This window comes from Thalia democratica, chromosome 9, assembly GCF_965202585.1.
Source record: "Thalia democratica chromosome 9, ktThaDemo2.hap1.1, whole genome shotgun sequence".
NCBI classification, from domain to species: domain Eukaryota; kingdom Metazoa; phylum Chordata; class Thaliacea; order Salpida; family Salpidae; genus Thalia; species Thalia democratica.
In genome coordinates this window covers 11,830,817-11,902,905 of record NC_139173.1, presented here as the reverse complement: position 1 = coordinate 11,902,905, position 72,089 = coordinate 11,830,817, and the positions used below count along the sequence as shown (strand labels likewise).

The 72,089-nt window shown below is 25.3% G+C and overlaps 4 protein-coding genes across 4 annotated transcripts in view; 2 read left to right on the top strand and 2 right to left on the bottom strand.

Moving 5' to 3' along the window:
* Positions 1-13,776, top strand: part of LOC145844168 (large ribosomal subunit protein mL66-like) — a 17,537-nt gene extending 3,761 nt beyond the window's left edge. Inside the window, exons 2-6 of the mRNA XM_082951536.1 lie at positions 1,344-1,375; positions 4,789-4,887; positions 7,836-7,959; positions 10,970-11,057; positions 13,384-13,776. Of these exons, the coding sequence (XP_082807662.1) occupies positions 1,344-1,375; positions 4,789-4,887; positions 7,836-7,959; positions 10,970-11,057; positions 13,384-13,519 (479 nt within the window). The 3' untranslated portion in view covers positions 13,520-13,776. The remainder of the gene's footprint in view (positions 1-1,343; positions 1,376-4,788; positions 4,888-7,835; positions 7,960-10,969; positions 11,058-13,383) is intronic.
* A 10,946-nt stretch (positions 13,777-24,722) lies between these two features.
* On the bottom strand, positions 24,723-33,748 carry LOC145844823 (cyclin-dependent kinase 2-like). The gene is made up of 8 exons (XM_082952242.1): positions 33,689-33,748; positions 30,900-30,979; positions 29,215-29,364; positions 28,682-28,835; positions 28,128-28,313; positions 26,831-26,992; positions 26,645-26,726; positions 24,723-24,946 (listed from the first exon to the last, which is right to left on the bottom strand). Exons 1-8 carry the CDS (start codon positions 33,746-33,748, stop codon positions 24,723-24,725), a joined length of 1,098 nt encoding a protein of 365 aa, XP_082808368.1.
* Positions 33,749-42,776: 9,028 nt separating this feature from the next.
* On the top strand, positions 42,777-43,780 carry LOC145844822 (kelch-like protein 12). Its single transcript, XM_082952241.1, has 2 exons — positions 42,777-42,807; positions 43,233-43,780. Exons 1-2 carry the CDS (start codon positions 42,777-42,779, stop codon positions 43,778-43,780), a joined length of 579 nt encoding a protein of 192 aa, XP_082808367.1.
* A 6,490-nt stretch (positions 43,781-50,270) lies between these two features.
* LOC145844587 (protein kinase C iota type-like) lies at positions 50,271-66,373 on the bottom strand. Its single transcript, XM_082951986.1, has 14 exons — positions 66,248-66,373; positions 65,863-65,952; positions 63,684-63,808; positions 63,198-63,327; positions 60,944-61,084; positions 60,534-60,653; positions 60,317-60,414; positions 58,664-58,799; positions 57,545-57,757; positions 56,351-56,440; positions 54,420-54,515; positions 53,866-53,937; positions 53,056-53,178; positions 50,271-50,984 (listed from the first exon to the last, which is right to left on the bottom strand). The coding sequence occupies exons 1-13, from the start codon at positions 66,350-66,352 to the stop codon at positions 53,062-53,064; spliced, it is 1,533 nt and encodes a 510-aa protein (XP_082808112.1). The 5' UTR covers positions 66,353-66,373; the 3' UTR covers positions 50,271-50,984; positions 53,056-53,061.
* Between the last annotated feature and the right edge of the window lie 5,716 nt (positions 66,374-72,089).

The following is a 72,089-nucleotide window of genomic DNA, read 5'->3' as shown; positions in this document are numbered from 1 at the left end:
AGCAAAATAAAATAAGCAACAAGCTAGACAAAGCTTATAAAGATTAGATTTATAAATGTTTACATCTAATTTATTCAAGCAGCAGTACGTTTAAAAGTCTAATTTTTATAAGTTGTTATAAATGTTTTGTCTTACTTGTCTCTTATTTTGTTTTACTTATTATTTGTTTTTATTTTTATTTTTCTACATATTCAGAGTAATCAGTGAACTCAGGAAATTTTGATTTTTTTTAAAACTCAGGATGACTCAGGACAGTTTTGATCTTTTATAATAATCAGCAGATAGTTTCAAGGTTTTAAAAAAACCTCATAGCAGATTTTTTCTAGATCTAGAATAAGAATTAATTGCTCCAGTTTCAATATTTTGCTATTTAGTATAATCAATTTTGTTGAAGAACATTATTTTTAATGATTTTGAATGAAATGTTGATTTAATTTTTTTAGACTCGAGATTAGTTTTTAACTATTCTTAGAAATAACCTTTAGTTTTGGTTTTAAATATAGAATTATAATTCATCATGATTTGAGTATATTTATGCAAGTGAGTTAGTAATTAGATTTATAATAGACTTTGTGGTAAATTTAAGGTTAGTTAAATAAAATTTCAAAAAAAAAATCTAACTAATTTCTGTTATGTATTAATTTAACATGGTTTCATAAAGTTTTCCTCTTTTTTGAAAATAATCTTAATTGATTTGGACTTTAATAATTAAATCTCTGAAAACAGTATTTCTTATAAGTTTAATGAATATCTAATGCAGAAGCATACACATTCAGCCTTCCTTTTAATTAATAAGAAGAAAAATGAACATGATGTATAAGTAGTTTGCGCCAGAGGCAAAAAGAAATTAAGGGTTTGAAAAATAAACTCAGGATGACTCAGGGAAGTTTAAGATGGTTTAAGGCAGTTTTTTTGACTTCAAAAGTGGCAAATCTGTAATATATTGATCTACTGTAATACTGAGTTTGTTAAAATACCTGCAGTTATCTTATGCTTTTTTTTTATATAACTACTATAAAGTTTTCTTCTTTTTTCGGTTTTTATTTATTTAATGTTGTAATTAAACTAATTCTTATTTTAAGTTGTAGTTTATTACTAAATTCAGTTCACTAAAAGTTTTGTTCTAAAAGTTTCATTGTGGTTCTTTAATTTTTGCTGGTCATAATAACCTGTTAAAATCCTTAAAGGAAGTAATTTTATACATTTAACTATTTTTGTTGTTAAATAAGTATTTAGTGATTTTTTTGCCATTGCAAAGAAAAGTGTTTTAAATTAAAATGTTCAGCTGTAAAAAGTAGTATTAATATTTTTTGACATAAGACATAAATCAAATTTTTCAACAGTTATTCAAACAGAAGAGGAAAACTTAATTCGTGTGAGTTTGTTAAGTAGAATTGTATAGTTTTGTTAAACATAGTAACTAAACAACAAGTAATACATTCTAATTCTTATTGTTGTATACACTTAGTTTAATACAAAGTACAAAATTATATGTTTTAATTTTTCAATGTTTTAAACTTCAAGTTTGGTACTTGAATTAAATTAAAACAGAACATAGTACGAGTTTTTTTTTAAAGTTTAGAAAAACTTCTATGCTTCTTGAATATGTATTTTTGGTAGAACTTTTTGTTTTGCTTGTTATTACTTGTGTATAATTACTAATTATTTATTTAAAATGTCTACTATTGTGCACTTTATATTCACTTACTTTTTTTTCTGAAAGTTTACAAAATGAAAAGGTGTTATGTAATAAAACAAAGGTGTACTTAACCTTTGTAAACCTTTAAAATTATATTTTGACTCTGAAAACTTTATTTTATGTTTACTAAAGTTTTATGAAATACATTATATTTATTAAAAAACTTTTATTACTATTTTAGTTTATATAAATATAGGTTATATGTATTTAAATTTAGTATTGTTTAGAAAGTTTCTTAAAAATAAAAAATAAACTTTTTTTCTGCTAGATTTTACCAACATATTTAATTTAAAGTTTTCTATAGAATTCAATCAAAGTTTTTTTTTTATGTTATAGCAGAAAGTTTATGTTTATTGATTTCAAAGTTAGTAATTTATTTAAACTTATTAAATATTATATTTAAAAGTTAATATTGCTGCATGCATTAAATTTTACTTGACGTGTGATTTTTCTTTTTGTTTTGCATTTTTAATTCACTTTTACTATTTGCAATTTCAGTTAGCTATATAAGATAGTTTAAAAAAATGTAGCTGTTGTACAAGTCAGAGAGACAGTAACACATTTTCTGACTAAATTCTAATTTAAAACTTAAAGATCATGTGTTTACAACCACTCTTATGATGTAACTGAGCTGATCTAATTACCACGTTTTACTTACTTTGAAATGCATATTTATTTATTAAATATGTTGTATTTTGTTGTGTTTTTAGTTTTCTTTGTGTTTAGTATATGATTACATAGGTTTGTTGTATACTATAAAAAAGTTTTTCAATGATTGATTTCCATATAACCTAAGGTGTTTTATAGTTTTAGTGAACTTCTTGATACTGCCCTGCGTCCTGCTCCTACTCAATGGGCCACAGCGAACCCAAACCGTGTTTAAATAGATATAGGGAATGAAAGTTTGTATGAAATTAATATTTTTAACTTTGTTTTCAACGTTTAGTTTTATGATTTTAAAGTTTCAACAAAAAAAGAACACATTTACTAAAGCTATTAAATAAAACTTTCTGAATAACTTCTATACAGTATTTTTGAATTATAAGTAGGCTAAAACTGTTGAAAAAAAACAAACTTTTCCTTGTATCATTTGAGTAAGTGTTTAAAATTATAATAAAATCTACTAAATCTAACCTACAATTTATACATATATATATATTATAGTATTGAAATCGTGCAAAAAATACAAAACACTTTTTTTACAATTTTATATCATTTTATAGAGTTTCAACGAGGCTATCAGTTAGTTTTTACAGATTGAAAAATTCAAAATAATATTTAACATGTAGCAGGTCAAAGTCGGAGGCAACAATAGGTTCCTTATGAAAGGCACAAAATAAATTGGCCAAAAAAAATAATTTTACTAAAAATCTTTCTTCTTTGTTTTCTTAGATAGATACCTTAAACTTTCAGAAAATGTTCCTTGCGATATTTACAAAGTTCTGTAGTAAATAGTTTTGAATAAATAAAGAATAAAAAAATAAAGTTGAAATATTTGTTTATTGAAAACAAAAAATAAAGTTTATTTTCTTTTTTTTGTCTTAAAATTTTTGTAATTTTTAAGTTTTGGACAACTGCTGTTGAGTTTGCCAACAACCAACTTGCTATACAACGGAGACTTTAGAACTTGTTGTCGAACATTACCAAACCAGCTAAGATTACACTGACTGAGAGTAATTTACATTGTGGTATGACCAGTACGTTTAAGCATCTCCTCGTTTTAATACATTGTTTTCATCCAAATCTAAGGATACAACGGAGGCGTTGTAGGTAGAAGATGTTGATTTTTTTTCTTGTTCCTACTACAAAGTCCACATTTTGCCACAGGTTAGCAAATCACTACATTCACAGGAACAGTAGACTATTGACTTTGGCAACATTTTTTCTTGGTGCAACATTTGAGCCAAGGTATATAATTTTGATCGAAGAAATTGACCCTTAGCTTAGAACTTTAGCTTCTGTAAAGCCGAATTCATGACCTTCTGACACAAACTAACTCACTAGTATCTAAACATCTCGTGCAGAGTGAGCTACAAGTGTGAAAGCAAAAACAAGATCACGTAGTATAAAACTCTTCAGCTTTTGTGTTGCTCTAAACGTGAGAAGTTGAGATGACCATCACTTCCTGTATTGAGCTTAATTCAAATATACAAAATGTGCTACAGTTCACTTATTCTACAATAGTTGATGATTCAGAAGCATGCAAAAGAGCATAGAAAAAATAACTCCAAGCAGAATTGGAATCTTGCTTTACCCCGATTTCAATTTTAAATCAATTAGAAACACAACTAACATTTTAGATGGTTGCTCTTGTGTTATTTACAACTACTAGAGAAATGTAATAAACAGAACATGCATTTGTATATTGTTCTCATTGACCTCATTAAAATTTTTGATTCAGTAAAAGGGTTGCCACTTTACCTGGAAACCTAAAAAAAACCTGGAATTTGACAATTTAGGCTAAAATAACCTGGAAAAACCTGAAATTTGAAATTTTTTGAAAAAACCTGAAATTTTGATCAAAAAACTTGGAAAAACCTGGAATTTTTAATAATTTTAATATTTTCAGTTGTAAAATTTTGATTTGACACAAAAAATCTATCATATAATTAAAATTTTTTGTTATCATCAAAAAAATTTTTTATAAAAAACACATTTAAAGTAAATTAACAGTATCTTTTAAATATTTTTATACTATTTAACACAGTTTCTTAAATAGAAATTAACTTAAAACTAAAAATAGACCCAAAATGTGTACTTTTAAAAACCTGGAAGAAATATGGAAAACCTGGAAAAAAAAATGAAAAAACGAGTGGCAACCCTGCAGTAAGTAGAAAAAGACTGTTTGCTCTAAGTCTCTTCAACATTGTAAGGTCTTCTCACACAAATAAAAATGCAATCATTCTAATTAAGACTAACTTTGAAAAACTTGGTTTACTAAATTAAAGGAGTTGTTTTTGTGAGAATTAAATAAAGTAATAGATTTGTAAAAAAGAACACTAGTAATTAAAAAATATAATTTACAAAACTTTATGTTTTTCATGGACCAAGTTATAAGTTTTGTAACTTTATTATTTAAACTTATCCAGATTAAAGGTATACAATCTACTGAGTCGACTACGGATAGTATGGTTAAAACACCAGCAACTTGTCCTATATCATCAAGAAACTTGCAAGTTACTTCTGAGGTTTTTTATTATTCATAATAAAGTATATTTTATTTGGTCAATATAATTTAATTTCATACAATAAGCTTAGCACTTAAATTAGCCGTTTGCTATTTTCACAGACCATAGTTTCAATACTTTAATTTTACTTAAGTGTAGAGCTGGTAAGTGCAATGTTTTTACCTTTAGATTCCATGCTTCTAGTATTGAATAGTCAAAAGCAAAAATAAAAAAGTTTTCGTATAACAAAGCTTCATTTATAACAGCCCTGCAACAAAATTGTAGCCAAATGACATCTATGCTACGGAGTGTTTCATGATATCTAAAAATTGTCGCACTTAAACTTATTTGATAATTTTTTATGGTTTATAAGCATAATGTGTATAGTTATGACTGCTAGTGATTTATTAAAAAAAATTAAAGAAATATGTAATGAAATAGTACGTTTTTATTTAATTAAAAAAACCTTATATTACTTTAGCAACTTAGGCTTTTTGCTTTGAAAAATAGCAACCCTGAAGTAGTTTTAAAATAGTTTTGTTTTTTAAAATTAGATAGTTTTTACAAAATTAGTTTACTTTAAGAGGTGATATAAATACATTCCTCTGAGTGTTTTATAACTTAGATATATAATGTCCTGTTGAAGGTTTGTTTGTGAAAACAGGTTGTAAAATTTCCACTCATCTTTTCTTTATAATTATATTTTGATGTTAATATATTATTAGTTAAGGGCATGGTGGGGTTTTAAAAAAGTAATCTGTTATTTGTATTTTTTATCTTAGCTATCAAAATTATTTCCATTTAATAAAGTTGAAAATATACATTTTGAGACCAAGGACTCAAAGTTGGTTAGTTTAGTAGGCTCCTCATAGAACGCGCAACCCAATAAGACACTAAAATGAACGAAAGAAATAAAATTTTGTTTAAACTCAATATACGTAAATCTTAAAAAAAAATAAATTATACTATAGCCCGAAATTCCTATTAGAATAAAAGTTTTCAGAATTAAAGTAATAGCTTTCTAAACCTTTTTCGTTTTATGCTTAATTTATATTCAAAAACAATTATATTTCAAACTTAAAATGAGGAATATTAAACTCATACTTTAGTTGTTTTAGTGTTATAACAGGAGGTATATGTTATATAAATTTATAAATAAAATATTTTAATTTTTTCTGTACATACAAGAAAAAGATTAATAAAACAAAATTTGGTTTGTTTTTTCATCTGTAATTTTAAAACTCTACATTTTTGGTACATTTCAATAGAGCTGAAAAGAAATTAAAGTAATTAAAACTTTATATAACCCTTTGTGTACGTATAGTAATATACTTTAAGTATTGTAAAATTACATATGATAACTGTACAAGAAATTCAGCTAAACATGCTTTCGATCAGTGGCCGATTTAAAAATTTTAACACAAAATGGCAGCAACTGTAGTGGTTAGCTTTTTAAACCTTGCTGTAAAGAGTAGCTACGTTTTAGTAGACTTCGTTTATCAAAGCGAAGTCTACTTTGTATTTAGTTTGAAACTGTTTTTGAATGAGTTTTAACATTATTGAAAGAATATAAAAACAATATGAAAGCAAAACTTTAGTGTTTTTGCAAACATGCAAATCTGTATTTTTTGCATAATAAAAAAACAAATAGCTGAAAGTGAATTTAAAAAAAATAAAGTGATCTAAAGGAGCAAAAAGTATCTTTATCTATGAGCTCAAACTATTTGTTGCTACATTTAATTTTTACTCAAACATGAAATATTTTGTTCTTTAATATTTCATGAACATCAACTAATAGTGTACCATCATATATAGTTAAGTATATTGTAATAGCGCGATATGCTACTTAATCGTTTTCCAGTTGTATCTGAATTTGATTATTAAAACTATTATTTACAACTTTATTTAAAAGTTCTAAGAGTTAAGTAACATGAAATACTTTACAAAGTTCCTGATTTTCTTCAATTTTTTTTTGATATTAAATTATATTCTTGTCTAAATAATTTCAAAAATTTATCAATTTTAAAAATATTTACTAATAAACCCAAATAACAATAATAATAATAATAATAATAGTTGTAATGATAAGTATCAATAGAAAGTGTAATACATTAAGTAGCCAGGTATATAAAATTTAACTCAAAAGTACTTTAAGAGCAATATTGACAAATATCATAAAAACTTTTTTAATTCGCATGGTGATAAATAATTTCAATTACTTACTTTATGATTACAAATCCGATTGTACTTATGTCACGAAAAAGTTCGAATATGTTAATTTTATAAAATTTTACAAAAGAAACTTTGACTTTCTAAACAAAATATTTTGATAATGGGTTTAAGTCAAAAGATACAGGTCACTCTAACAAAAGTAGTAATGCAAAATACTGAAGAATAATATTTTTAATGATAATGCATAAATAAAGTATAAGTTTAGACTTAAATTGAATTTTTTATCAGTTAGAATGAATTATTAGTGAGTTTAATGTTTTCTTATAATAGTTGTAAAGAGTAAACTAAAAATTTAAATAGAAGAGTATTTTTTTGGTGAAAAATAAAAAAGCTAAGTACTGTCTAAAAAATTAATAACTCACTTTGAAAATTTAATCTATCCATTACTTAAGTTTAACATTTTTTGGTGAAAATTTATATGTATTGTGCATGGTTTCCTATACAAGTCTTTAGTGTCTTTAAATAAGTTTTAAAAGTATTTATTTGATACTTGTTCAGTTTGCTGGTCTGCAATAAAAATGTTGCAGCTTATGACAACTATCTTTAAAAAGTTGCTTTTTAAAACTCTGTTTGGAAAGTTGCATCAATTGTTTTAATTTACCTTTATAACTTTGAACAAATTTAATGTTAAAAATTACTTAAATTATTTTGATTTTTTGTCTTATACAAGGCATGAAACTATTCTTAAGTTTTCACTACTTCCTCTTTTTTTTAAAAATGATACTAACAATAAACAGGATGTGTTGATATTGGGGCAGTTCGTGGCATCGGACGGTTCTATTTTGGAGCAGCACGAAACTGGTCTGTGCAGAAAAGAGTATTACAAAATCAAGGCGAACATTTTGATGGCCCAGAGAGAAGGTCAGTGTTCTTGATAATTTGCTGTTTTTTAATAGGTCATACTTAAATTTAAGCTTGATTTTTTAAATAAAATAAATGACCAAACAGGGATAAGTAAAAAGTACTTATCATAAATCTACAGCTTTACTTAATCAAGAAATTTTTTTTAGGTTGTTTTGATCTTTTAATTTAAGTACAGTATACTACCGCTTAAGTACGCACTTTTTTTGGTACGCATCACGCCTTAAGTACGCACTTATCCAGAAAGACAAAGTAAAGGATGTTATACTAGAACTTAAAGAAATTCCAGTTTTTTTGCCTAAATTTTCAATCATCAAGTTTTTCCAGATTATTTTATGTTTCCAGGTAGAATGGCCAACCTGCTGAGTTAGCCTGATACTTTCACAACTTTTAAACTAGGGTGAGTAATCCTGAGTAGGCCAAGTAGCCTGAGATTGAGACAGTCCTGTTATTAAATGTTAACAAACTAAATACTTATGTAGTGGTTGCAGAAAAGTAAAAAGAATAATGATATTTGAGCTGTAATGCTATAAAATAAATAAATCTAGATGACAAAGTTAAAAAAACCTACATATACAAAATAGTTAAGTCATAACTTAATTTAAATGTACATATATTGATGTTTTGAAAATGTTTGGTAAACACAAAGTAGTTTGGTACTTTCCCTCTAACAAAACAAAATGTAGCTTAATATTTTTTTTTAAATCATTGACTGACATTGACTTTCTATATTAAATGTATGTATTAATTATGTAGAAGCTTTTTATAGAAAAAATAAATCATTTTAAAATCTATTAAAAATATTTGCAAATTAGAATTATGTTTTAAATGTTATTTAAAATAAATGACTTGTTTATTTGGCTTAATTATTTGGTGGCTAGTTGCAAGAAAGAAAACAAACAACTAAATTTCATATTATACTATATCGTCAAAAAATACGCACTACCCGTGCTAAGTACGCACTTATTGGTCGGGTTCAATTTGCGTACTTAAGCGGTAGTGTACTGTAAATTCATTTAAAACTTAGCTGAAAGTTGCCTATATATGATTTACTATCATAAAATCCCGGCCCGTTTTTAATCTGAATATATCTCTTAACTTTTTTAAAACTTGAATTTTAAATTTGATTGTTTTATAAATAGCACATTTTTAACCCAAGGAAAGTGTTACGTTTATTTGCTCTGTTTATTTACAATGCAGAGTATAAATTATTTACCCACAACTTTCAATACTTATGTTTAAACCCGTAACTATTAATTTGTAATCTTAATTATAACATTTAGCAATCGTTAAGTTCTAGTTCTTAACTGTACTTTTTGACTTTTTACAGATAATTAAATCCATAATATTTAGTCTTTATCGCTAAGCCTATATATAAGGCTTATAGAGTTAGGAAACATATTAGTTTGGAATTTATAAGTCAGGGTCGCAATGCTATCAGGATGATTCAAGCTAGTTTATTTATTTTTGATCTGTTTTGTTTGATTTTTTTTTTGAAAATGGTTTTCAAGATCTCAAGCTAGTTTTTATATTAGAAAATCTTTTAATTTTATTAAAAAGTTTATTTTTTTAGGTATCATGACATTTTAATTTGTTTTTATGTTTTAGGTATTTAAACTTGATTAAAAGTTTTTTTTTTCTTGTTTCTTTTTTTTCAGTCTAGCTTGATGTAACTCGGGCAGGTTCTTTTTTATTTATAATAGTGGCAACCCTTATAGGTAAAATAATTTGAGCATTTAAAATGCTGAAGTTGTAAACCTGTTATTTTAAAAAGGACAGATTTATAGATATGCAAGCTAAAAGTTTACATGGTAAATATAAACAAAAAAAAGTAATTTTGAAAGTTTTAACATCAATCAGTTATAGCTCAGGTTTGTTTTAGTATCAAATATATAAAGATAAAATAAAGCATATTTAATTACATACTCAAAATTAGCTTATTTTTAGTTAAGAGTATAAGAACTAACAAACAGCGCTTACTATCAAAAAAACATTCCTAAGTTAACGAAATATTTTATAAAAAATGTTTATTAACTTAATCTTTACAGGTCAACTTCAAATAATTATGATCGCCTAGTTTTTTGTAAAAAAGATAAACAATTCAAAAAACTTCGAATTTTTTAATTGAGTAAACTGAATAAATTTTTTTTTAATACTTTCATGGAGATAAGTTGATTGTAAGAGATAATAATCCTGATATATATATATATATATATATATAATTAAGTTATTTTACTTGATAAATCAAATCTTTCACACTGAGCCCACCTTAAGGGCTTTATTAATAAAATAAGCACGAAACTCGAGTCCTTTGAGTTTTACATCTTGAAATAAAACTTTATATATATATATATATATTTAATAAGGTTATTATTTAAACTGAACACCTTCTACTGAGCCCACTTGAAGGGCTTTTAAATTATTTATTAGAAAAATAAGATTTTAAAAATACTGGTACACGTGTTTCATAAGACTAGACGCCTTAATCTTCAGCCAACTAAATTTAAAATAAAAAGCACTCTGCTAAACATAGATGCAAAAGTTATACAAAAAAAAAACATTATGACGTAATATTGTGCATTACAAAAATTCAGTACAAAAATCAATCTACTGTTTTTTGTTTTTTTGTATAACTTTAGCATCTATGTTTAGCAAAGTGCTTTTTATTTTAAATTTAGCTGGCTGAAGATTAAGGCGTCTAGTCTTATGAAACACGTGTACCAGTATTTTTAAGATCTTATTTTTCTAATATATATATTTATTAAAGCCGAATTATTGAGTGTTTTGATCAGGTAATAATTTAAGAGAACAAATATTAAGTCTTATCTTTCAGTATATCTAATTTTTAAGGCGTGATTGAAACTAAGAAACGTATCATCTTCTTTATATTAGTTACATAAAATCTTAAAACTATTCTGAAAGTAATTTAAACACTTATGACAACAAAATCGTTATTTAAAAATATTTAAAAGCTAAATTAAAAGTTTTAAGTTAATAATGATGATTACAGGACTACTACCAGACAAACAAATAATTGAAAATGAGCACGTGATGCTATCGGGAAAGCCTTTTCCAAAACTTGAGAGGCATCTTTGTAGGTTAGTGTAAAGTTGGTTTTTAAAAAAAATGTTGTTCTTTTTTTATACATTTTTATATGTATATAGATTTTCAAATAATGTAAGTCTTTTAAGTTGAAATTTTAATATTCTTTTATTTATTAAATGTTATTAATGTTAATCAATATTAATGTTCTAAATGTAGCATAATGAATAATAATTGTAGAAGTTGATATATAATCTTACTTAAGTCGCATTGTAGGTTTCAAGTTTGTTGCTTAATAATGAAAAAACTTAGTTATAGAAAATTAAGTACTAATCTTTAAACTGTTCAAATAAAGTTTAAGTATTAAAAAAATCTAATGTTTGTTTTTATAAAACAACATTGTTTTAAATGTATATTTTTTTTACATTAAACACAGTATGTACAACTATTTTTGTAGAAAATTTAATTATTTTCGAAAAAGTAATACACAGCAAGACTGGAAAAAGTAACCATTCATGACACACAACCAATTAAACCAAGTCGTACCGCTTTTAGATTAGAGTTATTCTCTAAAACAAAGTTTTGTTTGTGTCACAAATTGATTTTAAATTACTCAAACTGAGTTTTGTATTAAACTCTGTCTAGAATTAATCAACTAATTATTGAAGTCATGCATATCACATGGATAAAGAAATAAGGATGTTCTTTTTTAAATAAATTGTTATCTAAAATCTGGGTTTTTATGTAATTATTTTATTTTATTACATCTTTAAAAGTTTTAAGCATTTTAAAAAACATACTTTTATGATTTATGTCGTAATTAAAAAAACAATATTTAAATATTTTTTTTGTATATGTTTAAATCAAAATACTATTAAGCTTGAAAATTTACTCCTTACTTTCAAACCTTCTTAATTTTATTTTTTTAAGGTAAACATTTTTTTGCATGATTTTTAATTAAAGTTTTTTAATTGTTTATTTTTGTAGCAAGAATTAAATTAGTAACTTGTTTTTTGTTACTGTATATAAAAAATTTTAATTTAAAAAAATCAGCTGACCTTTTATTTTAACCTCATTATTACTGCTTAAAGTACTTTCGAAACGGTCGTCAGCAAGTAAGTAAAATACTAACTGCAAGGTTTGAGAAACTCAAATATTTTAATATTACTGTGTTTTTTTTTAATTACTTAGTGTCACTGTAGTAATTTACTCCGTGTTTACCCTATATCCATACATTTAAAGTATTATAAAATATGTACTTAATGTCATAAACACAAAAATTTTTAACTGCCTACCACAAACAGTTGCTATGTACTTGGAATACATGAATTGTATGGATTTTCTAAAAATTGAAGTTTCAAACATCAAAATAAATTTTTAACTGTATTTTACAACCCAATCTTTAAAACGAAATTGAAGTTTACTTTCGTATGAGCATTTCTAAATGCTAATTTTATTACTATGTTTGAAATACTAAAACTCAAAGGTTCTCAAAGTTCAATTCTAACTTAACACAAAAAATTTGGAGAAATTTGCCTTTGAAAATTTTCAAATCTATACGGTTGTATCGGATTTTTTTTTACAAAACTTAAATATCTCAAAAGTTAATTGATTTTTTTTAATCTGTAAAATCTATTCTATATTATATACTCTAAGCTTTGATATAATAAGAGCCAATGTTATTTTTTGTAAAGAAAAGGTTTTGACCCACCTCCCTATGCCTTTAAGTACATTTTCATTTCTGCTTGAACTAATCTTCCTATGGTTTATTGTTGTTACAATTTTTTATTAAAAACTACCAGAAATAAAATTTTGAACTAATTTCAGATGTATTTACAGTTATTATGACTACATTTTTACTACTCATCAAAAATTTTATCTGCATAGCAAAATTATTTATACGCACGTAAGTAAAATAGGTGCATAATTCTTTTTAAAGAAAAAATGCTATCACTAGTATGACAAAAAAAATTGTGACCAATTGAATTTTATAAAAATTATTTTTAATTATATTTTATAAGTTAAGCCTACACTGTGTTCCTTACGTTAATCACCAGTCCTTGAACTTCAAAACAGTGAAAATTTTTATTTTACGTATCCTTGACGAACAAGGCTTATTCCCTGAAGAGCTGCATTATTTCTCTTCAGATGATCTTTTATAAAAGTTGCAAGTTTCAACGCACCACCAGCTTTGTCAACTTCATAAACCTGTTTTCAATAATTTTTTTTAACTGAATTAATATAGTATAAAACATTATATTTTACAGTTCTGCTTCTTAACCAAAACGGCAACTTGAAATATAATAACCCTTACGGGTGAAGCAGTTAATTATAATAAATTCCGCTAACTTTTCTACTGAATCAAATTCTGCATAATCACAGGTACGCTGTGGGTTCGCGGCAGCCTTTCAGGGGCAGGGGGTTGTGGTACAGGAAGAGGTGGCACATGGTGGGCGACAGGAGATCAGCGGAAGACGCGCCCAAGATCAGCAACAAGCCCATCAGGACCCACCACTAGTTGTAGATTTTTAGTTGTAGATAATTATATATAGTTTTTGTAAAATAAAAAAAATACAAAGACTAAATTAGAGTACCCAAGCTTCCACTGCTTTCTTTAAAACTGATAATTAAAGGGTTTTACTTTATAAAATTATTTTACCAATTAATTTTTTTATGAACATAGTTTGCTTAAGTGTAGCGAAATAAAAAAGATTAAAATTTAAGTATTCTGTTTTTATAGCTTGATACAACGAGTAAAATAAAACTAGTTTTTTATAGTGTTTTTTTATTATAAACATAGTACTTTAACATTGTGTAAGGCATAAAAAATGTTTAAAAGTAAACTAATTAACTGTTGTCTGACTGATAAGTTCAACAGATGTATAACATTTTAGAAAGTTTTTATTGTTGATACTAAAAAACTTTAAAAACTAAACTAAACTGTGGATAAAGAACATTTTCCAGTTGTACTTGAATAAGTCTGTTCAATTTCTTTAATTAGGGTTAAGGTATATTTTTAATACACTAATTACAAAATATTTTCTATGCTTTTCTATTGATACATCTGATAAAGTACGATTTTTTACCAAATATGAATAAAGCATAACTTTACTGTTGATAAAATCATATTTTATAAAGTTACTTTAGTTTACATACTCCTTAGAATTTTAGTGAATAAAACTGCAATACTTTTAAAAATTTGAAAAGCATGTACTTAAAAAATATGAAATGTAAAAAAACTTAAAAGGTATTTTAGTGCCCTTTTCAGGGTTGCCACTCGGTCAGGAAAAGTCAGGTAAAAAAGGGGGGTTTTGAAAAAAAGTCAGGAAAAGTCAGGAAATTTTATTAAAAAAAAATCAGATTTTGTCAGTCAGGGTTGCCACTCGGTCAGGAAAAGTCAGGTAAAAAGGGGGGTTTTGAAAAAAAGTCAGGAAATTTTATCAAAAAAAAAAAATTAGATTTTGTCAGTTTAAATTTACAAAATTCCTTGTTTTCAAAAGCCTTCAAATGGTAAAAATTGATTAAAAATCTTCTAAAGTCAGAAAAAAAATCCAAAATTTTCATGGAAATTTACAAAAATATTTAATTTTATTTCCAATGCCTTCACCTGGTATAAATTAGTAAATTATCCTTTATGAAACTGCAAAAATTTTCTATTAACTTTTTGAACAAGTACACTACTTGAACAAGCAGATTTTGTAAGCTTTTTAGCATTGATGATCTGTAGCAAGTACACTTTCATAGTGAAACTGTGATATATACACAAAAATTGTAAAAGCTCCTTAATATGTCATTTGTTCATCTAGATACATTTATGCTAGGAAATGCTAAAAAATTGTGTCTTTTTTCAGACAAGCTGTGTTTATAAGGTGATAATACAAGTATTTTGCTGATAGAGCTGTTTATTACAAACATCAATCATACACAGATGGTTAAGTGATGTACTGGAAGTTTGATAGAATTCAGCAAAAAACTGTTGTTTTTAATCTGTATTAGAATTATATTGAAAGCTTTATATAGTTTAATGTGTTAGATTATGTATTTTAGAATAAGTTCAATTGAAGAGTATGATTTAGAAAAGTCAGGAAAATTTTGGTAAAAAGTCAGGAAAAAGTCAGGAAATTTTTTTCAGCTTGATCAGTGGCAACCATGCCTTTTAGTTCAATTAAATTTATTATGTAAATTATTCTAATGAAGGTGAATACAGGTTAGCTGCAAGTCCTGGAAAAACCTCGACTTTGAGAAATTTTGAAAAAAAAACTGGAAAAACCTGGAATTTAAAAAAAAAACACTAAAAAACCTAGAATTTTAATAAATTTTTACATGTAAAGTAGTAGAATTTTAACTTGAAACAAAAAATCTATCATATAGATAATATTTTTTTCATCATCAAAATTTATTTTATTAAAAAACACAGTAAAGTAACTTTACAGTATCTTTTCAATGTTGTTATACTACCTTTCACAGTTTTTAGCCTTATATTTAACTTTAAACTAAATTAGACCCAAAAACGTGTAATTAAAAAATCAGTGGCAATCCTGTTGATAATATTAATCTAATGAGTAGAAAATGTTGGTATTAAGAGTTCCAAACTCAAAATAAGTTTTAGGAGAACGTATACATGATTTGTTTTTCACCACAAGTTTAATATAATACCAAGTTACAGTAAAAGGGATTGTCAGTTATAAAAATATGCAAAATTAGTTCTATAAAAATCAGCTTAAAGTTTATATTGAACAAAGTATTATAATATTAACTAATAAACTGCTATTAACTAAAAAATAAAGATGAACATTATATTACCTCAAGTGGATCTCTAACTATTAATAATCTGTTCACGGAAGACAAGAAAAAAAATTCTGTGCAAGCTAGATACTTAACTAAATAAACATCTTTTAAAAGATTTTTTTTTAATGGTAACTTTACCGACTTAAAAATAAAAATTTTAGTTAGAAACCTGTAGGTCATGCTAAGATATCAAGTTTGAAAATATAATGCGAAAAATTATATATTTAAAAAAAGATAGGCTAAAAACAAGATTTAAGAAAACAGTTCAGTTTTAAAGTATAAAACTTTTATTAGAGTTTGATTTAATTTTTCAATTATTTAGTAATTTGTTTTTAAGTTTAAGATTGTTTTTCAATAACCTTTTATGTTTTGCATAACATATTTTTTTGTTTACTAGGTAATACTGCTGTAAATTAAAATTAAGTTATCATTTAATAATGATTAATAAAAAGACTTTGATTTATGCAATTCGTAATGCAAAATATCGATTAAAATAATTAATCAGGAAAGTAAAAAGTTTATAGAAACTCTTTTTATTTATGTAAAGTAATATTAAGTTTCATTTTGTTAATAGTTTTATTAACTTAATTTCTAAGGTATAGAGAAGTGTAACACAAACTTTAAAAGAGTTAATGTAAAAAATTTATATATAGATATAAACATATACTTTCTTTTTTTTAAGCTTTTTCTAATGACTTCAAATACTCCGTAGAGCTGATCGTGTCTTATGATATGCTAATCACCGTTAATTAAATGAATTCTAAAAACATAATCGTACAAAAAACATGTTTTGAATAAAAAAATAGCAACGGTGAAAAAGTCATGACTAATTTTTTGATGTAATTTTTAAACTTTTTCTAAGTTTTTGTACTTTTTATAACTTATTATTAAAGTATAGTCTTATTGACTTAATGTAGGTTTATAAAATTAAAATAAAGTTGAAATGGGAGTTAAGTGTGTTGAAATGGGAGTTAAGTGTCAGAGATTAATCATTATATAATAGAAAAGAATGAAACTTGATGCGTACTTGTTTAAAATGAAATTATCAAAAAAAATTAGGGCATATAATAGTTATTGCAGTAAAAAGAGAATATTAACCATACGTTAATGCTTACAGTAATATTTTTTTTCCTAAAATCATTGTATAGTAGTTTATTATAACTAGTGGAAAATACCAAGTTGTTAGTAAAAGTAATTATTTAAATGTGAAGAATATCGTTGAGGTGTCTACAATAAATTTCCATATAGTTGCTTTTCTAAAAAAATAATTGGATATTGCTTCTAGCTTTATTTTTATAAAAACAATAGATACCAACAGCAAAGTATTCACTGTGTACTTATGTTACAGAAAGTACAAATTTTGATTCTTGAATAAGACCAAAAAATACTTTTTGTCATAATGGTACTAGAGATTTAAAGGTAACTTAGTTTAAAGACTTAACAAGTAAAGCCTTGTTTAGTTTAAAATCAAAGTTTAACAATATAGTGGTAAGCTTTACCAGTGGTCGTCAAGGTGTACACTGGTGCACACTAGTGTGCACGAAATTCATTTTGGGGTGCACGAAACTTTTAGGGTACACAAAACTCATTTAGGGGTGCACAAAATTTTTAGACTACAAGAAAAATCCAGTTTTTATTATAATATTTATCTAGTTTAAGCGACATAAAATATTAAATAAAACATTTTAAGAGTACTGTACTGGGAATTTTGTAGTGATTGCGGATATGTGTTAAATTAACAAGTTTGTAAGACAACGCCATATAAATAAAATATCATTGTGCAAACAAGGTGAACCAAATAGAAAGGTTCATTAAAAACAAGATCAAATGATAAAATCTAGTTTTAGTTATCAAAAAGTTTGCATTATAAACTGAGTTATTACTTTAAAGTAGAAATGCATCAGTAAAAGTGTTTACGTAGTGACACCACTAGCGGCACTTATTAAAGTTAGATCTTGAGGTGCACCAATTTTATTTTTTGCATTTTGGTGTACACAGATTTTGATTAGCTTGACGACCACTGAGCTATACATTACTGTTGTACTTAGTGTTATAGCATAACAAGCAAGTTAATATATAAACAATCTGTAGTAAATACCTAAATATAAATTAAGGCAAATACATAGTGTTTATGTTTAAATAAGTCAAGCTTACTAGAATAAAAAACAGTTTTTTTTTAACAAATTTTTGAATTATTTTATTAAAATTTTGTTTATTAAACTATATGAGTCCATTGATTAGTATAAAATGACTTAAATAGTTTTACAATGATATAAAAATTTGTTTGTGATTTCTTAGTGAAAACTGTATTCATCCATCAAAAATATACTAGTAAAATACAAGTTTTATATTAAATTTTTTAGTAACTTCTCTTTTATATAAGTTGTTTTTAACTGTTTTTGCTTCTTTTTAGGACAATATTTCATGGGAGACTTCAAACAAAACCAAAACTATCTTATTTTTTAAGTACTAGAAGTTTTTAAATGCTCTTTTAGCATAACTAAATTTAATAACATCCGATAGTCTTATTTACTTTTATATGGGAATTTAATGTATATATAAAAGCTTTTCTTTAATATATGGTTCTTATACCTTGTCCTGGGCATGACGTTAATCCTGTATGACTCGATAACCGAAGGTTTTTTGTACACCAGGTCCTTGGACCAAACCTTTTGAGCGTATTTTTTGTCTTTCAATAAACAATAATACAAGTTTATTGTGCTATTAAAAATGAAAACTAATGTAATTAGTTAAATAAGGACAAGTTTTCAGATGTTATGTCTCGGACAAGACATTTAAAAAGTATCCTATAACCTAAAGGTTCTTCGTGCACCAGGTCCTAGGACCAAATATTTTGAGCATTTTTGTTGTTTGATAAACTAATAGTAGTTAAAAATGTTTATAACATACTTAATCTTACAAATACTTCAAACATTATTAAAAACAATCAATTAAATAGGTAAAAATTTAGATATCAAAAATCTATATTTTAGTTAGATTAAATTCAGTTTTGTTAATCAGAACAATAAAAAAAAGATTAATGAGTAAACATTCTATCATAAAAATTTAAGAAAAATTAAAAAATAATTCATTTTAGGCCTTGTTTTTGATTAAAAAATAATATTACTACTTAAGGTGGATTATCTTATAACTTTGTAAAGCAAACAGTTAGTAAGTAATAACATTTTGTGTATTAAAGAATAATTAGTACGGCTCACTATTTCCACTGTTATTGGATTTTGAAAATCTTTTTACTAACTGTTTATGTTTTGTTGGATTATACGTTAACAAACTGTCGTTTTGTATAAAAGGAAAACATTATTTTAAAAGTAGAAATTAATAAAAAAGGACAAAATAATGTTTCAAATAACTGTTATATTTTGAATTGTATACATAGTCAGATACAGATGAAGAAAAAAAGTTTTAAGTATTGTTAAAACATCGGTTTCTCATTATGGTATTAATCTATTCAATTATTTAATAATTTATTTATTTGGATACCAAAGTTATCAAAAAAAGTATTAAACGCTACTAATAAGCTGTAACTTTTGTCAATTGTTAAACACTTTAACAAAAATTGAGCTTATCAAAGTATTTTTGTTTCCAAGAAAATGTTAAATGTTCACCACATGTTTTTGTTAAATGTACGTTTAAAAAGTTCTTCAAAAACATTCAATAATAATATTCAATAAGTTTTGTACATTTTGTTAACTTAAGTTATTTACTAAACGTTAACGTAATTAAGCACTTTGTACAAATCACTAACGAAAAAGAATCTAAACATAAAAGTCCGAAAAATTAATAATAGTATTTATAGAACTATAAAAAAAAAATATTATTCTTTAAAAAAAACTGGCTGGCGACTTATACAAGGCAGCAACCCCTGGTGAAAATGTTAAAAAATTAAACTAGGTAAAAAATTCTATTCAAGTTTAATTCTAATAAATATTTATTTCGGCCATCGTCAACGAGTTGAGATAATTTATGCCATCGAATATAAACAATGCACTTTACCGCACGATCTACAACAACAGCATCCGAGACAATCCTACGATTGGCCGGTCGTAGGATTGTCTCGGATGCTGTTGTTGTAGATCGTGCGGTAAAGTGCATTGTTTATATTCGATGTCATAAAACATCTTAACTTGTTGACGATGGCCGAAATAAATACTGGCTAAAACTGATAAAACGAGCGTGGAGAGTAAAATCTTACATTAAGCTGACAATGTCTAAGACGTTGAGCTGTGAAGATTTGCCAATTTTTCGGACTTTACCCACAAACGGTCGCTTCAGTACTTTGTACTTAACACCGATTGGTTAGAACACAACAGCGGTTTCTCGCGACTATTCCTGCCTGATGAGTCCTAATAAGGACGAAACCGGTCGTAGGATTGTCTCGGATGCTGTTGTTGTAGATCGTGCGGTGAAGTTCATTGTTTATAATTCTAATAAAGTTATTTTTGAAAAAGTAGTATTATTATTTAGTTTGATTTTTACTCTTTTTTAATACTTATTAGTTTCGACTGCATACAAAAATTTTATGTAAAAAACAAGTAAAAAAAAATTAATTTCAATACCACAAGCTGAAAAAATTTACCTTATCTATTTTTTTTATTTTGACTGAAAAACTTTATAGTTTTGTTGTAAACATAACAAGACATCAACACAAGTTTTGATTAATACTATATTTTGTTTAGAACTTTTTTTAAAGTTTCTAATTTATTGTTAAATTAAAAGTTTGTGAATTTATTTATGCAATATACATTCTATGTAACTACAAATTAGTAAAAAGTAACAATAGTTTTAGCGGTATGATTTCTACAAAGTTGTTTGGTAATCTAGATCAGTGGTCTTATCTTCCACCGTTCTAAAAGCACTGCAAACTTAACTACTAAAATAAAAAATAAAATTTGTAATATATTATAATAAATATAAACTAAGTTGTACATAAAATATATTTTTTTAATTTTAACAAATTAAATTTATAATTTAACAGTTATTTAAAAGTAATTTTTATATTTACACATTGAAGTATAGAAACAAAAATAGTTACAATTTTTATATTTTGAATGAAAATAAAATTTTGTTTAGTTAGTTTATCAGTAAAAAAAATTATAATTAGTTTTGCACTTTTAAATTGCAACCGCATTTTTAACAAACATCATCAAATAAAAACCGCAACTAAAACTCAAAATCACACATTTTCAGATTTATCAAAATGAGTTACGAGTACTACAACATCAGCGTGGACCACTACGATCCCAACCGCAAGTACATGTCAAATAAGGAGTGCGCGAAAGGCCTCACAACTCCGAGAGGAACTTTCATTTTTAATGGAAAAAGGGACGTGCGGAAGACCGACGCCATTAGAAAGTGCAACGAGATGGGAGCCATCCTGGCGCCAATCACCGAAAGAGAAGACTTCGACAAGATTTTCGAGTTTGCAAACAACTGCAGGCACTTCGAAAATCCAAGAGAATACCACATTGGCTTCGACGCGCACTCCAATAAAACCAGGTTGTTTTCAAACGGTGTGCTGTGGGACTGGGAAAAGCACAGTAAAATTTACCAGCACTATCACTCCACAAAGCGTGAATGCAGGCTTCACATACTGAGTCTTTCCGAAAAAGATCGTGTCCAAGTGACATACGACAGAAAAGACAGGTGTAAGTATCTTAAGTTGAACTTTATTTGTTTGAAGCCACCAGCGCCGAAATGTGAGTCGCAGTGTTCTCATAGCGAGGCTTTAGTTCAAGTTAAAGAAGCAAACATCAAGCTGTTTGATTATGACTTATTTGGATATGGCGTGTTGCTTGCAGTAATTTGTTTTTTGATTGCGATGCTTATAAAAGAAAAAAACAAGTTCTTAAAACGAAATTAAAGTTCTTAAACGTAATGTTCAACATTTTCTAAACTTACGTTTCTCGTATAAATACAAATAAAAATTTTACTTAAAGTAGTTATTTTGTTGCTGATATAAAAACTAAAACTAGCTTTTTAAATATTCACAAGTTTGTTCCTTAATCGAAAGCAGTAATACTTGGTGTGAACAGTAAATACTAAAAGTATATGATCTATATTTTATTTTTGCTATCTTTTTTTTGATATAAACTAATTAGTTTGACATAACTTGTATTAATAAAGAATAATGATGTTAAAAGTACTTGTGAACTAAGTGTAAAACTATCAGAATTTAAGATGAATAAATGATGCAAAGTTTAAACATGTTTTTAATTACTGATTAATAATAGCTTTATAGCAATTTAAACGTACTTTAATATACTATACTATAATAAAAATTATGTTTAAGTATACTTTTGTCTTCAAAATAACAAGATACTGTTAGACATCTTCTAAATGGTATAAAAGAAACAAATCACTTTTTCTTAAGTATTTTATAGCTGTAGAAAACATAACAATAATAAATCTGATAAATTTAATACTTGTTCTAACTCATAGGAATCAAAATCCTACTGTGGTAGTTGAATTAGTACAATAAACAACTTATTTAGTCAGTATTAAGTATAATGTTTGCAAAAAACTTACAAGGCTCATGTAACTTTTCGTCAAACTCGACGTTTTTTATCACTAGACTTGTCTTAGGATTATTAGTGTAAGGAAAAAAATAAGAAGTCAATTCTACAAACTAAATTTTTTTTAAGTTTTTTTTAAATTTAAAACAATTGATAAATGTATAAATTGTTACGCAACATTTTGAAACTTAGTAAATTATTCTTTTAGAAGTTTTGGTAACTATTTTGTAAACTAAGTAACTTTTCTAACAAGCTGAAATTGAACAAATGTTCTTATGGTCACTAACTAAAACTTTTAGTTCTTAAACAAATAGATCAGTCAAAAAAGTATTTGAATGTAAATGAGTCTTCAAGCTTTTGACTTTATCTTGTTTTGCTAAACACATTCAGTTTTTTTTAGAGTTGTTATTTTTATGGTAAATTATATAAGAATACATAATCAAATGTATAACAAAATTAAGACATGAAGTTTTACATAAAACTCTAAAATCTTTGTAAACAAAAATGTTCTCAATTTTAGTTAGTCAATTACCTTAAATCTTAATTTTATATTAATAAAAACTTTTTTATTTCAGCAAAAAATAATTTAATATAAAAATTATCTTTTTACGTTTTATTTTGTACTTTTACTTGTTAACAGTTTTCAAAATGTTTATTTTTCTTGGTTAACTAATGTTTTAAGCCAAGTTTAGAATAAAACTTTGAAACAGTTTTAAGTTTTTAAGATTAGTAAATTATTAAAACTTGAGTTTCCTGACCTAAAGGAATCACTACAATAGTCGCTACTAAACTTTAAATTTATATTACAGTTTTATGTAAATTTGTTCTAAATAATGATGCTAATAAATGTTAAAGAGTTTTTATTGGAGACTATTGAAATGTTTTATTTTAACACTTTTAACGAACTAAAAAGAAAAGTTTTAAACAAAACTAAAGAGTTTTTGAATAAGTTAGTATTGTTATGTGATTAGATTTATTTAATTTCATCAATATGTGTACAAATTATAAGTTTGCTAGCCCTCGTTGACTAAAAAAGCTTTAAAAATAAATAATTGCCCCCTTAAAAATTATGTATTTACTAAAGTTTCAAACTTAACTGTGTTTTTATAGTCATTTTGTTATAACTTGAATGACTTCTGTTTTTAATTACGTAGTTTTTTAGTCTTATAAATCTGATTTTTAAATTGTTATTGAAAAGCTTCAAAAATATACTTAGGACAGAAAAATATAATTTAAACTAATTGTGAACAGAACCGAACATAATCAATTTTTTTTATTATTTTCATAGACAATTATTTTATGCAAAGTAGATTCAATGTTTGGCTGCTGAGTTACGATAAACAGCCATAAAAATAGATAAAATGTAAAGCAAAAGTATAACAGTAGTCAATAAAACTTTAAGTACTAAGAACATATATGAAAATGAAAAAAAATAGTTTTTATTTATGCTTAAGAAATTAAGCTAGTTTTAAACAAAAGTTTAGGGCTATATATTTTTCTTTTTTTTTAACTTAACAACCGTATAAACTTTCGAACAAAAAAAATAATTCAGAGACTTTTAAAGTTATAATTTAAACAATTTTAATTTATTAATTTAAACAACTTTTAAATATATATTAAAAATAATGCTAAATTAAAGGTTATGTTTATTTATTGATAAAAGAATGCTTTATTGCAAACAAATTTATTTACAGAAAGTTCTAAAAATATGAAACAAGTTAAAGTCTAGTATATAAAACAAATTTTTCCTTGTACAATTGTTTCAGCGTACTACACGATTTCTTCAGCAAGAATTTATTCAATTAAGTAAAAAGAAAGTTACAAAAAGGAGTACGAAATTATATAAATTTTTAAGCATAAATTATATATAAGTTAGTATAAGCAACAACATTCAACAACATTCTAAAAATAAGTTTTTAAATAAACTGCTTACTGTAATGCAAAAATCCCCTCTGTAACTCGTTACTTTTGTTGAAGGATTCACATTTTATAACGTTTAAAATTTTCTTTTTTTCGGCGTAACTTAAATGGCACCTACTTTAAAGATATTTTTTTTGTTCTTACTATTAATTCCAAAAATACTTTTAAGTTAGTTTTATTATTTATAAGCTTCCATATGTACTGCAATGAAGTTGTAGCATTACCATGTTTTTCATGTTTGAGAATGTATTTAAGCTTTGTGTGCTTCTCTTTGAATCAGTGGCATTGCGTAGTATTTTTCTTAAGTGGTGCAGAAAAAAAAACTTACACTTGCCGGTGCTTTAATTGCCCTCTGCTGCCTCTGCTCAAGTTGTCCCTGCTCGAGTTGCCTCTGCTCGAGTTGCTTGTGCTCGACTTACCTCTGCTCGAGTTTCTTGTGCTTAAATTACCTCTGCTCTAGTTGCCTCTGCTTGAGTTGCCTCAGCTTGAGTTGATTCTGCTGGAGTTGCCTATGCTCGAGTTGCCTTTTCTCGAGTTGCCTATGCTCGAGTTACCTTTTCTCGAGTTACCTCTGTTCGAATTGCCTCTGCTCAAGTTGCCTCTGCTCAAGTTGCCTCTGCTCGACTTGCCTCTGCTCAAATCGTCTCTGCTCGACTTGCCTCTACTCGACTTGCTTCTTTTCAAGTTGTTTCTGTTCTGCTTTGCTTTGTTTTCATTTTTTGATTACAATCGCTTGTGAAATGATATTAAATCTTGTACTGTTTTAGTGAATTTTTAATTTAGCTTAGTTACCGCAAGATATTGTTTTTGCGATAATTCTTGAAGAAACTTTGCATTTTTGAGTTAATTTGCTGCAGTCAGTTAAAAAATTGCGGCAGTGTAGTGAGCAAAATGGTCATTGTCTAAACTTGAGTTTTATAAGAGATTTCTTTCTAAAAAATAACGAAGACGTTATAGATACCTAATTTTTTCTTACAAAACTTTTAGGTGGTGCATTTGCGGCAGTGCAACACCCCACGCGTCGCCCCTGCTTAGAAAGATAATCCTGTTGAACCAAAATAAAACTTGGTTTGAATTTCAAAATTAACAGCAGCTTTATTAATTGTATTTTCTGTTAGACATTTGAACGGACATTCTTGTTTTTGGCGGTTGGACATTAGCTTTTTTCTTTTTAGCATGTTAAACTGTTTACGATTGTTTGCCATTAATAATAGTCTCATATTTGACATACAGGACTTTTTAACTGTCTTCATCTTGAAAACTTTACTATAAGGATGGTATTTAGTAAAGTTTTTTTCTACAATCTTTAGAAAGCATTTCCAAACTCGCGTTGCTACGCATTTAGGTTGTGTTAGGTTTTTTCCGTAAATGTACTTGGACTGCTAGAATTTTCCCTGATTGAGTTGCCTTTGCTACGGAGTTAGAGTGCATACTAAACTTATAATTGGCAACTACCAAATGACGAGATCCTCTTTTACCGTGCAAAAACGTCACAAGGCAAGTTTAAACAAATGTATGTTTAAAAAAATGAAAAATTAAATAAAAAAACACCTTTCTAATAAAAGAAACACTTGTTGATTTTAACATCTTAAAAGCAAACACATACGAGTCTTATTTAAAACATTTTTATAAATGAAATTTAAGAAATAGTTTAGAAACATTAAAAATTTAATTATAACTTATTTGACACATAATTTGTATAATGCTTTACTTTACTAAAAACAAGCGTAAAGTAGTCCTCGATAGTTTTCTACTTTACATCTAGTTATGATTAAAATAATTGTAAAATATACCATAAAATAAAAACAATTATGTTTATAAAAACAGAAAAGCTAAAACGTAATAAAAGTAAGTGAATAAACCTTTGTGTAAGGTGTCTTGAAAAATAAACAAACATAGTTAAAATGTGTTTTTTAAAGTTGTTGTAAAAATCGTTAGTAATGTTTATACACTATAATTTTTTATTAAAAAATGTTCCATGTAACTTAAGATTTACTATTGACTAGTAGTATAAACTCGTTTTTTTAAATGGAAGTTATACAAGTTAAGTTTTTATTAAACAAATTAAAACATTCGTAGTACTTAATCAAAATTTAAAACTTTTAGCTTTTTTTAATCAATAGTAATTAAAAATAGTTATCAGCTTATACTAAATATTAGTAGTAATTCAAAACATGTATTTTAAAATATATAATTAAAATATATAATTTCATAATTTTCTTCTTTTTTTAATTAAAAAAATAAAGGTAAAAGAAAAAATTTACATTTTTTCTTAAAGAAAGTTGTACAAAGTTTTTACTTTTTTAAGTTTAAAAGTATTAAAAAGTCTATAGTTTTCATACCTAAAAACGAGTAAGTGTTTCCTTTGTATTAAATCGATTCTAATCTTGCCTCTCTCACACTGTCAAAAACGGAGTTCTTGATAAGACGTTTTGCCGTGGGCGTTCTTTTTTTTGGTGCTATCATTTCTTCTACTAAACTTGCCTAAAATAATTAGTGTTTTTTTTGAAATTTTTAAATTAATTTAAAATAACTACTGTTAAACTTAAAAAAAGTTGTGCATCTAGATAAAATAAATTAAAAATAACTATGCTGTCGTAGCACAAAAACTCGGATGGATATGCTGTTCCCTCTCTTAAAGATCCAAAAACTCGCATTTTTTCTTCCCAGGTAAAGTTCTTTGAAAACATCTCAAATGTGAGGATTCCGCTGGAATAAACATCTACTGAGGCTCCATAGCTTCTAGAGCTCTATTTTTTATTTATCATAAGTTTAAAGAATTTTCATCATATAAATTGATCAACAATAATTTCATAAACATTTAAAAAGGAGCTAAAAAATACTGCATAAAAAAGTAAATAAATAAATATTATTATTAATAGTTTTTTTCAATTAATGTATTTTTAGTATTTCTGACGTATAAAAGCGGTAGTTTTCAAAGTCAAAAAAGTTTAATTAAAAAACTTATAAAAGTTTAAAAAAATACATATTATTACATGGTATAGTTATTTATAGTACATATCACATAGAATATTGTGACAATTGTTAATCAAAAAAACAGTATTTAAAATAAATAAGTATATAATCAAATATATTTATATATATATTATGATAGAATGATTAAATTTGGCTTGGAATCACTTGAATATAGAAGATGGGAATTTGAACAATTAACTCTTTATAAAATTATCAATGGCAAGTATAAAAGTTTTTTTAACCAGTTTTTTAGTTTTTCCCAAAATAAATATCAACTAAGAGGAATAAAATTTAAACATGATTTTCAAAACAGTCAGTGGCAAGGCGCATTTTTTCACAGAGCAAAAGCTATGTGGAACAGACTACCTCAGGATATAGTATCTTGTGAGGGGGTTGAACAATTTCGTTTAAAGCTAAAAAGATTTGATTTAAATACAATAAATACCAGTAAAATTCACTAACTTTCCACTATAAACAAAAGAAAAAAATCTTTTCCCTACGCCCCCCCTACAAACTATTAGTTTACTTTTATTTATTTTGTAATTATGAATTTTGTTTTATAAGCGATGATTTTAGACAAACTTCTTTATTGTGTGTACTAAGTAATATATAAGTTTGAATTTTTTGAATTGATTTTTTTTTTAATTTAGTTCATTTGTATATCATATTCTGTTTAACTTGTGTTATCATTTAAATTATGTTTTTGTATATATATATAATTTATCTTAAAGTGTTGAATATAAGTTTGTATTCTTTTTCTCTTTTTGTGTGTCCTGTTTAAGTGGCTCAGGTTTTGATGCCTGAGTCCAACATTGCACAATAAACAATATAATAAAATAATTTAATTAATAAATATATTTTTTACAAAATCAGAACTTGTTCAGCAGGACGATAAAGACTATTTCCGACATCACCGCTCATTTCAAATTCCTGATAGATGTCTGCTTGTGGTATACGGGCAAGGTCGCGTGAGAGTCCAAAGTCAATTAGAGTTGCTTTTGGAAAACCTCTAACTTTCTTAATCATCACATTTGCAGGGTTTATATCACGATGAATTATTTTGTTTTTGTGAACGTGACACAACCCAGCTAATATCTGAACAAACAGTAGCCTTTCAATTCTACTGCATATTTACAAGGCAGTTGTTTGAAAATTATGTTTTAAGCTATGTTTTAAAACAAATCTAATATAATCAAATAAAATCGCACTTTATTTCTTTTAGGCTATTTAAATATATCTAAACGATAAAAAAAAGCAGTTGATTCTACTTAAAAATTTTTGTAGCTTTTCTACAAAACGAATCGGTTATTAAATATTGTGAAAATTAATACAGTGCATTATCCTAATTTAAATAAAACAGTTTAAGTACTAAGACAATTTTACATTACAATACTTTAACTAGTACATCTAAAACACTTTAAAACAAGCATTTGTGAAACAAAGTAAGTTTGAAATTCACTTACTTGATAAACAATAGAAAGGCTCTCTGAATAACTTCTATCAGGATTAGCAGTGATGAATTGAGCAAGGTTAATACCTTCTATAAAATCCGAAATTATATATACAAAATAAATTTTGTTGTCATCATCTTTTGAAGAGTAAAACTCATGAGGGACGCTATTCAAATGGTATAGAGGTATATAGAACTATACTTCCAAACGAAACTTTTACAAAAATTGAAAACTTTAACGGAAAACAACTATTTGTCTTTCTACAACAATTATTTGAAGATAAAAGTTATAAAATGCAGTATTTTGAAAACTTTGTTAAAGCTCATACTTTTAACATAAAAACTCTAAGTAAACTTTTGTGTAAATGTACAACATGTTTTTGTACTTAGAAACTATATCGCATTTACTTTTGTTGTTCACCTTCATTCAAAAATTTAAGAAAGAAAAAATTTAAGAAATAACTTAATAAAAAATTTCAATTTTATTACTTTGAATTATTTAAACTTTAACAAGCTTTCTAGATAGATTTATTATAATCATCTAACTTTGAATTGAATTTTTCACGCAGCTCCCTGTCTTTAAGTCTTTGCCATTTTGAATTGCTCGATCCGCGCAGAGCGTTTCTATACTTAATCAGACATGGATGGCTTAACTTTTTCAAGTTTAGGGCTTCCTTCAAAGGATCGCGGGTGTTTCTAAATTAAACACAGTTCTTGACTATACATACTTAACAAGTTTTAATAGAAGTATAAACAAACTTTAGTGTTTTTAGTAGAGTACCACAGGGTGGAGTGATTAGTCAAATTCTATTTATAATATAAATTGTTTGTAGAACAATAGAGATATATAAATACAGGGACATAATTAGATTTATGAATTTGCTAAACATTTTTTGAGAAAATGATGCTTTAGAACTATCCCTATATAATGTTTACCAGTTGCTAATAACAAGAAAACTAATACTAAATCCACAATGTATCAAATTCTTAATATCGAAAAAAGCTAATCTAACCCCACTGAAATCTTGATTAAGAATACTAATTATTATTAATTATAGTACTTTAAGGCTTTGGAGTATACGTTTCTAAAAATTTAAAATCAATTTACCAAATACACCAGGTTGCATCAGTAGGCATCCTATCAAATACTAAAAAGTTTTAAATATAATTTAACTACAAATCTGAAATTCTTTTTATACTATATGTTTATCGTAAACTAGAGTCCAACACTCAGCTTTGGTTTCCATATCTTAAAAAAAAATGATAACAAAATTGAAACAAAAATTCATATATTTAATATGCAATTGTTGTAAGACTTAATATAAAGAAAGAATAAGTCAACTTAGTTTGAAGTCTCTAGTCTAGATTATAAAAGGTGGAAATTTTAATTAGTAGCGTTAAGAAATTGTAGCTGGTCAACATAAAGTATTTTTGTTTAAATTTTAGTTTTTTTACAAAAATGCATGTACTAAGGAGAAACAACAAGCAAGCAATGTAGAAAAAATCATTTTCCGACAGATTAATGATTTTGTGGAATAAGTTACTAAAATTTGTAGTTTCGTGTGAGAGGTAGAGAATTTTTGGTTAAAAGCTTTTAAATATGATTTGAATATATTATAGTTGTTAAAAAACGCGGTGAAATCCCAAAAAAAGTTTAAAACAGCAAATTACTAAGTACAAAAACTTACCATTATCTAAATTAATTACAATTAGTGTTAAAAATTATTAATGGGTATTATTTTCATACTACCCCTCTTAAAGTATTTAGTAGATTTATCTACTTTACATAAAACAGTTTGATTCAGAAAAAAACTTTTAAATCTTTTAGGCTAGTTAACTTTGAAGTTTGTTTAACTAAATATATTATGTGTTAAACATCATATTTTAACATTTATTTGTCCTTTAAAAGACATTTTTATTTCTTATGTTTTAATTTTATTTTAAATGAAATAACAACCTATGCTTTGTAATTATTTTGTTTTGTTTTCTATAGTTATTTTTGTCTGTTTTTCTTCCCGTACATCTTCTTTAAGTAGCTTAAGTTTTGACGCCTTAGTCCAATATTGCACAATAAACCACATAATAACAGTTAAATAATGCTGATAATAAACAAAATTGCAGTAATCATAATAGGTACTTTATAAAACTAATCTTTTTTTTTGTTTTATACTTATGCTTAGTTTTAAATTACTGAACATAAAAGCTTTTATTCTTAAAGTTGAAAAACAAACCTTCTGTTTATTCTTATCCTTTTCACTGTGACGATGTCTCCATCCAACTTTTCGGCTTTAAATATAAGGCCGTATCCTCCCTGTTTATTACATATTTATTCAAACATGCTTGTATAGTTATTGCTGCATTGAGAGTTTTTATGATAAAATCATTTCAACGCAATAAAAATATATCTTTTTTTTAGCTAGATGTGAAAATTAATAAGAAATAAAAATTGACTGTTTTATTTATTTTTCTAGTTTTCCAATTTTTTACTGCTCGAAAAAGTTTGCAAAAACGAAAAAAAAAATACAGCAGTGAAAGTTTCGTATTTTGTGTATATACGTTTAGTTAACAATTTGGTCAAAATATATTTAACAGAGATTCAATTCAAGATGAAAATTATCATATACAAAAAATATTTATCACAAATTTTAGCATTTACTAGGTTTCACCACTGAGCAGATAGTCAAATTGCAATACTCTGATAAAAAGTTATATGATTATATAAATTTTTGTTTTAACAACTACAAAGATTTTTATCATTAATTGTTTAATTTAACAACAATATTGTTTTTGTCAAGATTCCATTATCATAACATAATATTGCTTGGAATGTGCGCAATGCGGATGAGTGTTTATTTCTTGGTTATTAAATATGGTGTATTGTTTAGTAGATTTTATTGGTTTTATGAGATGCTTATTTTGCTTATTTTGTCGTTTTATAACAATTTTATAACATCACTGCAGTTTGACAATCCGCTCAGCGGTGAAAGTAAGAGAGTGCTAAAATTTGTAATAAATATTTTTCTATATACGTTTAGTGTCATATTTTATAAATTAATCAAACACTTTTTATACTTAACTAAATTTAATTTCACCTTAATTTTTAACAAAAGTAATCTAATCAAAAATCAGTGTAATTGCGCAGGTGGCTGTAAATATAATTTGAAGGGGGGAAATTGCCGGTCAGAGAACATTATTTACAAGGCAACAGTTAGCTCTGACCTTGAAAAGAAGTTCTACATCGGCTTATGCTCCACTCAATTCAGATTTCGGTATGCTAACCATAAAAATCCTTTAAAGGTGGTGTATACGAAAATGAAACTGAGCTTTCGAAGTATGTTTGCGGCCTTAAGCGCAAAAACATTGATTTTAAATTAACTTGGGAGGTGATAAAAAGAGCACAGTCATTAGCAGATGGTAACAACCCTGTTTGTAGGCTGTGCTTAAAAGAATCAACAGCCGTTATGTATGCGTTAAAAAAGGAAGGTTGTTTAAATAAGAGGAGTGAATTCATATCGTCTTGTCGTCATATGAAAAAGCTCCTCGTAAAATACAACAAATTTTGAAGTATTTTATAGTCAATTAACTGTTGATTTCGTTAATTTTAGTTGTTTGATTAGTTAGATGGTAGATCGATTTTTGTACTGAATATTTGTAATGTACAATGTTAATTCTTACGTCATATTGTTTTTGTTTTTTTGTAAACTTTTGCATCTTTGTTTACCAAAGTGCTTTTCATTTTTAATTTGAACTGGCTGAAGATAAAGACAATCTTTTTTGTCTTTATGAAACATATGTTCCAGTATTTTTAAAATCGTCATTTCAAAAATTACATATTTATATATATATATATATATATATATATATACATATTTGTGGGTTGCTGTCTAATTTGCACAAGCGTACAAAATTGTACAAGAAGACAAAATTTCACGAGTGCACAAAATTGCACGAAGGGTCACTTTTGCACGAAGACACTTTTGTACGAGCAGACAATTTTGCATGGAAACATTTTTGCACGGGTTAATTTATATTTTTTACTATCATTGTTACCCCTAACCCTTACCCTCAGTCAGTAAGTTGTTATTTTTTTAGTTTAAAAATAAAAAATTTAAATAATAATTTTCTAGTTTTTAAGTTTTATCTTTTCTTTTTTTATTTTTTACTATCACTGTTACCCCTAACCTTTACCCTCGGTCGGTAGCTTTTTATTCTTTTAATTTTTTTTTTGTAATAACTTTTATTAGTTTTTTTATTTTTAGTTTTTACTATTACTGTTACCCCTAACCCTACCTTCGGTCAGTAACTTTATTTTTTTTATTAAGTTATTTTGATATATACCTTTCCGTATTTTTTACTCTCGTGCAAAATTGACACTTGTTGCAAAATCGTCTTCGTGCAATTTTGTTTCCTCGTGCAATTTTATGCACTCGTGCAACTTTGTTCTCAAGCAATTTAGACCCGTTCCTATAATATATATATATATATATATATCACAGATGTTCTTGTGCTAAAACTTTATTTCAACTAACGGCGTTTCACTGCTCTCAAATAAATTTAAGAACAGATCTACGGAGTCTCAAAAAGCTCTAAGAATAGCGTACATTCTTAGAGCTTTTTGAGACTCCGTAGATCTGTTCTTAAATTTATTTGAGAGCAGTGAAACGCCGTTAGTTGAAATAAAGTTTTAGCACAAGAACATCTGTGATATACATTCCGATAAGCTTAGCTTATCAGGATCTCCAGGATTTAACGCCTTATAACGTTACATCTTATATATATATATATATATATATTATAGGAACGGGTATATATATATATATATATATATATATATATATATATATACATTTATAACTATATAATGCATAGAAAAGAATAAATTAGGTAAACTTAATCATGTTTTACATAGCCCACTTAAAGAAGACTATCAAAAAAAATTTACATAAATCTACTTTAGAAAACTATAAGTAGTACATTATGGAAAATATTTAGCTTTAGAAGAGAACTAGTTTTAACTTACTTTACCGATTATATCTTGAATTTTGAAGTTGTGGTAAAAGGACGGAACTTCGCAGTCCATCTGTTGTCAAGTACCATTTTTATATTAAAAAGTAAATTATTTATTGATATAACTATTAAAACTTTAAATTTTTAGCTTGTTCTACTCTATGTATTAGTTTTTTTTTTCGTTAATAAAATTTATATTACAGAATATAAAAAGCGATCACAACTAAAGAGGTATAAACAAATAGGAGACTTATGCACAATTATTCACAAAAGTTTATTACAATAAAGTTTTGCCCTGTCGGACTTATCAAGTAGAATGCTCTGTAAGATAATCTTAATAGACAAAAAATAATATTGATAATAATATAATCGATAGTTTTTTTACATACATTAAAAATATTAAAGTAACGTTGTTATAGTTGCTTTTTTAAATAATTTATTCAATTTAAAAAAGCTTGAATTGATTTTAACTATTTATACTTATAAACTTAAAGATAAATTGACAGCTAAATAATAAATTATTTCTTTGTATTTTAGTACAGTAGACTACCGCTTAAGTACGCAAATTGAACCCGACCAAAAAGTGCGTACTTAGCACGGGTAGTGCGTACTTTTTTATGACATAGTATAATTTGAAATTTAGTTGTTTGTTTTCTTTCTTACAACTAGCAACCAAATAATTAAGCCAAATAAACAAGTCTTTTTATTTTAAATAACATTTAATACATAATTCTAATCTGCAAAGTTATTTAATAGATTTTAAAATGATTTATTATTTCTAAAAAAAGATTCTACATAATTAATTACATAATACATACATTTAATATAGATTGTCAATGTCAGTCAATGATATAAAAAAGAATATTAAGCTATATTTTCCATATTTTGTTTTGTTAGAGTGAAAGTACCAAACTTCATTGTGTTTACCAAACATTTTCAGAACATCAATGTGCGTACATTTAAATTAAATTATAATTTAACTATGTTGTATTTGTAGGTTTTTTTAATTTTTTCATCTAGATTTATTTATTTTATAGCATTACAGCTCAAATATCATAATTCTTTTCACTTTTCTGCAACCACTACATAAGTATTTAGTTTATTAACATTTACTAACAGGACTGTCACAATCTCAGGCCTTTTAGACTACTCAGGATTACTCATCCTAGTTTAAAAGTTGTGAAAGTCTCAGGCTAACTCAGCAGGTTGGCCATTCTACCTCGAAACATTAAATAATCTGGAAAAACTTGATGATTGAAAATTTAGGCAAAAGTGCGTACTTAAGGTTGGGTGCGTACCAAAAAAAGTGCGTACTTAAGCGGTAGTCTACTGTACTTATAACCATTGTAATGATGTATCTAACTGATATATGCTAAATTTGGCTTTTTTTACTTTTTAAAAAAATTGTAAACTTTATCGTTTGTAAACTCTAAGTTTGCTTCTCTCAATAATAACTAAGTTAAGCATCTAAAAAACCGGCTAAATTGAAAATAAAAAAAATTGTGACTCAAACATCATACTTATGTACTTACTACCTGCTTACTTTATATAACCTTTAATAAAGATAGTTAGTTTATATTAAAAAATCTTAAATTCTTAGTAGAGTTAAGTTTCAGATATATACAAATGTGGATGACTATTTAGTAACAACTTTGGAATTTAAGATAGAGATGATGTGAACAAATTATAATCCGAAAAAAAACAAAAAATAAAATTATTTTTATCAGTGTTTATTTTTACTGAAACTTATTTAGTTTATCTTTTTTAAATATCTTTTATAAAAAAACTTGAGACACATTTTATTCAAAAACGTTTCATTGAGCAAACTCAAGTAAGATGTATTTCGACTAACTCTTTTAAATTACTACTTAGCAACTAATTTTAAATTAAATTTTTATCAAGTTAACAGTTTTAGGTTTCATCGGAAAATACACAATTAATAAACTGAGCAAAACTAAGCAAAATTAATAAGAGATGGATTAACAATTAGTAGGTAAATTATTGTAAATTAGTTAGTGACTCAACTAAGATAAAATCATACGTACAAAAGTATAGTTAAAATAAATAAAACGAAAAAAATAAAATAAGCGAAAAGATAGACAAAAAATTTATAATAACTTACAGAGATTAGATTCATAAACGCATTGTTGCTTACTACACATCAATTAAATGCTTGAAAATAAATGTAATGTAAATTTTAAATAGTTTTTTACACAAAACTAATGTATTATTAAACTACTGTTACTAATCTAACAAAGCATCTAAACAAAAGTTAAATGAAATAAAAGTATTTTAATCAGTCAATTTACTGGTAGAGTATTAAGATTTTCCTTCAAACTTAGCTAGATTATCAATGAACTTTGTAAACAAGTATATCGAAGCTTTAAAAACTTTTTTTTGATCAAAGTTTTTTGCTATATTCTTTTTTAAAGTTTCAATATGTAACTAAAATTTAGAAGATACTTTGATTAACTTTAACAAAAGTAGTATCTTAAGTTCAGTTTTAAATAGTATAAGAAACTAAAAAAGATAGACAATATATCAATTATCAATACTTTTAACAGTACAAAGCAACGAAAATTCTTTAGACTTTATTGCTAATTAACAGTTTTTGTAATTGAAAAACTTCCAGAATAACTAATAAAAATTTTATTTTCCTAAGTCTTACTGTTTACTTTATTTTTTCACAAAACAGTTGTAGAACCAAAAACTTTTACTCTAGTTAAAAATACTCGTTATTATAGAGCTTAAATGTTAGGCAAAAGAAAGCATACTGCTTGCTTATTTTAAAAGTAAATATAGTTGTTAAGTTTCAGCTTTCAGTAAATAAATTGTTTAAAAACTTGTTAAAAGTCACGAGTATACAATGTAAGGTTTGTAGTAGTTTATTATTATTAAGTCTTTGGTGCTGTCTAAAGTTTCGGTATTTATTTGTTTTTGTACTAATATTTAAACTTTTTTTTAAATAATTTATTTTACATAGTTTTTATTTAGCACAACTATAGTTCTTTACAAGAATAAATATACAGATTCTTCAACAAATATACAACTATTTTGTGAGTTTAAAATAGATGTTTAAGTATGATATGAATGATTAAGGTAATGTTATGATAAAAATAATAAACGAGTTTTATTACTTTAAAATTTTACCCAGCAATCGTTTTATAAAGCCTCATAAAGCCTGTCTGTATACTTTTATAAAACATCTGACAAAAACTGTTCTCTTTTTTTAAACATAGCTAAACAAACTAACAAACTATGTTTTAAAAATCATAAATTATTATTACGACAACTCTAAAAAAATTGATCTTTGTTTTACAAACAATTTTATAAGTTTCTATTAAAGTAAGTTAAAAGTACTTTACTATCTCAAGTAAAACTAAGCTTCTAAGCATGATTGAAGTTCACATAAAAAATACAACTAAAGGAAAAATATCTACCATGCTTAAAATTTGTTAACTGTTTTTGTTTAGTAATAAGTGTTTGAAGAATATTTATTAAACTAAAATCAAAATAATAATAAACAATAAACTTTATTATAATAATTTTAAAGTAGTTTTTTTTAAATTGAACTGTTCTACTTCTGAAATAATTTTGAGAAGAAGTTACCGCAATTTAAGTTGTAAGTTGTTAAGTATTAATAAATTACGTAGTTTAATTGTTTTGTTTTAATGAAACAATTTTTGAGAAACACTATCTGTAAACTATTTATCGTTAGTTTTAGCAAGATGATAAAAAAGCTTATCAGTAAAAAAAGATAAACTATAACATAATTCAACATAATGGTGATTTTTATTTGTAATATAAGCTTTTTTTTTATTCTTAATAACTTACTCATCAAAAAAAAATCTTTATTAGTTTTAATCAATTGTGCTTTTCATTTATAATGAATTTAGATTTTTTTATTATCAAAAAAATAGCTTATGAACTTTTAAAAATATACACTTGTTTTATTAAGTATTCATCGCACAAACCTGTTCACTAGTAGAATGTGACAATGGTTTCAACGGAATATTTTCTATAAAAATGTTCGGTGATGTTGAAGACCGTCTTTTATATTTCTTATATAAAAACAAAACTACAAAAAATATAACTAGTAGTCCAATTAAGCATCCAAGAAAAGGAGCCAATGGAAAAGTTGAATAATTCCTCAAAGCTGGTTTCATGGATTCTAGTTTTGTTTTATAACAAACAAATGGCTTTTCGAAAAATCTGCTACAATCCAATTTCTTTACAAAAACCTGACTTCCAACTCTGTTGGTACTGAACAAAGTAACACAATGTTTGTGATTTTTTCTTTTGGCAAAATTATCTACTAAAAAATTATTGTGGTAGCACAATGACATTTTTTGTTCGAAGTTGAATAAATTTTTTTTATTTAATTTTGCTAAAGATAGACCCTTTTTTTTACAAAACTCTTTAGCTTCAAAACCATTCTTTTTTATCGGAAAGAATTCAAATTCATCGTTGCCAATTGAAAAATTTTTACAATGCATATTTTTTAATTTTTTTACAGAGCTTAAGTAGTAGTTAAACTTAAAACGATTACTATTTATACTGATTTTACTTTCTACAGCTGTGTGTAGTTCCAATAAGCTTTAGTCTTAAACGCCCTACCGCGGAAAGTATTTAAAGTTGTTTTTAAGTAAATACTAAAAACCTATTTTTTATAAAAAACTTATTATACATAAAACTTTGAAAATATTTCATGTTTACTACCAAAGTAAAAAAATAGATATAACATTTTAAAGACTAGGCTTATCTATAACTATTTTCTACTATACTTTTAAGGGTTTAAACAACAAAATTAACGAAATTATTAAAAAGAAATCTAAAACCTTCATAATCTACATACATACTTTTGTTATAAAGATTAGGGTTAGTAAATAAATTATAGACGACGTGATAAACAAAGATAAATAACTTTAAAGCTTAAAATTTAAGTATAATGATACTTGGAGTCTTAAGTTAAAATTATTATATAATTTTCTGATTTTAGGTTATGTGCTAAAAAATGATAGCGAGTGTTTGAAGTTTAAAAGTAGCGGTATGGTGTTAAAAATTAGCTATGAAATGTTAAATTTTCTATTTATAAGTTAACCTTATATGTGAAGCCATGCAAAATTTACACTTTGTGCAAGTCTAACATATGTCCCAATTGAGCAGTCTTCTCCAATTTATACCTAAAATTTATTAACATGTTAGCTTTAACTGTTGCAATTTCTAGATAATGTTCAATATTTTTTTTATATCAATAAAAAAGAATTGTATTTCACTCAAAATAACTAATACTTTTAGTATGTTGCGGCATTTAATATACTATTTTTATCTTTTCAATAAAATTGTTAAATCTTCAGTATTAAAACTGAAAGTTTTAAATTTTGTGTAGAAGAAATCTAAAAGCTTGTTTTTTTTTGGTTTAACTTATAAATTTCTAGTTATATTACAATATAAAACTGTAAAAATAAATCTTAACAAATGAAGAAAATCTGAAATACTAACAAAATAAAAAATAAAAAATTTATACCACTTGTACTGCAGTCTTGAATAATAGCAATATCTAGTGTTAATCTGCTATTTTTCAATTCAAGCTTTTCAACTTCAGATATTTTTCCTATCTGACATTTTTTTATGATTTGCAACCTTCCATACAATACTACTTGGCATACTTTTTTTAGTAATAATCTAAAAATTAATCAAAACAAATTTTTATTTTTATTTTTAAAAATTATAAAACACATTTTACAAAATAAAACAAAAAAAAATAACTTTGAAGATATCAGGATTGCCTTGTCTTATCTTTGAGTCAAAATAACTGTCCTGAGTTAGTTTAAAAATGTCATGTGTCATCATAAGCACTTTAAATTCCTTTAATTATTTTTTTAATTTTATTAAACTAATAGAAACTAGGCTCTTTAACAAAATTGGCTAGATAACAACATAATTGCAGCTAAATTAACTAGTTGTCGTATATATATCTCAAAAAAGTTCATGAAAGGTTTTAAAAACACTAAAACTACCCTGAGTTATAAAAAACAAATCTATCCTTAGTCAGCCTGAGCTTAAAACAACTTAAAATATTCTGAGTTATCCTAATCTCTAATGTCATGTAAAAGTTTTCAAAAACTTCATAAAATCTTGAGTTATCCTGAGTGTGTGTAATAGTATTACTAAATGTTTCTGATACAAAACAAAGTGTTTGAAAGATAAATTCTAAAGATCAACTTTTTCAATGTTTTTAAAAATTCACAAGAAATATAACTTTTCCCTTATTTTAAAATCAGTTTTTCTAAGATCTTTAGGAAAAAGAATTTTTCAAATGTTACAAACAGTTGGTAGAAAGTTTTTTTTTAAATACCATTAATAAATTTAGATTAAAAATTAATCAATTATGTCTTTTAGATTAAAAATTGATTGTAAAAGATCTGTTTTTACAAGTTGCTATAAATTTGTTCATGATGTGCCTGAAGAAATTTTAAAATAACTTGCTACAAAAGTTGATTAATTTTTAAACTCTATGGCTGATAAAAAAACAAACTTTGATTTGTTTGTTATCTCAATAAAAAAGAAACTACTTTTATTATAAATTTTTAGTTTACTGAAATTTAAACAAATTTTTTTGTATAGTGAGATTAACCATTTTTTGAATAGTGAGATAGTGAGATGTAATCACAGTATGAACTGTTTGTTTATAATTTGTTTTATTTTCTTTATTTCTTTTTTTTTCCGTTTTTGTTATTTATTTTTAAAATTATGTTGTAAACATTTTTTAATCTTATTATGAATTTATTTTTACTTTATAAACAGTTACTACGATTTTTTTTCTTTTGAATCATTATCAATATAAAGCAGGTTTAGCTTTATGTTTTGTTACCAAAATGTTAGCATTTGTCCTTGTATAAAAATCTGTCATAAGTGTTATACTACTGCGGTGCACTAATTAGTTGCGTTCTTTTTGAGTCTAAATTCTTATGAAGTTTATGAATATCCTTATAGAGTTTTTCATCAACATCCGTGCAAACTCGTGCTTACGCACCAAATCAGTATATTGGGTAATTTCCTTAACTTCTCACTAATTAGTTTTCAAAATTTCGTTTAACTTTTCGAATATTAGATAAACATAGTTGAAAAAAGGAAAATTAAGCAGAGAAAATAAACAATTTAGAATACATATAATACACTCATTTTTTTGCTTATTTTCTTTTTTTATTGGGTGGAACGCATGCGCCAGTGTCCCCTTCCCACGTTACGCCCCTGGTATAGACTAAATAAAACTTCTTTTTTATTAGAAAAATTATAATTTTCTAAAACTCTTTAATTCATAACCAATTCCATGTACTCAGAGAGGCCAAATTAAAAGCATAACTTAACTTGAATTTAAATGTTAATTTAACTTTAACAAATTAAATCGTCATTTACTATGCTCGTAACAGAACTAGTATGATTTACTAATTATAAGGAACTAACAAATACTAATTATATAATTAAACGATTTTGATTACATAAAAAGAATTAACTTAACTTGAAAAATTTTTTAGTAGTATTCAAAAAAATTGAAACTGAATAATTTAAGTTAAGTCTAAATTTTCATTGGAGGTTGTAGAACTTGAAAACTTTTTTTTATTTAGTGACATTTGAACTTTGAGTCATTACAAAACTTCTTAAAAGGTCCTAAGATTTAGTGTAAGATTTTTTATTTATTTTAAAACTGCATTGCTTTAGTTTGTTAATCTTTGTTGAAGGTATTTACTAACTGATGATAGATCAAAAAAATTGTCAATAGAAAAAACCATTTGTATATTTTTACAATACAAACTAGATAGTTATATATTTCAAACTCAAAAGTTGGAGCGGGTCTAAATTGCACGAAGACAAAGTTACACGAGGTTAATCATTTGCACGAGAAGATTAAATTGCACAAGAACAAAATTGCATAAGTGCACAAAAATGCACGAAGCCAAATTCGCAGGAGGGCACAAAATTGCACAAGGGAACAAAATTGCACGAAGGCGATTTTGCACCAAGGGCCTTTTTTTGCACGAGTTGCATTTTTAAAAATAAATAAAGTTAAAATTTGATTTAAAAAAAAAAAGCTACCGACCGAGGGTAAGAGTTAAGGGGAACAGTGATAGTAAGAAAAAATAATAAAATAAAATAAAATAAAACAACTTATCGACCTAGGGTAAGGTTTAGGGATAACAGTTATAGTAAAAAATAAATTTATTAAAAAGAAATGTAAATATATAAAATTAATAAAAAAACTAAAAAAAATTAAAAATTACCCGTGCAAGATTGTCTCCGTGCAAAAATGTCTGCTCGTGCAAAAGTGTCTTCGTGCAAAAGTGATCCTTCGTGCAAAAGTACCTTCGTGTAATTTTGTACACTCATGCGATTTTGTCCCCTCATGCAATTTTGTACGCTCGTGCAATTAAGACAGCAACCCCTCAAAAATAGTTAATAAATAATGTTAATTAATTAAACATTTTAAAAATAAATAAACTCGTTTTAACTAAACTATCTGACTAATCCTAAACATAATTAATTTTATTTTAAAGTAAGGTATTTTTTGTTTAATTTTTTACTTTTAGAATTTAATGGATTTTAGCTATTTTATTAAGAGAATAAAAAAGAGTCTTATAAATAACAATTGAATAATACTTACTTCAAACATAAATATTAGTAAAAACAGATTTAAAATTTTTTCTTCCAATTTTGTAGTGTCAAAAACATATTTAAAAAATAGTTTTGCAGCTGTGCAATTTAGATAAATTGCAGATGCACAACCATTTATTCAAGCTGTACAAAACTACCGTTTTAAAGGTAAGTGCATTAGCTCACGGTTGCACTGAAACACTGATTATTGTACAGCTGCGTTTTAACTGGACTCTAAAATAGAATGGTCCATTAACTTTTATATTAAAACCTACGCTAAAACGTCTAGCCAAAGTTTAAATAAAAGTTTTAAAGTGTTTTTAGGAGGAAAGACCTTTTTGATTCCTTGTAAGTACTTATCTTCTAATGAATATTTGGAGTCTTTCTGTAAGTACAACCAATCGATTGGCAGCCTTGCTACTATATTTGACAATATTGATGAAAATGTAATGGAACTTTTGATTGTCTTCATGAAAAATGGTAATTAGTTGATAATATTAACTATTTAACTAGGCAAAAATTTGATAATTCTAGCTAGAAAAACTTTAACTTGTTTGATTAAATCTTAGTTTTATCTCGATTACGCTATGAAATGCTGCTTTATAACAAAAGTTAAATTAATTGAAATTAATCTTCTATGATAAATTAATTGTTTTCATCTAATTTAGATTTCTAGCTTTAGTTTTTTAGGATATTATGAATAGCTTTTAGGGCTAAAGAAGTTGAAAAGTTTATTCTATCTTTCAAACCTTTAACTTTTGTTAAAGTTAAAAGAATAAACATTTATATTGGTAATGGTAATACAAAATATAATAACTTATTGACTTAATTAAGTTAAATACCTAGTATAGCACTGAATTTTATAACGCTATCTAGTAAGTATTTATTACAAATTTTAAAAACAGGCGAGTTAAAGGTAACCCACGAGAATCTGGTGCCGGTTTTGGAGGCCGCCGTGTTTCTGAAGATGAGCAAGCTGGAGAAAGCGTGCATGGACCACATCATCGGTGAGTCGAGCGAGGAAGAAAAGTGGCTGTGCATCGAAAGCGTCTGCTTCTACTACGACTTGGCCACCACGCTCAACTCCCTTCCGCTCAAGGACCACACGTTCAAGTACGTCGAGCGCAACTTCGTCCAGGTGTCCGAGACGCCCAACTTCAACGAGATGCAGGTGCAGTGTGTGGAGGACTTCGTGTCGAGCAGCGGGCTGCAGATCGACCACGAGATCGAGGTGTTCGACTCCATCACCAGGTGGATTGATCACAGGAAGGGCGAGCGGCAGCAGTTCATCTTCAGGCTGCTCCAGCACGTTCGCCTGCCGCTGATGACCGCCAAAATTCAGACGGATCTGGTCAGGGGCCATCCGCTGTGCAAGAACAATGACGAATGTTTGGAGTGGATCGACTATTTCATCAAGGAGAGGGCTCAGAAAGAAAAGGAAGGAAAAATTTAGATTCCGTTGTTTTCAATTTTTTTTGTTATTGAATTTCGTTGGAGTTCAGTTATTTTCTTACATTTATGTTGATTTACTCATTATTATGTTCATTTGTGGTAATTCGTTATGGTAATAAAATCGGTTGAACACTATTGAAAAGTTTATTTTATATATGCTTATTCTTAATTTTGGTTAAATTTAATGCTAGGAAAAACTTCGTAAATAGATTTGTATACATTTTAAGAATACCAATGAATCCGAACTAATCTAATTAAAAGTTCATTATTAATTAATGTAAAATAAGTTCTTAATTTAACGCAAATACTAAGAACTGAAAATAAGAAATAGTAGTAAGTGCAATCCAATGGAAATTGGGGAAATTACATAAATTCCATTATTACTTAGATAAACTAAATTGATTCACTCCTGAATATAGCTCTGTTACTGAAACAGTTAAGGAACATTTAAAACATTACAACTTCATTAACTTATACGACTGCTTTAAATCTAAAGCTATAAACTTAACTTTATTGTTTCTTTTGTCTAGTTTTAATTGAGCACTGTATGGTTGAGTTTTAGACGTGCAACAAACTTGAAAAATTTTAGATTGAAGAATGTATTAATATTGAGAAACAATCGAACTACAAATGTTAGCTTTCATTTATATTGCAATGTATATATATATATATATATGAGTATATAGAGAATTATATTTATAATAAAATAACTACGAATGTTCGTTTTGTTTACTAAAGTTATAGAGTCTTCTATATTTATTCAAAATTAATGTTTATTCTTTCGTTAATAAAGACCCTTTCGAAACAAGTTCATTTGAATATATACTAATAACAAATTTAAACTATTTCTTAATTAAACTAACACGTTTTTCTGTGTTGAAAGTTAACATACTTCAACAGAGTTCTGTTAATAAATTGCTACTGTAAGGAAAGAATAGATAAACTAGTATATATAGAGACAATATATAATGTTAAACCAGACTATTCTAAAAATATGTATAAAATGACTTGTTAAATGTTAATGTATTGCGACTTAGTATCGTGACGTAATTCTTAAACATTTTTTGAATGTTTAACAACGGTTTAGTCTTATGAATCAGTACTTCTACAACTTTTACGTGAATGCCTTATATTTTGATTGTTATCTTCCTTTGTATCTTACCTGAGTTGATTTAATAATTACTAATATTATAGTTTTATAACAGTCGGATTTAACATTTTATATATTGTATCTATTATTAACCATTAATCTACAATAACCTATAATACTTATTCTTATTCAACACGTATATACATATACTTAAGCTTGTTTTCTTTCCTTACAGTGACAATTTTTTTACAGAGCTCCGTTGAAGTGTTAGTTTGATAAAGAAAAAGTACTGTTTAAATTTGTTATTATTATTTAGAGCTATCTCATTTTGAGACTAAACATAATAGTAAGTATTGAAGTAAACTATTAAAATGTAAATAAATGAGCAATTAAGAACTTTACATCAAAATGCTAAATTATAATTAGTCATTAGTGAACACGTACCAAAATTAAAGTTTTTGGACTATAAAGTATTTGTAAAAACCTTTAATTAAAATTTTACTGTTAATATAGTTCTGCTTACTTATATTAGAAAAACTAGGTTAATAGTTTGGAGAAGGTTTATTTTATACCAGGAGTCGATAAATTTCGATTCACAATGCGAAAAAGTACTTCAACCCGCTAGCTACATTTTGTAAAGAAAAACCAAGTTTTTAAATAAAAAATACTATAAAACTATACATCTAATACCTTATAGTTATTAGTGCTTTAAATTTTTTTTTAATTAATACAGTGTTTGTATTAATGACTTCAATTATGTTGATTATTTGGGACACGCAAAAGACTTATTCTAATATTGCTGCTCGAGCATTCTTTTAAGTAACTTGAGCCACGATTTATTAATGTTATAGACCTTGTTTTATTCTCGAGCAGTCGTAACTTAATTAACAGCTTGTGTAAGTAAAACTGGATGTTCAATATTTTGTCAAAGGCTCCATAACTGTACTTGAGCATGATTAGTTGTTTTTTAACTTATTAGTGATAAATTTTTGTAAACAATTTACTTCACTAAATATAGTTTTTATATTGTCGGTAAATTTCAAACAAATTATGTTAGGTGCAGTCGAAGCTTTAATGTTTGAGTCTAAATCTATACTTGTATGAATTAATAAAGCATAATTTAAACTTATATGTAAGTCTTACATAAACAATATTTGATAAAATTAAGATTTACAGTACTATTCTAAGCACCTAATGTTTTCTACGAATAGGAAATTATTTAGTATCCTTATACCTATTTTTATAAGCCTGTTAAATTCAAATGAAAAAATATATATCCTAACAGCGTATACGACTAAAACCTTTCGATAAAGATAATTATCACATACCTTACATTTCAATTTTAAGTTTGTAAATCTTTCAGATTGTTTTGGAAATTAAACTTGAAATAAGTGCCGTATTTAGTTTTTTGATGTAAAATATTTCTAGTTTAATAGTTAATGAGCTTTTTTATAAAAAAATGTTTCACTAAACTAGTGTTAAAGAGATTCTCAATTGTAATAAATACCTTAAAATAAGATTAAATATATAAGTTTACGAACTATTAAAGAAATTAACAAAAGAAAATAGGAAAAAAAAAGCTTAAGGAAACTTTGAATCAAACTGTTTAAGAACTTTGTTAACAAATTACATTAACGGTAAGTAAAACTTGATAAAACATGTTACTTACTGAATAAAATTCTTGACGCTATTAATAATTATTTTTTATGTATTTCAATAAAATTTTGTTTAGAGTATATTTTTCCAGAAGTATTTTAATAAAATAACTTTAATGTAAACTACAAATACAATACTTCTTTCAAAAAAATAAATTAGCTGTTGAAAACCAAGAAAGTTTTAAATGGTAGTTCCAATGTTATAAAAAAATTAAATTTCGATACTAAAAACGTTATAAATGATATAATAGATTTATTTAAAATATTTTTTTACATTTTATTTTTACAGATTATTACAAAAATACAATATTTCACTCTTATAAACTATAAGAGATCATCAATTGTTATAATATTTCTGAAAAAAGTTTATAAACAAGTAAATGGAAACTTCTTAAAAAAAAACAAATAAAACAAAAATTAAAGATTTTAATAACTGGTGATCTCTGATAGTTTATAAAAGTGAAACATTGTAATGTTTGTAGTAATGTGTGAAAATAAAATCTAAATCGTTTCTTTAAAGCTATTTAAGCTTAGAAGTTTTTATTGTTTAATATAAAGCAAATTACAATATAGTAGTTTATTTACTGTTGAAAGTGGTACAAGCTGTTGAATATTATATATATTCCAAATGTTTTGTCGATAAAAAAATATTTTAGTATAAAGTTTGTTTAAGTTTTTGGTCTACGAATTCTTAAGTTATCTAAATAAAAAGTATATGAACAAACTAGTATGTTGTTTAAATAATTTATAAAACAGTTAATACACAAATGTTGATCTGAACATTTTTTCTGTTGGTCAGCATACGTAAAATATCAATTTTAAAAGCAGTGGTCGCCAAGGTGTACACTTGTGTACACTAGTGGACATGAAATTTTTTTTGGGTGCACGAAATTTTTAGGGTACACGAAAAATACATAGTTCTTAATTTAAATAATATATGTAGTTAATATTTAATAAAGTATTGAAATAATACTGAACTGGAGATTTTGTAGTAATTGTTCAATTAATAAGTATGTAAGACAATGTCATAAACTAAAATATCATTGTGAAAATAAGGTAAAACAAGTAAAGAGGTCATTAAAAAGAGGATCAAATAAAAGTTTCAGCTTCAGTTGTTAAATGGTTTGCATGTAAATACAAACTGAGCTATGAATTTTAAGAAGAAATGCACTAATAAAAGTGTTTACGTAGTCTCACAACTAGCAGCGCTTATTAAAATTAGATCTTGGGGTGCACCGATTTTATTTTTTGCAGCTTGGTGTACACAGAATTTGATTAGCTTGACGACCACTGTTTTAAAGTATTGTTAAAAGTAAAAAACGATTTTGAAACACACTTGTATTACAAAATTTTTGAGTAAATTTTGATTCAAGTAACATAACTGTTTATATATGTTTTAAGAGTTGATAAAATATTAAGCTTCTGAGTATAGTAAAATAAACTAAGACCAAAACAAAGAAAAATACTTTATTCTAAAATTAAACTTTTATCATAAATATTTTAAATATAAAACTTAGTTGTACTAATAACTTTAGTAAAAATATTTTAAAGACAAAACAATTCTAATTATAATCTTTAAGACGGTTTGGTTGAATATATCATCTAAAAACTTTTAATATTATTTATATTATGTATAAATAAATGATCTGTGAAGAAAATAATGTCTTATTTGTAAAATGATTAATAAGGATTTTTAGAACACAATTTAAAAAATAGTAATGTGTGTTCAGCTGATTTAGAAATCACTCATTTATATTGAAAACTTTACAGTACACTTTGTTAAGCATTATTCTTATTGGAACAGATAGGACTGTTGTTCAAGCATACTCAGAGCCTGTATTATACATTTATTATTTTAACAAAAAGTTTCAACTCAAGTAAATATGTTTAATGTCGAAGAAAAAAAAACAATAGATGTATAATTTTTGTTTTGAAACAAGCTAGTGAACGTAAAAATCGTAATAGGAACTTTTTTATTGAATTAAAATTAATGTGAATTTAATTGTTGTTAGTTATTGTACAATTTTTAGACATTGCTACGCGTTTTAAATATAAAAATAAAGTAAAAATATGACTTAAATTTTGCCTTCCGGCTTTTTCAGTTATTAAGTGTGCTTAACTTAGATATAACAACTAAAAGTAATACTTTAAACATGGTATCTAAAAAACTATAAATAGCTTTCAAAAATTTTCAATATAAAGTGCAACACTGACTTAAATAAAAACTTAAAAATAGATAAACAAGCTCAGTCTTAGTAAAAGTTTGCTTAGTAGCTTATGCATAACAACTTGTTGTTTTCCGATTAAAGTATTTTATAAGTTTATTTTTGAAAAACTAATTTAACATAAAATAAATGTAGTTAAGTATAAGTACATAAAAATAACATCTATGTTAAACTTTAATAAAGTGTAAAAATTAATAACATATTTCTTTATATATTAGATTTATGATAATTATGACCAATTTTTGCATAGTAGAGTGAGTAGAACTCGTAATGAGCACAGTAAACTTTTACTAATTGTTTTAAAAAAATATTTTATTTTAAAACATTTTTTTTTTACTTTTTAATTAGTTTTAGTGTACTTAAAACTAATAAAAACAACGAAGCCATAAAAAAAGTATTTTTCGTATAAAAAAATGTTAACATTAAAAGTCCTAGTGTGAACTTTTTTTCACTTTATTCTATCCAGAGACTTTTAAAATTTGAGGATTCTTCATTAATGACTCTTACAGTTATAATAAACAATACATTAAATAAGTTAATAAAAACCTAAAAACTGCTTTATATCTTCTATACAAATATTATAAAATAAGAAAAAAACCAGCAATTTATATTCTTCAAACACTAATAAACTAACTTCATGTAAGAATTAACAAGTTTTTGTTAATTATTATCGATGTAAGTCACACATAACCTAATTCAATCAAAATGTATAAACAAAAAAAGCTATAAGTAAAAAAGAAAAACTGTTATTGTTTTACAATTTTTAAAATTTCTACAGCGCAAAAAAATTCACAAGTACTTTAAATACCATTTAGTATTTCTATAAAAAAATATTCTATAAAAGAATTCATATAGTTTCTAAACGAACCTCTAATAATACTTAGTTATATTCTGTTTTATTAAAAATATAATTAAAAAATTATATTTGCCTACTAGGCATTCCTTAAAGCTGTTAAATTTTAGCTTAAAACTCTTCTAATTTAGGAAATGCACGAAGGGTCACTTTTGCGCAGGTTGAAACTTTTTCTTATCTTTTTACTACGCTGTTACCCCTAACCCTTGGTGGATATATTTTTTTTTAATTATAATTTTTTTGCTATCACTGTTATCCCTAACCCTTGGTCGTTTTTATTTAGTATTTTAAACTCTCATGCAAAAATGACTCTACAAGCAAAAGTGACTCCTTGTGCTAAAAATACCCTTCGTGTATACTTAGATATTTGACCAATTCTCACTAATTTAAGTTTTACTTTACAATTAGAAATGGGTGCACGACTATTCAAAAAAAAACTTAAATGGGCCACCTTTCAATAAGTAGTATATTTTTGAAAAATAAAACGGTTGGAGGTCTCATTATTACACAAGCCTTTTTTTTTTGCTAAACTTTAAAGATTTTCAGAAATTTTAAAGAACTTAATGAAATAAGTTTTAAAATGTAGTAATATTTAGTAACTTTAATTTATTTCTTAACAACTTTTAATGCTTACTCTGTAAAGGGCTAGTAAACATCGTTTACAGTTATTAAATTTTATTAATACTAAAGGTGTGTTAAGTTTAAAAAAAGCTGTAGAAATATTTGTAAAAAACAAAGTAAAAAGTAAACATTGATAAACGTAGGTATTAAACGAAAAAAGTTGAGCTTTAAAGCAGATAAACTGATAACAAGTTACTACTTGGAACAAACGTATTAAGATTCTCAGTAGTTAAGTACCATACATAGAAAAACTAACACGTCAAACTTTATAATTCATATGAGTTTTTTAAACTGACAAATAAATTTTACTTAAAAGTTCAATTTAACAGCAAACTAAAATTTAAAAATATATATACACTATTCTATACGCATAAAAAATTTGTTATTAAAGCAAAAAAAAAAAAAGTATATGGTAACAGAACTTCAAAACAAATCACAATTTAAGTGTTTAGTCCATGATTAAAACCAAAACTAGGTTTAGAATAAAAAAATTGATGTTGAAAAATAAACACTTGTTTTAACAATTGCTTTAAAATTAAGTTATTAGCAGTGTAAAATAAACTGGTATGTAAATATAACACATATATGGTTTAGTTGTGCAATTCAATGAAAAAAAAAAACTTTTTTAATGTAATACAGTAAAGTAATAACTTTAAATTATAGAAAAATCAAGCAGAAACCTTCTTTTTTATTTGATGTTTGTTTGATTTTTTTATAGTTTGAAGATTTAGATTGGAAAAAAATTCAAGAACAAATACTACCTGTAAAAATTGAGAAAACGTTGTTATCATATATTTTTTAGTTTTAAACATACCATAATGTTTTATTTATTAAAAAGGTAAAATATTACTAAAACAAGTATAATTTATTTCTGTTATTTTAAAATGTCGCATAAACAAGAAACAATAAAAAATAAAATTACAGCTACAAGTTTATTAGTTTAACTGTTTTATTTTAAGAGCAAACAAACACATTTAAGTTTTAGTTATAAACAACATGTAAATTATATTTAATCTTTCTATTCGTTGATTTTATTCAAACTTGTACTCAACTAAAAATGTGTTTTATTTGCTCAAAACTTTACGCTTTATACCGAAAAATAAATCTTTTACGCATTGGGAACTTAATCGGTTTTTTATGAAAGGTGTAATTTAAAAAAGAAAAAAAAAATTAAAAATATATTTCTAATTTAAAATAACTTGTGTTTAATATTATTTAAACTTGTTTTATTGCAAAAAAAAAAACTACAATGCACACTTTTTAAAATTTATTATCTAACTAGTTAATTTCCGGCTAACAATTTGAGCAAAGAATAAAACACAAAAAATATATAATCAGTTTTTTAATGTCTTTTATTGCGTACTATTAACAATTAAATCTTCTATTAAAAATATAATTATACATTTCCATTTATTCTTAGTCAAATTTTATTTTTCAAGTGCTTATAAATTATTTCAGAGTTTTGTTTTAGAAAATGTTTAAACATGAACTTATATAGCTTGAAATTTAAATTTCTTGGGAACATCAAAAAACCTAACTATAAGAGACTAGTTAAAATATTTTTTGTTCAATAAAGCTTAACATTTAAAACTCTAATAAAATCATTTATAGTTATCAGAATTTAATGCATTCGTTCTGTATAAAATTGATGTTTCTACTAAAAAATTATGTATTTATATATAAATATATGTATATTTTATAACTGTTTAAAAATATAGGTTTAATCGTTTGTTAACAAAAGATCCTAGTGAAGTAACTTCACTGGAATATAAATAAAAACAAATTATACAGTAATCTTCCTTTATTATACCAACATATGTTTCTGTGTGTTAACTAATCAACACACTTCAACTGGGTTCTGTAAAAAAATAATTACTGTAATGATAGAAACATATGTTGGTACAATAAAGGAAGATTACTGTAGAATTTGTTTTTATGTATATTTTATATATATAACTTATTTAGAAAAGTCGATTTTTAAAAAACCAACATACATTTTATAAAAACAAAAAAAAAAATCTTCAGCTTGTATGGTTTGAAATAAATAGCTTTTTGATAAACAATGATACAAAAGTTATAAAGAAAACAAAAAAAATTTATACAATTTTATTTTATTTTTTTACAGCTGTTAAGTGAAAAAAACTTTAGTTTTTATCTAGTTTGGGAACATCTACAAGTTGTTGCATGTATTGATTTTCACTAACGGTAGTCAAATAAATTAACACTTCTTTTTTGTACTCATCGATGTAATTAAAATTAACACTAGATTTAAAAAAAAAAGTTTGTTGTCAAACATATATGTTTGTATATACGTTTATGATAAAAGATTAACTATACAAACGTATGGAACGCAATTTTCTCGGAAATTAAAAAAGAATAACTGAAAATCTATTTCCTCCTTCATTTTTCAAGCAATCTTCTTCAAATTTTCAGGAAATATTCCTTACATTATAAGAAAAAACGTTATTTATCAATTTTAATAATAAAAAAAAACTAGAAAAAAAGTAAAAAAAAAAAGGTTTTTTTAAGGTGTTGTTTTTTAAAGGGTATTTTCACTTAAAATTTCTTTTATTCTAAAGTAACTTTTTTTCGTTATTGTATAAACATTAGACTGTGAAAGTTAGCTTGAAAAATGTAGGAGGAGATAGATTTTAAATAAAACAGCCTTTTGTTGCTGTTTCAGTTTTCCCTTCCCATAGGTAACCTATTACGCGGTCATATCTCAAAAACTAATTTAAAATTTTTTAAACGGTAAAAATCAATTTGAAGCTTGGTAATAAGCTACACTTTGATTCATCAACTACATGTAAAATATAATTTCAAACTACTAACGAAAAATCAAACGTTATCTTCTTGGCTCATCATGAAAGGATTTATGTATTCGAATCCTTCGAAGTCAGCCTGATCTATTCGCTGTAACGTGGTACTGTCGACTGGTGTTAACTGAACAGGCTCCTGAACAACGTTATAACAAATTTATTAAGTCAAATCAACAAAAAAAAAAGTTTAACAATAAATAAAACTTGTTACAAAAATAAAGTCAATAAAAAAGAAGTGGAATGGTAAAAAAAATGGTGATAATTTTTTTAAAGTTTTTCATTTACAGATAAACAAATTTCAAACATTAATATAAAAAAAAAACTAGAAAAAATTCGTACAAATATTATAATAAAAGTAGCTTTGTGGTTTAGAAATAAATAATTGTTCGTTGCTTGAATAGGTTTTGTTCGTGTAAGTTTGGTAGAAAAAAGAATTAATTTAACCATAACAAATAAAAACGTATAATTCAAAATTTGTTAAGCAGATTAATGGTCATAAAAATATATTAATTAAAACAAATAATCTAAACAAAAGAGAATATAGTTTAATATAATCTTAATCTATATGATGAATAAATTTTGTATCTATACTAAATTTAAAATTAAGTTACAAGTAAAATACTAAAGCATTTAATACATACTAAAAAGTTTCGGATAACTTTTGTTATAGTTGTAATTAAAGTTATTTAAAAAAAGTATAAAAATTTATATTTTTTTAGACAAGGAGCAAAACAGTAATTCAATAAAGTATAAATACAAAAATACAAACCTTAAAGATAATAAAAATCTTACTAATTGATAGAAAACAAAAAACCATACATACCTCTGTGAACTGTGGGTCAAAGTTGTCCAGACCAAATTCATCGTCGATTTTGGGACGGTAAGGTGGGTTTATCTGTGGTTAAGCTAAGTTTAAAAACTGTAAAAATAATAAAAAATAATTAATAATAAGTTAAATATTTAGAATAAAGTAAAATCTTATTTATAACAGACAAAGGTATTTTTTATTACATTTCTACTTAAATAAGTATTACATTCTAACACTTAACTTTAATATCTTCTTACGTTACACAGAACATATATTTTTACAATCTTAATACTATCTATAAGATGTTTTTATATACTGTTAGTAATAAACAAACAGACGCTAAACAAGTTATACAGCAAACCTATTTCTAATTACAATTACTTTCTAAAGTAGCCAAAATTTAAGTTGATTACTGTACTATACAGTGTGCAACTTTTGCAAAGTACTTCTATACTAAGTTTAGCCATCATAAGGTAAGGTCTGTGTAAAATGTCTTACAATGATGTAATAAAATTGTATTACTATTTTTATTATTTTGATGAACTAAGTTAAATACATTAAAATCCAACCTGTTTTTGAACAAGAGCTTCCCAATTGACTGATTGAAAGAACTTGTGTACTAGAATATCATTAAACCCGTTTTCAGGGTTACAGCCCAGACGGTCCTGTTGAAATTTATTTATTTAAAAATACGCTTTACAGTACTCTACAAACCGAACATATAAATAATTTTTAACTATAGGCAAAAACATTATTTTATAGAATAAAAACGAAAACAATGTTATAGAAATTAGTAGTAAAAATAAACTATTTAACAACAAAGTAAATATATTTTAAACAGTTTGCAAGTAAACTTATCTGAAATATTATATACTATCTTCAACATACAAAGTGCTCTTTTTTTATATTTTTCATTGTTCAAAAGTTTAGTAAAAGTAGTATTTAGACCTCAGTACATATCATTATAATTGCTTTGGCAAGTTTCACAATAACGAAATCTACATGCTTGGTGTCTAAGAATTTTGAAAAGTGATCAAAAATTTATAAAATTAAATACACATCTTGTAAGAATGCTTTTTAGAAAATATAGTAAACAAGACAAAAATTGGTTTGTTGATTATAATGGAAGAAATGTCCTAAAAACTATATATTAGTATCATAGAAATGAAATGAAACAAACTTTTACTAGGTTTGTTTTTTTAGCTATTCAACAAATTATCTGAATGTAGTAAAATATTTCGGTGTATTAAAGTGCAGAAGTGACTTTTGAAAACACTAATCTTTATTAAAATTTGAAATCGTATTTGTAGAATTTATTTAGAAATTCATTTTTCCTCTGACTAGTTTATAAAGCAAAACAAGCTCATTGATAAAAGGTAAAATCAAAAGAAAGTAGTTAAAATAACTACGGTACAGTTAAATTTTATTTAAAACATGTTTCAAGGTAACCATTGAAAGGAATATTTTAAAATGTTAATACTCATGAAGAAAAACACAATGCTATATACCTTTTAAATATTCAAGATAGTAGGTAGAACTTTACACAAGCTTTATTTTAATCAAAAATGTTACAAAACTTATCGAAAAATGATTAAAAAAAACAAGTGCATAAAAACAAATTAGAAGTGTCAGTATTTGTCACAATTTAAGATCATTTATAATTACTTGAAAAAAGGTTCAACAAATTGCGACCAGCGTACCGAATGTGTTCAAGCTAAAATTTCTGGCTAGTGACGTGATTTTAATATTTAAAAAATAATGCATTAAATGAATGTTCAAGCTTTTTCAATAAAAAAAAAGTTTCATTATGATTACTTTTTTGATCAAAATGCAGCTTATTCTTTTTATATAATCCGATTTTTTTAATTAAATTTGACTCGTTCCTTATAATAGGTTGTGAAGTCCTCGCTAAAATCAACACTAAAAAAAATCGCAAATGCGTAACATCTTAGTGTATCGTGTGTTGATAAAAACATATATGGAAAAATAAAAAGAGCACTTCGTAATGCTTTTAGTACTTATATTTACTATGCTTGAATTGATTAACTGACATTTTTAGTCGGCTAACTTGAATACTTTTTCAAGTTAACAGTATACACATGTATCTGCCTTCTAAAACTAAATTTCATCTAGTAATAAAAAAAATTTAACAAGTTTTTATAACTTTGAATAAATAAATTCATTATAAAAAATATTGCCACGTTTCATTTAGTCATTGTAAATTGTGTGGGTTACCTATCAAATAACAAACAACATAAAAGATTAGTTTCTACAAAACTTACTAAGCTGTGAAGTTTAAAAAACATATTTATCATAACATTAAAAAATCTAAACTTAAGGTATAACGTAATTAGGACCTTGGGACGAAAACAAGCTAGCACATTTGAAAATATAAACAAATTTTTTGTACACAATACTTTTTAGACTTAAGACGTTTCGATGCTTATAAAATAAGAACAGTTCTATAGAGTTAAATTTGAAGTAAAAAGAATTCACTAACTTGTGGGTTTTTGTTGAGAAAACCTTTCAACACATTTGATGCAGGGTGAGAAAGACTTCTTGGTATACGAATTACTTTTTCAAGAATAACCTGTGTAAATTTAATATTAGTTCTAGCTTATATATATTGAGCTTTAATTCATAACACAGAAAAAATTATCTTTTATTATACTAAATTAAATTTATACCACTTTTTTAAAACTTTTTCGAATTGCAAATAACGAAAAAAAAAAAAAGTAATTTTTTGAGTTACTCTAAAATAGTAAAAATATACTAAAGACAACGTTTTCTTTTTGATAAAATTTATTTTACCAGAACACAAAAAAAAAGTTATTTTTTATAAATTATTGTAATTGTACTTTTTAATTGTTTTAATGTATGATTACAATTATACTTAGCAGGGTTGCTTGCCACTATTTTAAGCAAAAAGGCCAGCCTGAGTGACAAAAACTAACCTTAGATACGTCAAAACATTCTGAGTAAATATATTTTTATTTAAAGAGCCTAAAGCTAAAAAAAATAATGTTAAATGCAGCTCGAATGTATAAAAAATATAATAACAATGCAGTAAAGTTTAACATAAAAAATCATTTTCAAGTGATAACTAGCCTAAGATTAGAAGAAAAACCAAACTAACTTGAGTTATACAATAAAAAAACTTTAATCAAGCATGAAATTTTCAAAAAAACTGACTTTACAATAATTAAGTTTTCTTAAAATCATTTTAACTCAGGTGAGTAAACCTAAAAAAAGACTATTAATTATAAGCAATGACAAGTATAATGTTATCTTTAGACGAAATTTTAGAATTTAATCAAACATTATGAACTTTGAAAAGTTTACCTAGTATTAAAAACTGCTTCAAAAAACGTATTCAAAACATAAACTATCTATAAAACAGTATATAGTTCAAATATTTACTGACGAAAAAAATCAAACAATCGACCTTGATGAGTAAAAAATTTAAATTAAATAAAACAACAAACACCAAGTTAGTCGTTTAACTTAACAATCTTCATAAATCAATTATCTCCTAAAATTAACTAAAAAACTAAACTGCTTCAGCCTGGAATTTCATTAAACTACAATTTTTTTTAACTACAGTTTTTTTTTTAAATTCCAGGTTTTTGTTTAAACTGTCAAAAACTAAATTCCACTTTTTACGCAACACATAACTAATAACAACATATAAAACCTGGAAAAGGTACTCTTCGGTGCTGGTGTCAGTCTGATCGGGGATTCCCATGACGTCGAAGGGGGATCTCCCCGCCATCATCTCGAACATCAGAACCCCCAACGCCCACCAGTCCACGCTGAAGTCGTACTCCTCACCCCGCAAGATCTCAGGCGCGATGTAGTTCGGCGTGCCGCAGAATGTTCCAGTCGTCTCGCCGTCCCGTATGCCCTCCTGTTGAATGAAATTACAACACATTATGAAGAACAATTTTACTTGTGCTCGTGGCTGAGCCACTTTAGTTTTTCTTATGAAAAGTAGGACGTTATAAGATACTTTACGATAGTATGCTGAATTTAAAAAGTGAATAGGATATTAATTTATTTTTAAAAAATCTCAAAGTTTTTTTTTTGAACTTAATTTATTGAACTTCAATAAAAAATTCAAAAATATCTTAACTAAATTAATAAGAAAAAATCTAATATTCTAATTATTTATACAAATAAACACCACCTAAAACATTTTTTAACACGTAATTTTTTCATTAAACATAGCTGTTACAATTATACCACACTGCATCATACACGAATAAAAGAGACGAGAATATCGTTCAAGATGATAATTTTATTTTTTACCTTATATTTTTTGTAAATGATAAAGAATAATATTTATAGATTTTAATTTTCTTTTTACTATTTTTGGTCGCTATAAACAGCATAAGGTCAGTAGAACATAAATATAAATTTAAAATGGAAGAAAGAAAAAAATGTTTAATTTAAAATGAATAAAATTAACTAATAACTTAACCTATTAATATTTATAATCTTTATCCAAAAAGTAAAGTGTTTATTTAATATCACATTGTGTGAAAAAAGTATTTCAAATAACTTAATAATAGTTCAAATTTATTAATTTTAATATATTTTTATAATTTTTACTTATGTTGTTTAATCTTTGTAGAACGTTTGCTTTTAGTTTATTTTAAAAATTAGTTAATGGCTGGGCTTAGATGCAGTATCATTTTACATGATCTTATATTAAACAATTATTTAAAATATAAAATTTTAATTTTTCCTTCTAATAATGCAAACTAAATTGAAATGTTATTTTTTCAACAAAAAAAATAGTCTAAATAATAACCTTACACATTCCATAATCGGTTAGCTTGATGTGCCCTTCAGAATCAAGCAAAACATTATCCAGTTTCAGGTCTCTGTAGATAATTCCTTTGTCGTGCAAGAAATGCAATGCCAATATGATTTCCGCTGAATAAAATCTATAAAGAGAAAATAAGTTAAATTAATAATATTTAGATTTTCCCGTTAGTTAAAACAAAGTTGACACAAGCAGAAACGTCAAGATATTTATGAATTTTATATAAAAATTCATACAGTTTTAAAATACTTTTTAAATGTGACACTAGTAAACTAATCAACAATCTACAGAGACTATTATCTTTATTACTTAATGTTCAAAAAAAATCAACAAAATTAAGTAAAGGTTTGTTAAACTAAGTATAAACACTCATAGTCGACCTTCTTACTTAGATATGTTTTATTTTGATAAAAGAAAATAAGTTATATATGAATTAGTTATGCTATAAAAAAAAAAAATTTTTAACTATAAATTATGAACAATATCTACGGGTAACAGTAAAACACTTTTTTAATTTCAAAATTTTAAAATTGCTGAGTATAATCATACAATAAACTTAAAATTTTAAACAGTTTAAAAGTAGATAAAGTTTGTTTATTCTTAATAACTTATTTTAATTGATAACTTGTTTAGCACGTTTTTAACCATGACATTTATAATCAAATGCAAAGTATAAAATTAAAGATAACTGTTTAAAAAAAAAACTGTCGATATATTAAGAGGAACAATCTGCAAAAAGTTAAGTAAAATCCTTACATGACGTCTAATTTTTTATTATAGTAGTTATAGTTTAATTATAAAAACACGTAGATTAATATTTTACAGAAAAGTTATTAAAAATCATCTTAGATCAAGTTCTGAAAAAAATCTTATATAATTAAAAATACCAGAAGTGTTTTTTAAATAAAAAGTAACTGAACCTGATAAGTACTTATTTCACTATTTGTAAACGTTAGTTTTTTTAAATAACTTTGACTTTCTCATTAAACAATCAGTTTTTAAAAAATTAGAAAACACGAAATTCAAAAAAATTGGTCGAGTATAATTAATATTACATGTTATAGGCTAAGAAAACTAAATTTTTAAAGTATAATATTTTTATTTCTAAAAACCCATAACTTAAAAATAGGACTAAACTGTTATAATAAGTCCTAAAAATTTTTAAGTTACAAAATTAAACACTATCAAAATCTAATGATTACGCAGTAACATAAAATGGCAACTCTGTTTATAATTAAATAAATCTAGTATGTTATAAATGACAAAATACTTTGAAATAATTTTATTTTTATATGTTATAATCAACTATTATCTTATACCTAAGGTAGAAGTTTTCTGCTCTGTCGCTTAAAGAGTTTAATTTTCCGAAAAATTTTGTGTAAACTCGTTTGAGCAAATTTTCTTGGCTAAGACTGACTTTACATAGAAAATATTTTTGTCTTAGCAAAAATATGACAAAGATGCTTACAAATAGCTTTCTCCACTTACAAATAGCTATCGTAGTTAAATCCAACATTTAACTAAATTATAAAATACTTTTTATAAGTAGTTGTTAAAAAGTTGTAAACTTGTTTTTCTTGATACTTTTTGAAAGTTTAAGTGTTTATTTTAAAAATTCTAACAGAAACAGCACAATACCTGGCGTGTTCTTCTGGAAGCCTTCTTTGTTTTTGCATGTGAAACATCAAATCCCCTCCGTTAACGTACTCAATGACAAAAAACAGTCTCGATGTCGACTGTTTGTTACGTTTAAACTTATTTGTTTGTACTTAAAGAATGTTTTTTTTTAAACTTAAATACAATTTCAATAAACATTTTTAACTTCAGTACGTGTAATGATTGATGCAAAACAAACCTGAAAGCAAGAGTGAAGTCCAACGAGAAAAGGGTAGTTGGACGCTGTTTCAAAAACGTTCTTTTCAGTTTGCACCCAGTCCACGTCTTCCTCATCGTTGACGAGCTCTTTTTTAATTATCTGTACACGTTTTAAAACATTTGTTTACTCTTTTAAATAAACACTTTTTTATTAACAGTTTAAATTCACAAACAATTTATTCAATAAAGTCTGTTAACTAATTTCAGGTATTTTTCTTTTATTATCAGCCTCACAAATGACAGACAGAATTTATCGTTAAGTAAATTGGAGTACACATTTTAAATAGAAATACTCCACTGTAAATATATATACACTTCTTAATCAATTAACTTAAATAAAAAATATGTTAATTAACAAGAACTTTTTTTGAACTACCATTAAAAAATTACCTTCATTGCATATAATTTCTGTGTGGATTTCAGTTTGACTAGCAGAACTTTGGCATAGCTTCCCCTTCCTATGCACTTTATCAGGTCAAAATTTTTCAGTCCAATACTAGATTCTTTGTTTTTTGACTCAATATCACCTTTCTATAAGTAAATAAAAACATTAATTAACTTTTGCTGTTATAAAATGAAAAAATAGCTATACAAAACACTAGACATAAAATACTAAAAACGTTTATATGTCTACAATTTAAGTTATAAATAAAAATAAACAAAATTATAGATAACGTAGAAAGATTAAAAAAAACTTTTTTTATAAAGCTGCACGAAAGTGAAACAAAAAAAAATATTTTATACTTGTAAAGCAATCTTTTATTGAATACTAATTAAAAAAGAGCTTAAAGAAACATAGCACTTCACAATTGCTTTGTTTATTTTACTTATAATATTATAATTACTTATATTAAACTATTTTCATTTTAGACTTCGAAATTGTACGCAATATGAAGTAAATGTAATAACTAAAATATATAAAAGGTCTAATTAAGTAAAGACAAGTTTTTATATGATTTTTTTTCAATATTGTAATTAAACAGCAAGGTATTATTTAGATGCAAAAATTGTTATAGAATAATTTCAACTTACTATATTTTAAGCTACATATAAAACATTAACTAAACAAAGTGTTTATCATAGTCTTAAAAAGTTTTATATATTTAGTCTCTGTAAAACAACAAAAACTTAAGTATACAAAAATCGCAAACTAAGTTTGTTTACTTTAAATTGTTTTATATTTGTTAAATAATAACATATTACAGCTTTAAAATTCAATTGTAAAAAAGACAATATTCAAAGAGTTATACAAGATAATTATTTTTTTAAACTAATGCATTAAAAACCTTTTTGTATTTATTGAAAACACTAAGTCATACACATTTTTAACGTAAAAAAGATGCTTCTAGATTTTATTTTGAGAACATATAATTATTCTAATTAAAATGTAACTTACAAGTTTAAAAATTTACTCACAGATTCAAAAACAAGCTAAACTGGACATTATACTGACTGCTAAAAAAAATCTATCACCGTTTTTCATCTAATTCGTATGTACGATGTGTAACTAAAGTTGTAAATACTAATGAAAATATATGTCTGCAAATAACCTTAAATTTGCAGTGATGAAAAATAAAACCATGGTTTTTTACATTAGTATGAAACACTTTTTTTAATTAAGTGCACCTAAATAAGTACAGGATTTTCACTTGTTTTTGAGAAATTTCTTCCAGGGTTTTCTGAATTTCTTCAAGACTTTTAAAAGTAAAAGTTTTAGGGTCTAACTTTAGCTTAAAGTTAAGTTTAAGGTTAAGAACAATGTTAAGTAGCATAACAACATTGAATCAATACAGTAAAACTACTTAAAATGTATTTTAAAAAATGATGATTACAAATTTTTTTATCCATATGATAGAACTTTCGTTTCAAATCAAAACTTTACTACTTTAAAAGTTTTTTTTTTTAATTAGAGTTTTGCCCAGGTTTTTAAGTGATTTTGTTCAAAATTCCAGGTTACTTTTAGCCTAAACTGTCAAAATCCTGATTTTCAAGGATCCCAAGTTTTGAGGCAACCCTTTGTAATGAACCTGCAGCGTTTACTTGCATTTCATGTATAGAAGATTGATCATGTAGTTTTAGTAAAACAAATGACCATATTTGGATTTGTGCAATCAAGCATAACATTTAATAACTCTCTCTAGTTAGATATATTATTGATAAGACCTTTATTATGTAGTAAAAACTGCATGTAAATTTATTAGTGTATTTAATGGTTCAAGTACTAGAAGAATTATTTAAACAATATTTTGTTGTTTTAGAGTTCTTTAAACATTTTATAATTCATATTAGTTAAAGTTTTCACTTAAATTTAAATTGTTGTTAAGTATTACTCGAAGTTTTTTTCAAGTAGGTTATACTTTTGAAATTGTGTTGTTATAATAGTGTTTTGTGGTTCTTTATATAATAGATACATGGTTAAAATTGTCTTGTCTGATTGTATAAAGTATACTAAAACAGCATATAGTAATTATAATTAAATAAGGTAGGATTTAATTATGATGAGTAGTACCAAATAATTAAGTGTACCAACATCCATACCTTACTTACACCTGTAAGTAGATTTAAATAGTTAATAATTATGTTTTATTTCTTAAATTTTATTTATTTAAATATCAAACTATAAAAATAAATAAATAGAACATACATTATTAGAATCATTTTTCTCATTGTTTGTATAAATTTGCTGCGGTCCACTTTCAATGGGAACTCTAGGTCTTTTACCTTTTATGCGCTTTAGTTTTCTTTTAAGTTGATACCAGCGCCTAGCCCCACGTCTATAAAAACAGGCTACTTTAATAACTGCACATACTAAAATAACTAAAGTTTGAAAGAGTGTTTTTGAATAATCTATATAAAACTTTTTGAAATTGATTTGTTAGTGTATAGAAAAACATTAAATGTTAAAATATAAACTAAAGTTGTAACAAATTTTCAAAAAATACTTAAATATTGTATAAAAGATAGGAACTTTAATATTTTTTAAGAATTAAAGTATCTGAAGAAAATTATTAATATTTTCTATTTTATAAAACAATTAAGCTTATCTACCTATGCAAAACACGTTTTTTTCATTTTGTTTAGTATTACTTTGGAAAAGTATTAAAATATTGTGAGTAGACTTTATGTTCACCTATAAATTTTATGTTCACCCGGACATAGCATTCCTGGCTCTGTTGGCTTTCCTACAAAAACATGGAGGGCAAGTGAGTCTTCTTCATTCAAATTGTAAAGTCGGATTGCTTCGTCTAACTCAATCTGTAGTTTATTCATAAGATTAAGACGACCAGTTATATAAAAAAAGTAATAACATGCTAAACTCAGTTTGTAATGAAATGTATTATAAAAAGCTATTTACTTAAGATAGGATGGGTAATTTTTGAGTCGGTGGGCTTTTTTAAAAAGAAAATATATATTTGGTAGACGGGACTTGTTAAAAAAAGTAATTGAAAGTTGCGTAATTTTGAAAGTCTTTACTAGATAATTAATAAGAACCATCTTAAAGTTTAAGTTGCAATAAAATCATCATTTAATAAGTATTTAATGTGGGTTTAAGTTCAAACTAAGAGCATATTTTATATTATTTGTAAATAAACACTCTTTTTGATTTGAATTAACTGTTTTAAAACAGTACGATGTGGGCCAGTAATTTCCGATAGGGGGTTTCTCAGCCCTGATTCAAGATGAGCTTTGGTACCTTACAATTGCAGAAAACTAAAAAACAATGAGTATTTTGGATACGATATTTTTAATGATTATGTGCTAGTAAATTGGTCTAGCTTATGATAAAAAATACAAAAATAATGCACTAGTTATTAAATTTATCTTAGTAATTACCAGATAGTTATATATATAATAAATTCGCAAACTACAACTTAACACCAAGAAAAAGTAAAGACATGTAAAACATATACAAATTAAAAAAACTATGTACTTTTACATGTACAGTAGTCTCAAAAAACAAAAAATAAATACTTAAGAAAAGTTGATCTACACATTTTGTCAAATACAAAAACTACTTTACGGATACTAAAAAATATCTTATAATTTCATAAAAAACAAAGAATAAGTCTAAATAAAATAATAAAATATTAAATTAAAAGTGATGGTGAAAATTGAAAAACAAAAAAAAAGAATTGGAAAGAAATATTATGATGAAATAGTTACCAAGCGAGAGTATACAAAAAATATTATGAGTAAAACATACATTGAGTCATTAAGTTAGAATGACCTTACCATACAAATACTTGTTTAAAAATTATTAGCTTTTTAGGAAATTTTAAGCTATGTACATGTTTCCCTACCCTATCCCATTGAAAAATTAAGGTATAATATAGGAATTCAATTAACTTACTTAAAACGTATTAAGGTTAAACTTCATATTTTTTTTAAACACAAAAATACTATTTGGTATATACGGTCATTAAAATACAAGAACATTTAAACTTTTCATACCAAAGATGTTACTTTTTAATAACCCATATTTATGTATAATATATCAATTATAAGCTACTTAAAAAACTTTCTTTTAAGTAAAAAAAAAAGGAAGTATTTGTAAATTCAAGAAAAAATTTATTTGATATTTATATTTCTTTGTTTAAAAATAGATGCTAATTCTATTTTTTATAATAATGTTTTAACTTAAGAAATTTCATTGACAAATATTTAAAAACAAGGTTGAATAAATAACAGAAGCTAAAGAACTTTTCAAAAAATTTTGTTAAGGATGTTAAACATTTTTCCGAAAAAGAGAACTCAAAGTTCTTATAACCACACTAAAAGTACAGCATTCAATAACAAACAAAATTTGCAATAATTGATATTTTTAAAACGAGGTACAAAATAAATTTCAGAGACAAAAATATCTAGCTAAAATAAACTGTATTTCATAAGACAAAATCTAAGTATCCACTACCAAAATTTGTACTCAAAAATCATAAACAATTAAACGTAAACTTTATTTTATTAAAACAAGTTAACTTTAGTTCATTCATTTTATTTTAAAAACTGATTGCATTTAACATTCTTAAAATCTCAAAAATATATTCTACCTAATTTTAAAGCTTATAATAAACTAAAAGTATACAAATAATAAAAACAAAGTTTTGAAAAGCTAGTTTCCCTTTAAAAAATTATACACTGTTATGACTAGCTTGTGATTCAGATAACAAAATAAAACTTTGCATTTTATTATTACTACAATTTGCATTGACAACTAACAAAAATACTTTTTACTAAATTACTAAGAGTTGTAAATAGAATTTTTTTTAGCAATTAGAAAAAACTAATAAATTTTATGAATAAAAACTGACCTGTGAAGACAAAACACACAAATCAGCCTCATCATCAAGCCATTTGACTGTAATCACATGGGAATCTGACATTGACCATGCATGTCTTAACTGTTACAAATATTATATATCAATAATTATAGTTAAAATAAATAATCACTTTTAAGTAACAAAATAGTTTTTACTGACTGTTAAAAATTTATTATAACCATAACAAAATTTAATAAATTAGTAATTTAAATATAGCATTCCTAAATAAATACTACTTTATTTTACATATTTATAATAATAAACCACATATATATTACATACAACAACTGTAAACTATCAATAATTTTTTTGATACATAAGTCTACTCACATTAATTTTTCAAAAATACTTTTAAAACTAAATAATTACAAATTACCTTTTGAATGAGCTCATTGAGCTTTATAGTAGGTTCAAGCTGTAAATAAACAACATCACTGTTAAAAGTTGCTTTTGTGCGCACCATAAGCTTGGGATGATCCATTGCAACTATTTTTAATGTATTTACTCTAAAAATTTATAAATGATAATAAAAACAATAATTTTATTGTAAATAGTGAATAAATTGTTAAAACTTGAAATACTTAACTTTAATTATAATTTTTTTTTTCATGTTTTAAAGTGTTTTATACATTTATTCACAGATTTATATAAATAAGTTTTGACAAGTACAGATTTTTAGGTTGACGCCTAAAATTTGTTATTATTACTATGGTTTCGAAATCATACATATAACTCAATTAAGGTCAAAAAGTAACCCTTATTTGGAGGCTCAAATAATATTCTACAAAGTAATTTTGAAACATAAAAAAAAAATTAAATGAATTTTGAGAAATAGTTAATCTAGTTTAAACTCTCTGATACATATGCATGGAGAAGAAATTGAAAGCTGACAAAATATGGAGATTTGTAAAACTTAAATCTCGTTTTCATTATTTCTTAAGCAATCAACTTCAAGTTTTGAGGAAGTGTTCTTTACATTATTTAAAAATCTATATTGTAGTGATCAAAAAAAACTATAATCTAAATTTAAAAATAAATGTATCTTTTAAAACTTAAAAAAAGATTGTTTAACTCAAAATTTTAAGGTTTTTAAAATGTAACCAACTTAAAAAAGTTAATTGATGTCTCTGGGCTCTAAGCAACAGTTTTTATTATAAAAAAATTGGAGTAGAAAGTGATAATTACTTAAATAAGAGAATTAGGAAAATAAGTCAAACTCTAATAAAATATTTAACCTAATTTTCAAACCTAGATAATAAAAACTTTATACAGTGAAACAACAAATAGTATTTTTTAGTAGTGGAAAAAATATTTGTCATTTTACTGTTAGCTAATAAAAAACTAAAACTGTTTGTTTTGGTTTGCACAATCTAATGTCTATTTTTTAATTATAATTTTTTTTCTTACTCTACATACATAAATCAGGTTATTTTAATTATTCTTTAGTAGTAACTCATAAAAATCACAAAACTTAATTTTTCTCTTAAAAATTAAATGTATAAAAATTTATTTTGACAAGTTTTTTAAAAGACATTTAGCCTGACTGAGACTAATTTAGCCTAACATTTTTTCAAAGTAAGGAAAATCTCTATTTAGAAGTCATTATAAGTATTGGGGGTCTTATTTGTACTATTTTAGTCTCCAACTTCAATCACCTTTACCTCAGAAATATTTTGAGCTTTAAAAATCTGCAAAAAGCAACTCATAGCTTAGTTAAAACTCAATAAAATAAGACTAAATTGTGAAAAGGGTGATTGACCCCCCATGCCCTTAACATAACAAATTCAGTGATAAGTTTTAAAATAAGTCTTATATCTTATCTATTAATACTGTAAAAATTTAATATATACTACTTATCACAATTGTTTAATATAATTAAACACTAAGTAAAAACATTATAAACAGAAAATTTATAATAAAACAAAAAATATTGTTGTGTTTTATTAAAATTTAAAATGAAATGCTTAGACAAATACGAGTATTAAAATAATTAAAAAGTGTTTATTGTAGTATTTTGACTAAAACTTAAAATTGATACATAACTATAAAACCTAAACTCTAAATAAATACAGTGATTGTTGATGTCATATCAGATTTAAAAAGCTTACACTTCAATTAAAAAAAACCTTTAACATTTTGTTCTTGTAAAGAAAAAATAATTTTTCCTAAAATTTGTATTCCCACAAAACTTAGTACTTATATCTTAAAGCTAAGTTTTAGTGTTGTGAATATGTCTAATAACTTTAAACAAACAGTAAAATGTATAAATAAACTGCTAAGAGTTTTAATCTAAAAATTATTTAGTATAAAGCTAAATTAAAACAGTTCAACCAACTAAGCTCTGAAAAACATAGCTTAAGTAAACAAATTCAAACAAAAAGCTAAGTTGTTGAACTAAACTGTAATGTTTAAACTGTATTTTTAATGAATTTACATAATTACGACGTATTCAATCTACTCAAAGCAAGGTAATGAAGATTCTTAAAAATTTTTAGAGATTCAACAAAAAGGTTTAAGGATTTATTTTTACAAGTACTGACTGATTTTGTCTTTAATAACTAAATTTGTACTTAGAAATAATTTCACATCTCAATTTGTGATCTTAAAAGATTTCACAATTTCTTTTTATCAAAAATTTTCAAGCACTTGATCAGATAAAAACTGAGATTCTCAAATTTTTAAATAAAAGACTGATTTAGCCTGATGTTTTTCATGTTTTTTCAAAATAACTGATTTAGCCTGACGCGCACAAACCCTGATATTGTTTTATTGTCTTATTTTTTTTTGTGAATTTGCGTATAAACTAGATTAATTATATATTTAGTTTTCCTATTGACTTCTGTATAAATTCAAGTTTAAATATTTTATTTTATTTGTTTTAACTTATACAGGAACATTTCTGTTGAGATGTTCTACTTTTCTAATATAAGTTTGTTATGAGAGAAATTATTTGTCAAATTTTAAAATATTGATCAAGATTTGTGTTAGCTTAATGCTAGCAATAAATTACATTAGTTTTTCTTTTAGAAGTTTGTTGTGTTGTAGTTATTTGTTTTCAAATTATACTGCTTAACGGTATATTGCTACTTCAATTTTCAACGGCTAATTGTGGAAGCACTTGGTGGCAGTAATATCATAGTTGGATTGTTGCTATTGTGTTTTGTTCAGAACATTGACAGCACTTGCTTGGGGTTTGAGCTTCAGAATTTTCCAACACTATGTGGTTTTTAATGCTGAGATTTTAACCTTGTGAGTGTTTGCCAAATAATGTGTTATATTCTTTTTCAATAAAGGGTTAGGATTAGTTTTTTTTTTGGTTAGTTAAAAGTTCTACCTTTTTGTTTATAGATAGATTTAGTTTTATTTTTTTAATTAAAAGATAAAAAAAATTCTTAGTAAATTTAAAGATAGGGCTGGTGGAATAACATGTGATGAGCTCAAACTCAATTGCTTGACCTTCAGAAAAGTTTATTGTTGCAGAGGGGAGAGTGAGTTCTTAAAAAAAAAGAAGTTTTTATTCTTTTTAACTGACCCAAAATACCTAGTGAAATTTTTTAATTTCCGTGAACTCTACCTACAGTTTATTTACAAATTTATTTCATTTCAAACTTCAGAATATCTAATACAAGTTTTAAAATTCCTGGTATTTAGTACACATTTTTGAACCAATATAAAAACTCTCTTTCAGGTTTCTTTTTTATTTAGACTAGTAATTTTCAGCTACAAATTTTCTATGGAGTATCTGCTGTGTTCAATTTGTGTGCATAAGCAAAAGATAACTGAAATAGTATGTTATTGAAAATAAATAATATAAAGTTAATTATAAAAAAATTTGCACTGAACTAGGTGTACTTTTTTCTCGTTGCTTACCTCTTTGCAAATAATCTCCAAGTATCACAAATGTGAAGTAAACTACTGGTAAAGAATTTCTATTCAAAATACTCTTAATTAAATCATAATTAATTCTGCAAACAAAAAATGGTATTCTTATTTAATTTTACCATTTGAAGGCTTTAGAATTTAATGGTTTTGTAAGTAAATTTCTATAAAATTTTTGGAAGTTTAGTCTGACTTAAAAGGATTTATTATTAATTTTTTCCATTTTTAGGCTTTGAAAACTAAGGCATTTAGAAAATTAGAACTAGCAAACTCTGAAATTTTGATTTTAAAAAGTGTATTTTAGTCATTTTGACCTAAAATAAACTGACTTTGCCTGACCTATGGCAACCCTTAATTTTCTCAAATTCAAGTCTTTTTTTTCCTAAATTTTCAAATTCATGGTTTTTAGTAAACCTGCTACACCAATTGAACATTGAAAACAATTTATTAAGGGCATGGGGGGGGGGGGGGGGGGGGTAAACACCCTTTTTTAGTTTTTGATCCTATTTTATATAGTTTTTACTAAGTTACAAGATGCTTTTTACAGATTTAAAAATTCAAAATAAATTTTGAGATAAGGCCGGTCAAAGTTGGAGCCAACAATAGGCTCCTTATAGGAGGCGCAAACTAAAACAGCAAAAATAGACTATTTTACTAAAAATCTATCTTCTCCTATGTTTTTTGAGATAACTACCTAAAACTTTTAGGAAATGTTCCTTGATATATTTAGAAAATTCTGTCGTAAGGAATTTTGAAAAAAATAAAAATTTTATATAAAAAATAAACAAAAAAAACAGTTTTTTTTTTGTTATAAAATTAATATTATTTAATTTTTTAAAATTCTGTTCCGACAGAATTTTTAAAATACTGCAAGGAAAATTTCCTAAAAATTTGAGGTAGTTATCTCAAAAAACGTAGGAGGAGAAAGATTTTTAGTGATTTCTAGTTATTTGCCGTTTTAGTTTGCGCCTCCCATAAGGTTCCTATTGTTGCCTCCGACTTTGACCAGCTATATCTCAAAAAATGTTTAGATTTTTTTAAATCTGTAAAAAGCATTTTGTAGCTTAGTAAAAACTATATAAAATAAGATCAAAAACCAAAAAAGGGTGTTTACCCCCCCCCCCCCCCCCTATGCCCTTAACAGTCAGAATGAATTTTTAATTTTAGGTTGTACCCAGAAGTAAACCATTTAGTGCAAAAGTACTAAAGCATGTTTGGTTTTGGCTGATAAAACTATTCATCTTGACTATTTCTGTTGAGTCATGATAAGGACTAAACAGGTCACAGATTGTCACATGGGCTGTTTTTGATGTTTGAGCAGTTCAGTTTAGGTTTTACAGACGAATCAGGCACACACTATTTAACACTGTTTGCAGGAATTTTTTACTATTTTTTATGATTTTCAATATATATTTACTAACAGGTCCAAACTTCAACAATGGGCCTTTTAAAAAGTAAAGACATCGGTAAGGTACGCACTTTGAGAGGTACGCACCCGCGTAGGGTACACACTATTTGTTTTAATTTTTTTAGTTGTTTATAATTGGTTTGTAATACTTATTTAAAAGTTTTTACAAGTGAAGACAATCTCTTTAAAGCAAATATAGAAAACTGTAACTACTAGTGACATTTCAACTACGTTTGACATTTTTTCTATATCAAAACTTTATCGTCAAATAAATAAATATTATTATTTTCTGAAATATGTATTTGACTAAAACTTAATAAAATCAAAAACAAAAAATTTTAATAACTAGTTTAAAATAGCTTAGTCAAACTCGTACTAGAACTGTTTTAAATAGAAAATTTATTATAATCATCATTAGATAAAAACAAATAAGCAACTACTTAAAAGAAACGAAACTCTAAAATTTATGAAACTTAAATAAAATATAAAATCTTTTAATGTTTAAACTACGGACCGTTTTTTTAAATAAACAACTTGAATTTAATTTTTCAAACTAATTAAGTATAATAAATATACTATCCTTTTTCTACTCGAAGTTTTCGTTTAACTGTGTTTATTTTTTTGTTTGCTTTGTTTGCTGAAATCTAAATTAAAATATAAAATTTTTATTAAATTTTTTTTTTATACAATTAAGGTTTTAAAAGTATTAAAATAGTTTTAAGTCAAATAAGTTCTAAAATATTTAAACATTTGTCAAAAGCTAAACCTGGAAATTTCGAAGTTATTTCCTTAATATAATTGTTAACCTAAAGCTTAACTATAAAAAGCCCTTTCATGGCAATTAAGAGGCGAATGCTACGCTCTCTTTAGTTTTTTTATATAAGAAACAAAAGTAAAACATATTGCTGTTAACAAAATTAAAATCGTATAT

Coding starts and splice junctions, on each gene's coding strand:
- LOC145844822 (XM_082952241.1), top strand. CDS start 42,777: ATGGAACTTTTGATTGTCTTCATGAAAAATG. Junction 42,808..43,232: donor GATTGTCTTCATGAAAAATG/GTAATTAGTTGA, acceptor TTTTAAAAACAG/GCGAGTTAAAGGTAACCCAC.
- LOC145844823 (XM_082952242.1), bottom strand. CDS start 33,748: ATGGACTGCGAAGTTCCGTCCTTTTACCACAACTTCAAAATTCAAGAT. Junction 28,836..29,214: donor CGTGAAAAATTCAATTCAAA/GTTAGATGATTA, acceptor CCATTTGAATAG/CGTCCCTCATGAGTTTTACT. Junction 26,727..26,830: donor TTTTGTGCTACGACAGCATA/GTTATTTTTAAT, acceptor TAATTATTTTAG/GCAAGTTTAGTAGAAGAAAT.
- LOC145844587 (XM_082951986.1), bottom strand. CDS start 66,352: ATGGATCATCCCAAGCTTATGGTGCGCACAAAAGCAACTTTTAACAGT. Junction 65,953..66,247: donor TCAATGAGCTCATTCAAAAG/GTAATTTGTAAT, acceptor TATTTGTAACAG/TTAAGACATGCATGGTCAAT. Junction 57,758..58,663: donor CCGATTATGGAATGTGTAAG/GTTATTATTTAG, acceptor TTCATTCAACAG/GAGGGCATACGGGACGGCGA.